Source organism: Crinia signifera, chromosome 4, assembly GCF_055691185.1.
Source record: "Crinia signifera chromosome 4, ASM5569118v1, whole genome shotgun sequence".
Classification (NCBI taxonomy): domain Eukaryota; kingdom Metazoa; phylum Chordata; class Amphibia; order Anura; family Myobatrachidae; genus Crinia; species Crinia signifera.
The window spans coordinates 59,383,008-59,455,096 of NC_139220.1; positions in this window are offsets into that span (position 1 = coordinate 59,383,008).

Genomic DNA, 72,089 nt, shown 5'->3' on the forward strand with positions numbered 1-72,089 from the left:
GTTATTGTCTTGGAATGTTTATCCTTGGTTTATGTCTCAAGTTCATCTAACTGTGCTGGCATTTGTAGTCTTTTATAAGCAAAAGCAGTGCAGTTCCCAGCCAATCACATTTGAGAGGGCATTTTGTTTGTTTTGACCAAAATAGGAGTTATGCAATTAGTCATTCGGACAAATGGGTGTGCTTTTTAATTAACATATGTATGTGAGAGCCTCTGCATAGCAAAGGGTGTGATTTTTGTTTAAACTCCCATTCAGCATATTCATGATAAGCCAGGAGAGTTGAATTTTGTAGATACTTATTGTTTATACTGAATTGTATAGAGCCTTTTAAGTTTTACATTTATTTAATGATACAAATCAAAATATTAATCATGGCTAAAATCACTCAATTCACTCAGTTTTAGAATACTGAGCAGTAGCTATTACTTAAACAATTTCAAAACACAATTGAAAATAAAATCTAAAATTATGAGGAGACGGCTTAAATGTAATTTAAGTAGTCTGGATGATGTTTCCCAATGCCTACAATGCCCAAAAAAGGAAGCACTTTCTCACCAGGAATATAACACAAGAGAGAACTTTGTTTTGTGTGATGTTAGTTTGGAACTAATATAGAGATATTTCTGAATTCTTACCAATGGAAATAAAAGTAATGAAAAAAAAAATATGAAAATATTCTTTGGAAATTGATTATGAGCAGGACATTTATAGTAAAAAAAACACACTTGCTAAATTAAAACATGTTTAATTTTGACATTAAAGTTCTATTAAACTATAGAAGCGAAAAGAAAGTAAATCCTATAGTAAATCTTACTGGATGTTACCCAATGCTTACAATGCCCAAAACAGGAAGCACTTTCTCAACAGAAATGTAACACAAGAGAGAGCTTCGTTTTAGGTGATGTCAGCTTGGAATTTATATAGAGGTACATCTGAATTCGTACCAATGGTTATAATAAATGTAATGAAAAAAAAAAAAAAGTCATTTTGAAATGGATTATGAGCAAGAAATTTAGATTAAAAAATCACTTGCTAATCTCATGTTCAATTCTGACATTAAAGTTCTATTAAACTTTATTAAATAAAAGAAAGTATTGTAAGTTAAATAGTAAATCTGACTGTTTTTTACGCAATGCTTACAATGCCTAAAACAGGAAGCACTTTCTCAACAGAAATGTAACACAAGAGAGAGCTTCGTTTTAGGTGATGTCAGCTTGGAATTAATATAGAGGTACTACTGAATTCTTACCAATGGAAATAAAACTAATGAAAAAAAAAATGAAAATATTCTTTGGAAATTGATTATGAGCAGGGCATTTATAGTAAAAAAATACACTTGCTAAAATAAAACATGTTTAATTTTGACATTAAAGTTCTATTAAACTATAGAAGCGAAAAGAAAGTAAATCCTATAGTAAATCTTACTAGATGTTACCCAATGCTTACAATGCCCAAAACAGGAAGCACTTTCTCAACAGAAATGTAACACAAGAGAGAGCTTCGTTTTAGGTGATGTCAGCTTGGAATTAATATAGAGGTACATCTGAATTCTTACCAATGGTAATAATAAATGTAATGAAAGAAAAACATGAAAATGTCATTTTGAAATGGATTATGAGCAAGAAATTTATATTAAAAAATCACTTGCTAAATGAATCCCATGTTCAATTCTGACATTAAAGTTCTATTAAATTTTATTAAATAAAAGAAAGTATTGTAAGTTAAATAGTAAATCTGACTGTTTTTTACGCAATGCTTACAATGCCTAAAACAGGAAGCACTTTCTCAACAGAAATGTAACACAAGAGAGAGCTTCGTTTTAGGTGATGTCAGCTTGGAATTAATATAGAGGTACTTCTGAATTCTTACCAATGGAAATAAAAGTAATGAAAAAAAAAATATGAAAATATTCTTTGGAAATTGATTATGAGCAGGGCATTTATAGTAAAAAAAATACACTTGCTAAAATAAAACATGTTTAATTTTGACATTAAAGTTCTATTAAACTATAGAAGCAAAAAGAAAGTAAATCCTATAGTAAATCTTACTGGATGTTACCCAATGCTTACAATGCCCAAAACAGGAAGCACTTTCTCAACAGAAATGTAACACAAGAGAGAGCTTTGTTTTAGGTGATGTCAGCTTGGAATTAATATAGAAGTAAGTTTAAGCAATGATGATGATAATAATAAAACAATGAAAATCATTGAGTTTCAGATGTTTAATATAGCTATAATATAATTAAAACAGAAACTTATGTCTGATCTAGTCTAAATCATCAAAGAGCCTCTGTATGATATTGAATGCTTGTATTTTCAAGAAGATCCATATGTAGAAAAACTGAAGTTGTATGCTTACCTACCCATTCAGAAATGTTATTGTCTTGGAATGTTTGTCCTTGGTTTATGTCTCAAGTTCATCTAACTGTGCTGGCATTTGTAGTCTTTTATAAGCAAAAGCAGTGCAGTTCCCAGCCAATCACATTTGAGAGTGCATTTTGTTTGTTTTGACCAAAATAGGAGTTATGCAATTAGTCATTCGGACAAATGGGTGTGCTTTTTAATTAACATATGTATGTGAGAAAGCCTCTGCATAGCAAAGGGTGTGATTTTTGTTTAAACTCCCTTTCAGCATATTCATGACAAGCCAGGAGAGTTGAATTTTGTAGATACTTATTGTTTATACTGAATTTTATAGAGCCTATTAAGTTGTACATTTATTTAATGATACAAATCAAAATATTAATCATGGCTAAAATCACTCAATTCACTCAGTTTTAGAATACTGAGCAGTAGCTATTACTTAAACAATTTCAAAACACAATTGAAAATAAAATCTAAAATTATGAGGAGACAGCTTAAATGTAACTTAAGCAGTCTGGATGATGTTTCCCAATGCCTACAATGCCCAAAAAAGGAAGCACTTTCTCACCAGGAATATAACACAAGAGAGAACTTTGTTTTGTGGTATGTTAGTTTGGAACTAATATAGAGGTACTTCTGAATTCTTACCAATGGAAATAAAAGTAATGAAAAAAAAATATGAAAATATTCTTTGGAAATTGATTAGGAGCAGGGCATTTATGGTAAAAAAAAATACACTTGCTAAAATAAAACATGTTTAATTTTGACATTAAAGTTCTATTAAACTATAGAAGCGAAAAGAAAGTAAATCCTATAGTAAATCTTACTGGATGTTACCCAATGCTTACAATGCCCAAAACAGGAAGCACTTTCTCAACAGAAATGTAACACAAGAGAGAGCTTCGTTTTAGGTGATGTCAGCTTGGAATTAATATAGAAGTAAGTTTAAGCAATGATGATGATAATAATAAAACAATGAAAATCATTGAGTTTCAGATGATTCATATAGCTATAATATAATTAAAACAGAAACTTATGTCTGATCTAGTCTAAATCATCAAAGAGCCTCTGTATGATATTGAATGCTTGTATTTTCAAGAAGATCCATATGTAGAAAAACTGAAGTTGTATGCTTACCTACCCATTCAGAAATGTTATTGTCTTGGAATGTTTATCCTTGGTTTATGTCTCAAGTTCATCTAACTGTGCTGGCATTTGTAGTCTTTTATAAGCAAAAGCAGTGCAGTTCCCAGCCAATCACATTTGAGAGGGCATTTTGTTTGTTTTGACCAAAATAGGAGTTATGCAATTAGTCATTCGGACAAATGGGTGTGCTTTTTAATTAACATATGTATGTGAGAGCCTCTGCATAGCAAAGGGTGTGATTTTTGTTTAAACTCCCATTCAGCATATTCATGATAAGCCAGGAGAGTTGAATTTTGTAGATACTTATTGTTTATACTGAATTGTATAGAGCCTTTTAAGTTTTACATTTATTTAATGATACAAATCAAAATATTAATCATGGCTAAAATCACTCAATTCACTCAGTTTTAGAATACTGAGCAGTAGCTATTACTTAAACAATTTCAAAACACAATTGAAAATAAAATCTAAAATTATGAGGAGACGGCTTAAATGTAATTTAAGTAGTCTGGATGATGTTTCCCAATGCCTACAATGCCCAAAAAAGGAAGCACTTTCTCACCAGGAATATAACACAAGAGAGAACTTTGTTTTGTGTGATGTTAGTTTGGAACTAATATAGAGATATTTCTGAATTCTTACCAATGGAAATAAAAGTAATGAAAAAAAAAATATGAAAATATTCTTTGGAAATTGATTATGAGCAGGACATTTATAGTAAAAAAAACACACTTGCTAAATTAAAACATGTTTAATTTTGACATTAAAGTTCTATTAAACTATAGAAGCGAAAAGAAAGTAAATCCTATAGTAAATCTTACTGGATGTTACCCAATGCTTACAATGCCCAAAACAGGAAGCACTTTCTCAACAGAAATGTAACACAAGAGAGAGCTTCGTTTTAGGTGATGTCAGCTTGGAATTTATATAGAGGTACATCTGAATTCGTACCAATGGTTATAATAAATGTAATGAAAAAAAAAAAAAAGTCATTTTGAAATGGATTATGAGCAAGAAATTTAGATTAAAAAATCACTTGCTAATCTCATGTTCAATTCTGACATTAAAGTTCTATTAAACTTTATTAAATAAAAGAAAGTATTGTAAGTTAAATAGTAAATCTGACTGTTTTTTACGCAATGCTTACAATGCCTAAAACAGGAAGCACTTTCTCAACAGAAATGTAACACAAGAGAGAGCTTCGTTTTAGGTGATGTCAGCTTGGAATTAATATAGAGGTACTACTGAATTCTTACCAATGGAAATAAAACTAATGAAAAAAAAAATGAAAATATTCTTTGGAAATTGATTATGAGCAGGGCATTTATAGTAAAAAAATACACTTGCTAAAATAAAACATGTTTAATTTTGACATTAAAGTTCTATTAAACTATAGAAGCGAAAAGAAAGTAAATCCTATAGTAAATCTTACTAGATGTTACCCAATGCTTACAATGCCCAAAACAGGAAGCACTTTCTCAACAGAAATGTAACACAAGAGAGAGCTTCGTTTTAGGTGATGTCAGCTTGGAATTAATATAGAGGTACATCTGAATTCTTACCAATGGTAATAATAAATGTAATGAAAGAAAAACATGAAAATGTCATTTTGAAATGGATTATGAGCAAGAAATTTATATTAAAAAATCACTTGCTAAATGAATCCCATGTTCAATTCTGACATTAAAGTTCTATTAAATTTTATTAAATAAAAGAAAGTATTGTAAGTTAAATAGTAAATCTGACTGTTTTTTACGCAATGCTTACAATGCCTAAAACAGGAAGCACTTTCTCAACAGAAATGTAACACAAGAGAGAGCTTCGTTTTAGGTGATGTCAGCTTGGAATTAATATAGAGGTACTTCTGAATTCTTACCAATGGAAATAAAAGTAATGAAAAAAAAAATATGAAAATATTCTTTGGAAATTGATTATGAGCAGGGCATTTATAGTAAAAAAAATACACTTGCTAAAATAAAACATGTTTAATTTTGACATTAAAGTTCTATTAAACTATAGAAGCAAAAAGAAAGTAAATCCTATAGTAAATCTTACTGGATGTTACCCAATGCTTACAATGCCCAAAACAGGAAGCACTTTCTCAACAGAAATGTAACACAAGAGAGAGCTTTGTTTTAGGTGATGTCAGCTTGGAATTAATATAGAAGTAAGTTTAAGCAATGATGATGATAATAATAAAACAATGAAAATCATTGAGTTTCAGATGTTTAATATAGCTATAATATAATTAAAACAGAAACTTATGTCTGATCTAGTCTAAATCATCAAAGAGCCTCTGTATGATATTGAATGCTTGTATTTTCAAGAAGATCCATATGTAGAAAAACTGAAGTTGTATGCTTACCTACCCATTCAGAAATGTTATTGTCTTGGAATGTTTGTCCTTGGTTTATGTCTCAAGTTCATCTAACTGTGCTGGCATTTGTAGTCTTTTATAAGCAAAAGCAGTGCAGTTCCCAGCCAATCACATTTGAGAGTGCATTTTGTTTGTTTTGACCAAAATAGGAGTTATGCAATTAGTCATTCGGACAAATGGGTGTGCTTTTTAATTAACATATGTATGTGAGAAAGCCTCTGCATAGCAAAGGGTGTGATTTTTGTTTAAACTCCCTTTCAGCATATTCATGACAAGCCAGGAGAGTTGAATTTTGTAGATACTTATTGTTTATACTGAATTTTATAGAGCCTATTAAGTTGTACATTTATTTAATGATACAAATCAAAATATTAATCATGGCTAAAATCACTCAATTCACTCAGTTTTAGAATACTGAGCAGTAGCTATTACTTAAACAATTTCAAAACACAATTGAAAATAAAATCTAAAATTATGAGGAGACAGCTTAAATGTAACTTAAGCAGTCTGGATGATGTTTCCCAATGCCTACAATGCCCAAAAAAGGAAGCACTTTCTCACCAGGAATATAACACAAGAGAGAACTTTGTTTTGTGTGATGTTAGTTTGGAACTAATATAGAGGTACTTCTGAATTCTTACCAATGGAAATAAAAGTAATGAAAAAAAAATATGAAAATATTCTTTGGAAATTGATTAGGAGCAGGGCATTTATAGTAAAAAAAAATACACTTGCTAAAATAAAACATGTTTAATTTTGACATTAAAGTTCTATTAAACTATAGAAGCGAAAAGAAAGTAAATCCTATAGTAAATCTTACTGGATGTTACCCAATGCTTACAATGCCCAAAACAGGAAGCACTTTCTCAACAGAAATGTAACACAAGAGAGAGCTTCGTTTTAGGTGATGTCAGCTTGGAATTAATATAGAAGTAAGTTTAAGCAATGATGATGATAATAATAAAACAATGAAAATCATTGAGTTTCAGATGATTCATATAGCTATAATATAATTAAAACAGAAACTTATGTCTGATCTAGTCTAAATCATCAAAGAGCCTCTGTATGATATTGAATGCTTGTATTTTCAAGAAGATCCATATGTAGAAAAACTGAAGTTGTATGCTTACCTACCCATTCATAAATGTTATTGTCTTGGAATGTTTATCCTTGGTTTATGTCTCAAGTTCATCTAACTGTGCTGGCATTTGTAGTCTTTTATAAGCAAAAGCAGTGCAGTTCCCAGCCAATCACATTTGAGAGGGCATTTTGTTTGTTTTGACCAAAATAGGAGTTATGCAATTAGTCATTCGGACAAATGGGTGTGCTTTTTAATTAACATATGTATGTGAGAGCCTCTGCATAGCAAAGGGTGTGATTTTTGTTTAAACTCCCATTCAGCATATTCATGATAAGCCAGGAGAGTTGAATTTTGTAGATACTTATTGTTTATACTGAATTGTATAGAGCCTATTAAGTTTTACATTTATTTAATGATACAAATCAAAATATTAATCATGGCTAAAATCACTCAATTCACTCAGTTTTAGAATACTGAGCAGTAGCTATTACTTAAACAATTTCAAAACACAATTGAAAATAAAATCTAAAATTATGAGGAGACGGCTTAAATGTAATTTAAGTAGTCTGGATGATGTTTCCCAATGCCTACAATGCCCAAAAAAGGAAGCACTTTCTCACCAGGAATATAACACAAGAGAGAACTTTGTTTTGTGTGATGTTAGTTTGGAACTAATATAGAGATATTTCTGAATTCTTACCAATGGAAATAAAAGTAATGGAAAAAAAAATATGAAAATATTCTTTGGAAATTGATTATGAGCAGGGCTTTTATAGTAAAAAAAACACACTTGCTAAATTAAAACATGTTTAATTTTGACATTAAAGTTCTATTAAACTATAGAAGCGAAAAGAAAGTAAATCCTATAGTAAATCTTACTGGATGTTACCCAATGCTTACAATGCCCAAAACAGGAAGCACTTTCTCAACAGAAATGTAACACAAGAGAGAGCTTCGTTTTAGGGCCCTTATTCTGATTGATGCGGACTTTACCGCGTTCTTACGGATTGCGTCTTTACGGCGTCTGCGCATGCGTGTAGAACGCTACGCGCATGTGCCACGCCTTGACTCGGTACCAGTTCGGACAAAGCCCGTCCAAAACTGGTCACCGCAATCGGTCGGGAAATAGGGGCGTATTATGGGCGTCATGCGGAATGACACATGGGCGTAGTTTCAAAGTGGGCAAAACGGGGCGGAAACATGGGCGGACACGGGGGAGTACACTTATGTTGGGGGGCGTACATTCGGAAACCACTCCGAATGCACGCGAGCAAAAAGGGCTGAAATGTGCGGTGTCCACAAGTGTACTATTGCTTTGCGGACACCACTCGTTCATGCGGTAGGCGAACGTACGCCTAATGACTACAACCATTAACACCTGAACCCAATACAATCTACTCCTTTACTCATTACTCACTAATAGGACGCTTGTCAGTGCTTTAATTGAAACCATTGCTGCTTCAAGGAAACCTTAGTAATCCCCCACATATGCTGTACTTCTCAGACACTTAAAAACTGCTAACAATTGACATGATAGAATATTAATACTAGCAATACACATGTGTATTCGACATGTACTCATGAAACCACACATTTTGGGTAAAGTAAACACATTTATTTATATTCATGTCACACTCAATGCCACTGTCATGCAATGACCATAAAATTAAACATCAAAACTATAAACAACATGCCAGGAATGCAGCAAAATAAATAATAATAAAACACAAATATAATAGCACACAGATGGACTCCAGCACCTCCTATGTGCCACTGCACATGTAGCCAGTGGGAAATGAGGAGGCTGCTGGCCCTTCGACAGCAGGGCAAGCTGCACCTGACCATTCTCCAGCAGGGCACCCTACACCTGGCCCTTCTGCAGCAGGACAACCTGCAGCTGGCTGATATGCACCATCAGCAGACTCATTTGGAACACAACCGGGGACTTCACCAGATAGTACCATGGCCATCACTTCAAGTACAGCTGACAGTAATGCCAGGCACAAGAGGGCAACAGGGGAACCACAAAGGACATATGAAGCAAGGGCTCATCTGGTTCCCCTCAGCACGTGATTGGACACAAGAAGCTGACACACACAGCACAATGGAAGATTTGGGAACACATAACGGTAGAGATTAATGCGGCCACAAGTTCATTTCCGACCACGTTTGGCCTTGGTAGGCTCCTTGGCCTGTGCAGCAGCTCTTCGGGGACGCCCAGATGCTGGGGCAGGTGGAGCAGATGATGTGGAGGGGTTGGCTGGTCTACCCCTCCTGCCAGCAGGGAGTGTTTCCGCTGGTAATGCACCAGAAACGGATGACATTAGGACCCTGTTGCTGGTAACCAGCTCCACCATAAGCTCATTATGGTGGAGGAGGAGATCATTTTGGCGGGTGGCTTGCTCGGCCAGCACCTGAGCACTTGCAGCCATGGCCTGATGTGACTCAGCCATGGCCTGCATGCTCCCAGCGATGGACTGCTGGGTGCTGACCAAGCTCGCCAGGATCTCCTCGGTCCTACGCATCCGTTCTGATGCCAAATCTCCCTGCTGGTTGATGTCCACAAGCACCTGGGCCAAGGCGGCCAAATCGGCTTGGCCCGATGCCTGCTGCTGCACAGGCCTACCTCTGGGGCCAGGTGGCACGGACTCCTCCACCTCCTGAGCAGAGTCCTCACCAAGCGGTGGGGTGTCTGTGGGAAAAGATAAACACAATAAGGAGACATTCTACGATAATTACTTGCACAAGTTTATGGCATGACCAATATTTACCTTCCAGAAAAGACGCAAACACTTCAGCTGGGGCCTCGCTATCCATCGTGCTCACCCCCCTGATCTCCTCAACTGAGATACAGCTCTCCGCCATCTCCTCCAGGGGGGTGAGCTCTAGCCCTGATGGCATGGGGCCGGCCCCAGATGTCTGGCTGTGGTCCCACCGCTTGGTCATCTTCCTCTTCAGGTTGGTTTTGAAGTCCTGCCACCTGCAATGTAAGTTGACATATTAATACATGTCACTCACAATGTTAGCTGTTGCAGCCATTGCTATGTGCTACATCTTACAACATGTGATTAATGTCCCATATATAATATTACATGCAACTATGATATCAACCGTTACAATACACATTCACAATCACCCTACTCTGACTCTCAAGGAAATAACATGGCAATAATGTATGTGTATCGTAACAACCTCATGTGCCATTTGCAAAATGCATATAAGCATCAATTAAATCATTACTTGGCTATTACTGGGCACATGTATGACAAAACAACTTGCCTCTTCTTCACATGGTCCGTCTCACGAACTTGTGGCGCAACTGCATTAATCTCTGCCGTTATCTGTTCCCAAATCTTCCATCGGCGTGTGTGTGTCAGCTTCTCGGATGGGCACTCTATCCAATCACGTGCTCGGGGAACCAGGATGGCCAGCTCCTGTGCTTCATATGCCTTGTTTTTTTTTGGTGGTTCGGCTGTTGCACTGGCTCGCCCCTTGCTACGTCCCTGGCCACGCCCCCTGGCACCAGTCGCTGCACTTGAAGTGCTGGCCATGGTACTACCTTGTGAAGTCCCCGGTTGTGTTCCAAACAAATCTGCTGATGCTGCAGATGAGCCAGCTGCAGGTTGGGCTGCTGCAGAAGGGCCAGGTGTTGGTTGCTCTGCTGTCGAATGGTCATGTGCAGCTTGGCCTGCTGTAGAAGGGCCAGCAGCCTCCTCATTACCCACTGCCTGCATGTGCAGTGGCACATAGGTGGTGCTGGAGTCCAGCTTGGCAAAAAGTTGCTGGAGCTCTGGGTCTAACTCTGGTTGGGAGCCAGACATGTTAGCAACAACATTGTCACCCTGTAATACACCTTTTTATACTGTTTGAGTATCCTGTTTGGCGGACATCAGCGGCAGCTGCGTTCCGTGCGTGAGCGTACGTCGCTGTTCTTTCGCGCCGCATACGGTGGCGGAAATTCCATTGTGGAAAACCTGGCGAAAGTTCTAAATGAAATACTGGTCACCAATGATAACATTGCATAGAATCTTCGGATACACCTGGGACTATTGCACAATACACATGCTATTTGCTAGCATGACATGACATTTGATTCATGACTACTGTCGTATGATGGCGTTTCATTGCAAGCTAAAAGTAGCCCATTCCCTTAGAGAATCCACGCCACAAGTCAGGCAATACTCATCTCTACTGTTATAGACAACACATGTGAGAGCCCTATAAATAGTGAGTTGCTGGTAGAATCAGTTGTCTCCAGATCACCACTTGTCAGGGTCTAAGGTAAGCTCTTCCATGCTCCTTGTAGATATGATATCCATTCACTATGTAAGTGTATGAAGGTATGCACCATTGCCTCACTGCCTACAGATTGTTGGGCCAGCAAAGTGTGTGTATCATTATTGCAACATGTCACATGTTCACTATTTCACTCACAGGTCTTAAACCTGTGTGGGTTCATCTATTGCAGGACAACATGTCCCAGCAATAGATGAAATGTCTCATAGTACATGATGTTGGCAAAAAATGCTGACACCTTTATCTGTGTGTTTTGGGCGGTGTGTATTGAGTTCATATTATTGTGTCATCATTAGAGAGTCAAATGGATCTGCGGGATTACACGGGGCGGCCATCTATTGTACGTATTGAAGGCTACAAATCAATTTGTAGTGGGATATGGCCATTATGTGCATAGGTGCATCAGTATTTATGTTCATTTCTTTATAGGTTGCAGAAGCTATTCTGCGCTACATGGAGAGGAGGGTAAGGGCACTTGCGGCTCTCCCCACTCGTCGCCCAAGGAGGCCAGGACGTGCTAGAATCTATCGCACACGGGTGACTCTGTTTGCTATGCCCGATGATGAGGTACTTACTAGGTACCGGTTACCCCCAAATGTAATTCTGGATCTGCTCAACCTAATTCAGAGCGATTTGGAACCTCTACACGGGATCACGACAGCAATTCCGCCTCACACACAGCTGCTGGCGGTGTTGCATTTCTGCGCCTCAGGATCGTTCCAACAAGTAGTGGCAGTACTTGCTGGAATATCTCAGCCGGCCTTCTGCCGAATCCTGAGGCGTGTGACGTCGGCCATGTTCAGGCGCAAGGGGCACTTCATGGCCATGACATTTGCCCCCGAGACCCTGCGCAGAAGCCAGCACGCCTTCCAACAAATTGCTGGCTTCCCTAATGTGATAGGGGCTGTGGATGGCACCCATGTACCATTTGTGCCTCCATCTCGAAGTGAGAAGATATATAGGAACCGCAAATTGTTCCACTCACTGAACGTGATGGTGGTATGTGGCCCATCCATGGAAATTCTCGCCTTCAACTCGAAGTTTCCCGGAAGTGCCCATGACTCGCATGTCATCCGACAAACCGGGATATGGCAAAGACTACAAGAGCTGGAAGGCCGTGATGCGTGGGTTCTGGGTGACTCCGGTTACCCATGTACGCCCTGGCTACTTACGCCGTACAGCTACCCAGCACCGGGCCCACAGGAGGCATTCAATGTGGCGCATGTTGCCACCAGGCAAGTGGTGGAGCGCTCAATTGGCCTTTTAAAAGGTCGATTTAGAGTGCTCCACCGCACTGGTGGTGACTTGCAATATGCGCCTGAAATGGTGTCGAGGATCGTGGGCCTGTGTGTATTTTTGCATAACATTGCTGTGCGGCGTGAGATACCCTTTGAGGAGTGGGAGGTACCATCTGAGCCGCAAGATCCGCCCATGCGCCCATCCCGCGCCCCTGAATGCCGGAGGGGATACCAGCTGCGGGACTCTGTGGCGCAAAGATACTTCAGGTACATGTTATTGAGTTGACATAACACACCCATTTTAGTCACAATCACCCCTTCAAATAAGTCCCGTGTGTTAGTTGTCAGTGTTACAAAACCAACATTAGCCAGCCTGCCCTCCTAATGGCAAAGAAATAGGAGATATTTAGCATATGTGAAGAGTTTTGGGGGAAGTTCTATATAGGTGCTAATTATTAGACCTTGGACAAGGGATCTTATGTGTTTGTTCTATCTTCATTTTTGTAGTTGATACTATCCCTGATGACTGGTGAGTACATTGATTTCTTCTGTAATGTGTTTGGGATTTTATCATGTGTTGATGTCTGATTTGTTTGCATATATATATATATATATATATATATATATATCTATATATATGATATTAGAATTTATTCACATGTTTCTACATTTCAAGGAGCAGCCAGGCAGGCAGACAGGCAGGCAGACAGGCAGGCAGGCAGGCAGGGCTGTTGGATAATGGTGGTCTCAGGATACCTGCAAGTGTGTGTATGTGTCTTTTACACATAAATGTACGCATACACATAGATGCATAGAGTAAATAATGCTAACTACAGCTATGCGTTGCTAAGCTATAGCACGCGTTGCTTGGCGGAGCGAGGTGTCATTGGATTTGCTTATTGCATACACACTGTGTTTTATATATATCAGATTTGTTCATTGCCATACATCAACACTACGGGTTTGAAGGCATGCGAATTTGTCACCATTTGTGTTGGCGCAGAGACGCTGTTAATGTAAAAATGAACAATAAAGTTATTAACACAAATAACTGTGATCAACCAATGCCACCACCTGATTGGTTGATAGATGCCATTGTCAACATGGCGGAGACACGGAGGGCAGAACCCTTTACGCATGAGGAGCTGCGAGTTCTTGTCTCCGTCATGGAGACAAGGCTGGGCCGTGCGGGGCCCTTCATAACCAACCGCCATAAGCGGAGGGCTTACGCTGCGGCAGGGCGCCGGATTTACGCCCGCACTCGGGTGCGTAGGTCCCTCGGGCAGCTGGAGAGGCGGTGGTCCGACCTCCGCAGGCGCCAGCCCCAGCTGCTGACACAACTAAGGGGCGAAATTGCGGAATGTGAGTATTTTAGCTATGAAATTTCGCACTTACAACATAGCATATATAAACAATAAAATGTGTCTCATGATAACTGGGTGTCCATGGGTTTAAAAGTCCATAGACTGTTATGTGTGCTTCTTCCTGGTTAACATGCAGTCATGTGGCTTTTATATGTAATGCCATAGCATTGAGGATTCTGATGCATACAATGTGCCAGATGTAATATGTGTTACACAGTGATAAATGGCTGGGTTGTAATGTGTGAACAAATTACTACCAATCACATACTAATTTAAATGTCACTATTTTGAATCCATTAACAGTAAGGAGCTACTTTCCTGCATAGTTTGCCATCATTATCACCCTTCCATATATGTCTTGTTATGGATTACTACATGTGCCCCAATGACCCCACATTGACCATGATGTTTTTTTCTAACACACAGCACGAGCCCAAGCACAACAGGCCCGTGAAGAGGCGGAGGCAGCCCTGGCACAGGAGGAGGGCCAAGACCAGGAGGAGGAGGTGCCGCCAATGGTGGAGGAGGAGGAAGTGGAGGAGGAGGAGATGGTGGTGGAGGAGGAGGAGGGGCGTGAGGAGGTGGTGGAGGAGGATGTTGTAGCCGAGTTGGTGGAGGAGGAGGAGGTGTTGGTTGCGGAGGAGGAGGTGTTGGTTGCGGAGGAGGAGGTGTGGGTTGAGGAGGAGGAGGAGGAGGAGGAGGAGGAGGAGGAGGAGGAGGAGGAGGCGGTGGCGGAGGCGGAGGAGGAGGGGTCTGAGGAGGCCACGGTTGCCCCGGAGGAGTCCGATGACGATGGGGAGGAGGCGTGCCAGGCCCCGGAATCTCAGGAGATTGGTATGTTAACATAATGCATCATTCATGAAGTTATTGTACAGGTATTTGTTATGTGTCAGTGTTGATAACAAAATTTTGGGCCCATACTATTCATATAGACCCCAAAGTGGGTAGCTACAGATACAGGTACGGGTTAGATGGGGTGTCCAAGGCATCCCTTTCATCCAGGACACCTCTGAATTACACCGGTTTGTGGGATGGGTTGGAGCTCCATTTTGAATGCCACATAACCGTTGTAGTTAAACAGGATCCTGGAGTAAAGGGATGAGTGGTTCATTTGTGGATTAAATTCACCTGCTGCAAGCGTTGATTATGACCCATCAAATAGTGGAATCTATATTGTTGGTCAATGTTATTTATCAACTGTAGGATGTATGCTAGAAATGGAGTATGGGCCGGCCTACCTTGGAATGGAGTCACAAGTTGGCAGTGTCCCAGGAGCCTCCTCTACCTAAACCCCCCCTGTAGTTCTGATTTATTTTTGTCCCTCACAGAATTGTAGTTTGGTTTAGACAGAATTATGATTTTGAGGATGTGTATTGTGCATTCCTGACATTTGCCTAACTCCCATGCCACCAACCATCACTGAACTTAGAGTGAGCAGATTGTGACAAGTTGTTATTGACGGAGGCCATGACCTGCTTGTCATTGGTTAGTCATGGGTGGGTTGTGACTGCGAAGAAACAATATGACTGTTATGTCTTCTGCAGAGTTAAGGGTGGAGGGCCAAAAATACACTATGTAGCAAATAAGTTTGCATGTATGTATATATGTATGTGTCATATATATTTATCTATGTGTGTCTCTATCTGTCTACATAGATAGATATATATCTGTATATATATATATATATATACACACATGTCACCTAGCATTTGTGCAATTTATGTCGTAGTATGTGAAATGTATGCATGAATAACATGACTAATTTTGGCCCCTTTGACATGCCCACAGATGACACCACACCGGCAGATGAGGGGGTGCGTGGGGCCCTCATGAGAGTTGAGCACCATCTCCGGCTCCTGCAAGCTGACCTGCAGGACTTGAAAGACCAGCTGCTTTAAATTTTAATTTATTTTTTTTTCACTTTTTAAAAATGTATATGTTAATAAAATGTTTATGCAAGTTCACAGTTGTCGGTTTTATTTGCACTTTACATAGTATATGTGTAGATTGTTTATAATGTTTGACACAGGGTGTAATAGAAACCATTGCACTTACATTGCTGTAAGGGTTAATGTGGGCTATGCATGTGTTAGGCATGCTTGTAAGGATATATTGGAATCTAATTGATTCCAATTCCAAATAAGCTGTTTTTTATGAGGCTAGGTAATTGAATAAGTGGGTCATGTGATGTTTTGCAGAAGATAGTTCATAGTGGGTTTTTTGGCGGAAATACTCCGCTTACGTGCGGTAGCACCGCTTGGCTCCCGTTCGGATGCGGTATTCCCGAGCATACTCTGTAATACTCTGTGATACCGTGCCGAATCGGAGTGTTTCTCCCGCACACGCATGCTTTGTATGTCGTCCGTAAACACGCCCTGTTCTTAACGAGTGAGTCCGTCCGAATGCGGAGGACACGTGGGCGTTTCTACGGACGATGGCCGCATGCGGCAAAACACCGTGGCGTGCGGACCGCTCCGTAAGAATGCGGGAATATCCGCACCGATCTGAATAAGGGCCATGGTGATGTCAGCTTGGAATTTATATAGAGGTACATCTGAATTCGTACCAATGGTTATAATAAATGTAATGAAAAAAAAAAAAAAAAAGTCATTTTGAAATGGATTATGAGCAAGAAATTTATATTAAAAAATCACTTGCTAATCTCATGTTCAATTCTGACATTAAAGTTCTATTAAACTTTATTAAATAAAAGAAAGTATTGTAAGTTAAATAGTAAATCTGACTGTTTTTTACGCAATGCTTACAATGACTAAAACAGGAAGCACTTTCTCACCAGGAATATAACACAAGAGAGAACTTTGTTTTGTGTGATGTTAGTTTGGAACTAATATAGAGGTACTTCTGAATTCTTACCAATGGAAATAAAAGTAATGAAAATAAAATATGAAAATATTCTTTGGAAATTGATTAGGAGCAGGGCATTTATAGTAAAAAAAAATACACTTGCTAAAATAAAACATGTTTAATTTTTACATTAAAGTTCTATTAAACTATAGAAGCGAAAAGAAAGTAAATCCTATAGTAAATCTTACTGGATGTAACCCAATGCTTACAATGCCCAAAACAGGAAGCACTTTCTTAACAGAAATGTAACACAAGAGAGAGCTTCGTTTTAGGTGATGTCAGCTTGGAATTAATATAGAGGTACTTCTGAATTCTTACCAATGGAAATAAAAGTAATGAAAAAAAAAATATGAAAATATTCTTTGGAAATTGATTATGAGCAGGGCATTTATAGTAAAAAAAATACACTTGCTAAAATAAAACATGTTTAATTTTGACATTAAAGTTCTATTAAACTATAGAAGCGAAAAGAAAGTAAATCCTATAGTAAATCTTACTGGATGTTACCCAATGCTTACAATGCCCAAAACAGGAAGCACTTTCTCAACAGAAATGTAACACAAGAGAGAGCTTTGTTTTAGGTGATGTCAGCTTGGAATTAATATAGAAGTAAGTTTAAGCAATGATGATGATAATAATAACACAATGAAAATCATTGAGTTTCAGATGTTTAATATAGCTATAATATAATTAAAACAGAAACTTATGTCTGATCTAGTCTAAATCATCAAAGAGCCTCTGTATGATATTGAATGCTTGTATTTTCAAGAAGATCCATATGTAGAAAAACTGAAGTTGTATGCTTACCTACCCATTCAGAAATGTTATTGTCTTGGAATGTTTGTCCTTGGTTTATGTCTCAAGTTCATCTAACTGTGCTGGCATTTGTAGTCTTTTATAAGCAAAAGCAGTGCAGTTCCCAGCCAATCACATTTGAGAGTGCATTTTGTTTGTTTTGACCAAAATAGGAGTTATGCAATTAGTCATTCAGACAAATGGGTGTGCTTTTTAATTAACATATGTATGTGAGAAAGCCTCTGCATAGCAAAGGGTGTGATTTTTGTTTAAACTCCCTTTCAGCATATTCATGACAAGCCAGGAGAGTTGAATTTTGTAGATACTTATTGTTTATACTGAATTTTATAGAGCCTATTAAGTTGTACATTTATTTAATGATACAAATCAAAATATTAATCATGGCTAAAATCACTCAATTCACTCAGTTTTAGAATACTGAGCAGTAGCTATTGCTTAAACAATTTCAAAACACAATTGAAAATAAAATCTAAAATTATGAGGAGACGGCTTAAATGTAACTTAAGTAGTCTGGATGATGTTTCCCAATGCCTACAATGCCCAAAAAAGGAAGCACTTTCTCACCAGGAATATAACACAAGAGAGAACTTTGTTTTGTGTGATGTTAGTTTGGAACTAATATAGAGATATTTCTGAATTCTTACCAATGGAAATAAAAGTAATGAAAAAAAAAAAATGAAAATATTCTTTGGAAATTGATTATGAGCAGGGCATTTATAGTAAAAAAAAAACACTTGCTAAATTAAAACATGTTTAATTTTGACATTAAAGTTCTATTAAACTATAGAAGCGAAAAGAAAGTAAATCCTATAGTAAATCTTACTGGATGTTACCCAATGCTTACAATGCCCAAAACAGGAAGCACTTTCTCAACAGAAATGTAACACAAGAGAGAGCTTCATTTTAGGTGATGTCAGCTTGGAATTAATATAGAAGTAAGTTTAAGCAATGATGATGATAATAATAAAACAATGAAAATCATTGAGTTTCAGATGATTCATATAGCTATAATATAATTAAAACAGAAACTTATGTCTGATCTAGTCTAAATCATCAAAGAGCCCCTGTATGATATTGAATGCTTGTATTTTCAAGAAGATCCATATGTAGAAAAACTGAAGTTGTATGCTTACCTACCCATTCAGAAATGTTATTGTCTTGGAATGTTTATCCTTGGTTTATGTCTCAAGTTCATCTAACTGTGCTGGCATTTGTAGTCTTTTATAAGCAAAAGCAGTGCAGTTCCCAGCCAATCACATTTGAGAGGGCATTTTGTTTGTTTTGACCAAAATAGGAGTTATGCAATTAGTCATTCGGACAAATGGGTGTGCTTTTTAATTAACATATGTATGTGAGAGCCTCTGCATAGCAAAGGGTGTGATTTTTGTTTAAACTCCCATTCAGCATATTCATGATAAGCCAGGAGAGTTGAATTTTGTAGATACTTATTGTTTATACTGAATTGTATAGAGCCTATTAAGTTTTACATTTATTTAATGATACAAATCAAAATATTAATCATGGCTAAAATCACTCAATTCACTCAGTTTTAGAATACTGAGCAGTAGCTATTACTTAAACAATTTCAAAACACAATTGAAAATAAAATCTAAAATTATGAGGAGACAGCTTAAATGTAACTTAAGCAGTCTGGATGATGTTTCCCAATGCCTACAATGCCCAAAAAAGGAAGCACTTTCTCACCAGGAATATAACACAAGAGAGAACTTTGTTTTGTGTGATGTTAGTTTGGAACTAATATAGAGGTACTTCTGAATTCTTACCAATGGAAATATAAGTAATGAAAAAAAAATATGAAAATATTCTTTGGAAATTGATTAGGAGCAGGGCATTTATAGTAAAAAAAAATACACTTGCTAAAATAAAACATGTTTAATTTTGACATTAAAGTTCTATTAAACTATAGAAGCGAAAAGAAAGTAAATCCTATAGTAAATCTTACTGGATGTTACCCAATGCTTACAATGCCCAAAACAGGAAGCACTTTCTCAACAGAAATGTAACACAAGAGAGAGCTTCGTTTTAGGTGATGTCAGCTTGGAATTAATATAGAAGTAAGTTTAAGCAATGATGATGATAATAATAAAACAATGAAAATCATTGAGTTTCAGATGATTCATATAGCTATAATATAATTAAAACAGAAACTTATGTCTGATCTAGTCTAAATCATCAAAGAGCCTCTGTATGATATTGAATGCTTGTATTTTCAAGAAGATCCATATGTAGAAAAACTGAAGTTGTATGCTTACCTACCCATTCAGAAATGTTATTGTCTTGGAATGTTTATCCTTGGTTTATGTCTCAAGTTCATCTAACTGTGCTGGCATTTGTAGTCTTTTATAAGCAAAAGCAGTGCAGTTCCCAGCCAATCACATTTGAGAGGGCATTTTGTTTGTTTTGACCAAAATAGGAGTTATGCAATTAGTCATTCGGACAAATGGGTGTGCTTTTTAATTAACATATGTATGTGAGAGCCTCTGCATAGCAAAGGGTGTGATTTTTGTTTAAACTCCCATTCAGCATATTCATGATAAGCCAGGAGAGTTGAATTTTGTAGATACTTATTGTTTATACTGAATTGTATAGAGCCTATTAAGTTTTACATTTATTTAATGATACAAATCAAAATATTAATCATGGCTAAAATCACTCAATTCACTCAGTTTTAGAATACTGAGCAGTAGCTATTACTTAAACAATTTCAAAACACAATTGAAAATAAAATCTAAAATTATGAGGAGACGGCTTAAATGTAATTTAAGTAGTCTGGATGATGTTTCCCAATGCCTACAATGCCCAAAAAAGGAAGCACTTTCTCACCAGGAATATAACACAAGAGAGAACTTTGTTTTGTGTGATGTTAGTTTGGAACTAATATAGAGATATTTCTGAATTCTTACCAATGGAAATAAAAGTAATGGAAAAAAAAATATGAAAATATTCTTTGGAAATTGATTATGAGCAGGGCTTTTATAGTAAAAAAAACACACTTGCTAAATTAAAACATGTTTAATTTTGACATTAAAGTTCTATTAAACTATAGAAGCGAAAAGAAAGTAAATCCTATAGTAAATCTTACTGGATGTTACCCAATGCTTACAATGCCCAAAACAGGAAGCACTTTCTCAACAGAAATGTAACACAAGAGAGAGCTTCGTTTTAGGTGATGTCAGCTTGGAATTTATATAGAGGTACATCTGAATTCGTACCAATGGTTATAATAAATGTAATGAAAAAAAAAAAAAAAAAGTCATTTTGAAATGGATTATGAGCAAGAAATTTATATTAAAAAATCACTTGCTAATCTCATGTTCAATTCTGACATTAAAGTTCTATTAAACTTTATTAAATAAAAGAAAGTATTGTAAGTTAAATAGTAAATCTGACTGTTTTTTTACGCAATGCTTACAATGACTAAAACAGGAAGCACTTTCTCACCAGGAATATAACACAAGAGAGAACTTTGTTTTGTGTGATGTTAGTTTGGAACTAATATAGAGGTACTTCTGAATTCTTACCAATGGAAATAAAAGTAATGAAAATAAAATATGAAAATATTCTTTGGAAATTGATTAGGAGCAGGGCATTTATAGTAAAAAAAAATACACTTGCTAAAATAAAACATGTTTAATTTTTACATTAAAGTTCTATTAAACTATAGAAGCGAAAAGAAAGTAAATCCTATAGTAAATCTTACTGGATGTAACCCAATGCTTACAATGCCCAAAACAGGAAGCACTTTCTTAACAGAAATGTAACACAAGAGAGAGCTTCGTTTTAGGTGATGTCAGCTTGGAATTAATATAGAGGTACTTCTGAATTCTTACCAATGGAAATAAAAGTAATGAAAAAAAAAATATGAAAATATTCTTTGGAAATTGATTATGAGCAGGGCATTTATAGTAAAAAAAATACACTTGCTAAAATAAAACATGTTTAATTTTGACATTAAAGTTCTATTAAACTATAGAAGCGAAAAGAAAGTAAATCCTATAGTAAATCTTACTGGATGTTACCCAATGCTTACAATGCCCAAAACAGGAAGCACTTTCTCAACAGAAATGTAACACAAGAGAGAGCTTTGTTTTAGGTGATGTCAGCTTGGAATTAATATAGAAGTAAGTTTAAGCAATGATGATGATAATAATAACACAATGAAAATCATTGAGTTTCAGATGTTTAATATAGCTATAATATAATTAAAACAGAAACTTATGTCTGATCTAGTCTAAATCATCAAAGAGCCTCTGTATGATATTGAATGCTTGTATTTTCAAGAAGATCCATATGTAGAAAAACTGAAGTTGTATGCTTACCTACCCATTCAGAAATGTTATTGTCTTGGAATGTTTGTCCTTGGTTTATGTCTCAAGTTCATCTAACTGTGCTGGCATTTGTAGTCTTTTATAAGCAAAAGCAGTGCAGTTCCCAGCCAATCACATTTGAGAGTGCATTTTGTTTGTTTTGACCAAAATAGGAGTTATGCAATTAGTCATTCAGACAAATGGGTGTGCTTTTTAATTAACATATGTATGTGAGAAAGCCTCTGCATAGCAAAGGGTGTGATTTTTGTTTAAACTCCCTTTCAGCATATTCATGACAAGCCAGGAGAGTTGAATTTTGTAGATACTTATTGTTTATACTGAATTTTATAGAGCCTATTAAGTTGTACATTTATTTAATGATACAAATCAAAATATTAATCATGGCTAAAATCACTCAATTCACTCAGTTTTAGAATACTGAGCAGTAGCTATTGCTTAAACAATTTCAAAACACAATTGAAAATAAAATCTAAAATTATGAGGAGACGGCTTAAATGTAACTTAAGTAGTCTGGATGATGTTTCCCAATGCCTACAATGCCCAAAAAAGGAAGCACTTTCTCACCAGGAATATAACACAAGAGAGAACTTTGTTTTGTGTGATGTTAGTTTGGAACTAATATAGAGATATTTCTGAATTCTTACCAATGGAAATAAAAGTAATGAAAAAAAAAAAAATGAAAATATTCTTTGGAAATTGATTATGAGCAGGGCATTTATAGTAAAAAAAAACACTTGCTAAATTAAAACATGTTTAATTTTGACATTAAAGTTCTATTAAACTATAGAAGCGAAAAGAAAGTAAATCCTATAGTAAATCTTACTGGATGTTACCCAATGCTTACAATGCCCAAAACAGGAAGCACTTTCTCAACAGAAATGTAACACAAGAGAGAGCTTCATTTTAGGTGATGTCAGCTTGGAATTAATATAGAAGTAAGTTTAAGCAATGATGATGATAATAATAAAACAATGAAAATCATTGAGTTTCAGATGATTCATATAGCTATAATATAATTAAAACAGAAACTTATGTCTGATCTAGTCTAAATCATCAAAGAGCCCCTGTATGATATTGAATGCTTGTATTTTCAAGAAGATCCATATGTAGAAAAACTGAAGTTGTATGCTTACCTACCCATTCAGAAATGTTATTGTCTTGGAATGTTTATCCTTGGTTTATGTCTCAAGTTCATCTAACTGTGCTGGCATTTGTAGTCTTTTATAAGCAAAAGCAGTGCAGTTCCCAGCCAATCACATTTGAGAGGGCATTTTGTTTGTTTTGACCAAAATAGGAGTTATGCAATTAGTCATTCGGACAAATGGGTGTGCTTTTTAATTAACATATGTATGTGAGAGCCTCTGCATAGCAAAGGGTGTGATTTTTGTTTAAACTCCCATTCAGCATATTCATGATAAGCCAGGAGAGTTGAATTTTGTAGATACTTATTGTTTATACTGAATTGTATAGAGCCTATTAAGTTTTACATTTATTTAATGATACAAATCAAAATATTAATCATGGCTAAAATCACTCAATTCACTCAGTTTTAGAATACTGAGCAGTAGCTATTACTTAAACAATTTCAAAACACAATTGAAAATAAAATCTAAAATTATGAGGAGACAGCTTAAATGTAACTTAAGCAGTCTGGATGATGTTTCCCAATGCCTACAATGCCCAAAAAAGGAAGCACTTTCTCACCAGGAATATAACACAAGAGAGAACTTTGTTTTGTGTGATGTTAGTTTGGAACTAATATAGAGGTACTTCTGAATTCTTACCAATGGAAATATAAGTAATGAAAAAAAAATATGAAAATATTCTTTGGAAATTAATTAGGAGCAGGGCATTTATAGTAAAAAAAATACACTTGCTAAAATAAAACATGTTTAATTTTGACATTAAAGTTCTATTAAACTATAGAAGCGAAAAGAAAGTAAATCCTATAGTAAATCTTACTGGATGTTACCCAATGCTTACAATGCCCAAAACAGGAAGCACTTTCTCAACAAAAATGTAACACAAGAGAGAGCTTCGTTTTAGGTGATGTCAGCTTGGAATTAATATAGAGGTACATCTGAATTCGTACCAATGGTTATAATAAATGTAATGAAAAAAAAAACACAAAAATGTCATTTTGAAATGGATTATGATCAAGAAATTTATATTAAAAAATCACTTGCTAATCTCATGTTCAATTCTGACATTAAAGTTCTATTAAACTTTATTAAATAAAAGAAAGTATTGTAAGTTAAATAGTAAATCTGACTGTTTTTTACCCAATGCTTACAATGCCTAAAACAGGAAGCACTTTCTCAACAGAAATGTAACACAAGAGAGAGCTTCGTTTTAGGTGATGTCAGCTTGGAATTAATATAGAGGTACTTCTGAATTCTTACCAATGGAAATAAAAGTAATGAAAAAAAATATGAAAATATTCTTTAGAAATTGATTATGAGCAGGGCATTTATAGTAAAAAAAAATACACTTGCTAAATTAAAACATGTTTAATTTTGACATTAAAGTTCTATTAAACTATAGAAGCGAAAAGAAAGTAAATCCTATAGTAAATCTTACTGGATGTAACCCAATGCTCACAATGCCCAAAACAGGAAGCACTTTCTCAACAGAAATGTAACACAAGAGAGAGAGCTTCGTTTTAGGTGATGTCAGCTTGGAATTAATATAGAGGTACTTCTGAATTCTTACCAATGGAAATAAAAGTAATGAAAAAAAAAATATGAAAATATTCTTTGAAAATTGATTATGAGCAGGGCATTTATAGTAAAAAAAATACACTTGCTAAAATAAAACATGTTTAATTTTGACATTAAAGTTCTATTAAACTATAGAAGCAAAAAGAAAGTAAATCCTATAGTAAATCTTACTGGATGTTACCCAATGCTTACAATGCCCAAAACAGGAAGCACTTTCTCAACAGAAATGTAACACAAGAGAGAGCTTTGTTTTAGGTGATGTCAGCTTGGAATTAATATAGAAGTAAGTTTAAGCAATGATGATGATAATAATAAAACAATGAAAATCATTGAGTTTCAGATGTTTAATATAGCTATAATATAATTAAAACAGAAACTTATGTCTGATCTAGTCTAAATCATCAAAGAGCCTCTGTATGATATTGAATGCTTGTATTTTCAAGAAGATCCATATGTAGAAAAACTGAAGTTGTATGCTTACCTACCCATTCAGAAATGTTATTGTCTTGGAATGTTTGTCCTTGGTTTATGTCTCAAGTTCATCTAACTGTGCTGGCATTTGTAGTCTTTTATAAGCAAAAGCAGTGCAGTTCCCAGCCAATCACATTTGAGAGTGCATTTTGTTTGTTTTGACCAAAATAGGAGTTATGCAATTAGTCATTCGGACAAATGGGTGTGCTTTTTAATTAACATATGTATGTGAGAAAGCCTCTGCATAGCAAAGGGTGTGATTTTTGTTTAAACTCCCTTTCAGCATATTCATGACAAGCCAGGAGAGTTGAATTTTGTAGATACTTATTGTTTATACTGAATTTTATAGAGCCTATTAAGTTGTACATTTATTTAATGATACAAATCAAAATATTAATCATGGCTAAAATCACTCAATTCACTCAGTTTTAGAATACTGAGCAGTAGCTATTACTTAAACAATTTCAAAACACAATTGAAAATAAAATCTAAAATTATGAGGAGACAGCTTAAATGTAACTTAAGCAGTCTGGATGATGTTTCCCAATGCCTACAATGCCCAAAAAAGGAAGCACTTTCTCACCAGGAATATAACACAAGAGAGAACTTTGTTTTGTGTGATGTTAGTTTGGAACTAATATAGAGGTACTTCTGAATTCTTACCAATGGAAATAAAAGTAATGAAAAAAAAATATGAAAATATTCTTTGGAAATTGATTAGGAGCAGGGCATTTATAGTAAAAAAAAATACACTTGCTAAAATAAAACATGTTTAATTTTGACATTAAAGTTCTATTAAACTATAGAAGCGAAAAGAAAGTAAATCCTATAGTAAATCTTACTGGATGTTACCCAATGCTTACAATGCCCAAAACAGGAAGCACTTTCTCAACAGAAATGTAACACAAGAGAGAGCTTCGTTTTAGGTGATGTCAGCTTGGAATTAATATAGAAGTAAGTTTAAGCAATGATGATGATAATAATAAAACAATGAAAATCATTGAGTTTCAGATGATTCATATAGCTATAATATAATTAAAACAGAAACTTATGTCTGATCTAGTCTAAATCATCAAAGAGCCTCTGTATGATATTGAATGCTTGTATTTTCAAGAAGATCCATATGTAGAAAAACTGAAGTTGTATGCTTACCTACCCATTCAGAAATGTTATTGTCTTGGAATGTTTATCCTTGGTTTATGTCTCAAGTTCATCTAACTGTGCTGGCATTTGTAGTCTTTTATAAGCAAAAGCAGTGCAGTTCCCAGCCAATCACATTTGAGAGGGCATTTTGTTTGTTTTGACCAAAATAGGAGTTATGCAATTAGTCATTCGGACAAATGGGTGTGCTTTTTAATTAACATATGTATGTGAGAGCCTCTGCATAGCAAAGGGTGTGATTTTTGTTTAAACTCCCATTCAGCATATTCATGATAAGCCAGGAGAGTTGAATTTTGTAGATACTTATTGTTTATACTGAATTGTATAGAGCCTTTTAAGTTTTACATTTATTTAATGATACAAATCAAAATATTAATCATGGCTAAAATCACTCAATTCACTCAGTTTTAGAATACTGAGCAGTAGCTATTACTTAAACAATTTCAAAACACAATTGAAAATAAAATCTAAAATTATGAGGAGACGGCTTAAATGTAACTTAAGCAGTCTGGATGATGTTTCCCAATGCCTACAATGCCCAAAAAAGGAAGCACTTTCTCACCAGGAATATAACACAAGAGAGAACTTTGTTTTGTGTGATGTTAGTTTGGAACTAATATAGAGATACTTCTGAATTCTTACCAATGGAAATAAAAGTAATGAAAAAAAAAATATGAAAATATTCTTTGGAAATTAATTAGGAGCAGGGCATTTATAGTAAAAAAAAATACACTTGCTAAATTAAAACATGTTTAATTTTGACATTAAAGTTCTATTAAACTATAGAAGCGAAAAGAAAGTAAATCCTATAGTAAATCTTACTGGATGTTACCCAATGCTTACAATGCCCAAAACAGGAAGCACTTTCTCAACAGAAATGTAACACAAGAGAGAGCTTCGTTTTAGGTGATGTCAGCTTGGAATTTATATAGAGGTACATCTGAATTCGTACCAATGGTTATAATAAATGTAATGAAAAAAAAAACACAAAAATGTCATTTTGAAATGGATTATGAGCAAGAAATTTAGATTAAAAAATCACTTGCTAATCTCATGTTCAATTCTGACATTAAAGTTCTATTAAACTTTATTAAATAAAAGAAAGTATTGTAAGTTAAATAGTAAATCTGACTGTTTTTTACGCAATGCTTACAATGCCTAAAACAGGAAGCACTTTCTCAACAGAAATGTAACACAAGAGAGAGCTTCGTTTTAGGTGATGTCAGCTTGGAATTAATATAGAGGTACTTCTGAATTCTTACCAATGGAAATAAAACTAATGAAAAAAAAAATGAAAATATTCTTTGGAAATTGATTATGAGCAGGGCATTTATAGTAAAAAAATACACTTGCTAAAATAAAACATGTTTAATTTTGACATTAAAGTTCTATTAAACTATAGAAGCGAAAAGAAAGTAAATCCTATAGTAAATCTTACTAGATGTTACCCAATGCTTACAATGCCCAAAACAGGAAGCACTTTCTCAACAGAAATGTAACACAAGAGAGAGCTTCGTTTTAGGTGATGTCAGCTTGGAATTAATATAGAGGTACATCTGAATTCTTACCAATGGTAATAATAAATGTAATGAAAGAAAAACATGAAAATGTCATTTTGAAATGGATTATGAGCAAGAAATTTATATTAAAAAATCACTTGCTAAATGAATCCCATGTTCAATTCTGACATTAAAGTTCTATTAAATTTTATTAAATAAAAGAAAGTATTGTAAGTTAAATAGTAAATCTGACTGTTTTTTACCCAATGCTTACAATGCCTAAAACAGGAAGCACTTTCTCAACAGAAATGTAACACAAGAGAGAGCTTCGTTTTAGGTGATGTCAGCTTGGAATTAATATAGAGGTACTTCTGAATTCTTACCAATGGAAATAAAAGTAATGAAAAAAAATATGAAAATATTCTTTAGAAATTGATTATGAGCAGGGCATTTATAGTAAAAAAAAATACACTTGCTAAATTAAAACATGTTTAATTTTGACATTAAAGTTCTATTAAACTATAGAAGCGAAAAGAAAGTAAATCCTATAGTAAATCTTACTGGATGTAACCCAATGCTTACAATGCCCAAAACAGGAAGCACTTTCTCAACAGAAATGTAACACAAGAGAGAGCTTCGTTTTAGGTGATGTCAGCTTGGAATTAATATAGAGGTACTTCTGAATTCTTACCAATGGAAATAAAAGTAATGAAAAAAAATATGAAAATATTCTTTGGAAATTGATTATGAGCAGGGCATTTATAGTAAAAAAAATACACTTGCTAAAATAAAACATGTTTAATTTTGACATTAAAGTTCTATTAAACTATAGAAGCAAAAATAAAGTAAATCCTATAGTAAATCTTACTGGATGTTACCCAATGCTTACAATGCCCAAAACAGGAAGCACTTTCTCAACAGAAATGTAACACAAGAGAGAGCTTTGTTTTAGGTGATGTCAGCTTGGAATTAATATAGAAGTAAGTTTAAGCAATGATGATGATAATAATAAAACAATGAAAATCATTGAGTTTCAGATGTTTAATATAGCTATAATATAATTAAAACAGAAACTTATGTCTGATCTAGTCTAAATCATCAAAGAGCCTCTGTATGATATTGAATGCTTGTATTTTCAAGAAGATCCATATGTAGAAAAACTGAAGTTGTATGCTTACCTACCCATTCAGAAATGTTATTGTCTTGGAATGTTTGTCCTTGGTTTATGTCTCAAGTTCATCTAACTGTGCTGGCATTTGTAGTCTTTTATAAGCAAAAGCAGTGCAGTTCCCAGCCAATCACATTTGAGAGTGCATTTTGTTTGTTTTGACCAAAATAGGAGTTATGCAATTAGTCATTCGGACAAATGGGTGTGCTTTTTAATTAACATATGTATGTGAGAAAGCCTCTGCATAGCAAAGGGTGTGATTTTTGTTTAAACTCCCTTTCAGCATATTCATGACAAGCCAGGAGAGTTGAATTTTGTAGATACTTATTGTTTATACTGAATTTTATAGAGCCTATTAAGTTGTACATTTATTTAATGATACAAATCAAAATATTAATCATGGCTAAAATCACTCAATTCACTCAGTTTTAGAATACTGAGCAGTAGCTATTACTTAAACAATTTCAAAACACAATTGAAAATAAAATCTAAAATTATGAGGAGACAGCTTAAATGTAACTTAAGCAGTCTGGATGATGTTTCCCAATGCCTACAATGCCCAAAAAAGGAAGCACTTTCTCACCAGGAATATAACACAAGAGAGAACTTTGTTTTGTGGTATGTTAGTTTGGAACTAATATAGAGGTACTTCTGAATTCTTACCAATGGAAATAAAAGTAATGAAAAAAAAATATGAAAATATTCTTTGGAAATTGATTAGGAGCAGGGCATTTATGGTAAAAAAAAATACACTTGCTAAAATAAAACATGTTTAATTTTGACATTAAAGTTCTATTAAACTATAGAAGCGAAAAGAAAGTAAATCCTATAGTAAATCTTACTGGATGTTACCCAATGCTTACAATGCCCAAAACAGGAAGCACTTTCTCAACAGAAATGTAACACAAGAGAGAGCTTCGTTTTAGGTGATGTCAGCTTGGAATTAATATAGAAGTAAGTTTAAGCAATGATGATGATAATAATAAAACAATGAAAATCATTGAGTTTCAGATGATTCATATAGCTATAATATAATTAAAACAGAAACTTATGTCTGATCTAGTCTAAATCATCAAAGAGCCTCTGTATGATATTGAATGCTTGTATTTTCAAGAAGATCCATATGTAGAAAAACTGAAGTTGTATGCTTACCTACCCATTCAGAAATGTTATTGTCTTGGAATGTTTATCCTTGGTTTATGTCTCAAGTTCATCTAACTGTGCTGGCATTTGTAGTCTTTTATAAGCAAAAGCAGTGCAGTTCCCAGCCAATCACATTTGAGAGGGCATTTTGTTTGTTTTGACCAAAATAGGAGTTATGCAATTAGTCATTCGGACAAATGGGTGTGCTTTTTAATTAACATATGTATGTGAGAGCCTCTGCATAGCAAAGGGTGTGATTTTTGTTTAAACTCCCATTCAGCATATTCATGATAAGCCAGGAGAGTTGAATTTTGTAGATACTTATTGTTTATACTGAATTGTATAGAGCCTTTTAAGTTTTACATTTATTTAATGATACAAATCAAAATATTAATCATGGCTAAAATCACTCAATTCACTCAGTTTTAGAATACTGAGCAGTAGCTATTACTTAAACAATTTCAAAACACAATTGAAAATAAAATCTAAAATTATGAGGAGACGGCTTAAATGTAATTTAAGTAGTCTGGATGATGTTTCCCAATGCCTACAATGCCCAAAAAAGGAAGCACTTTCTCACCAGGAATATAACACAAGAGAGAACTTTGTTTTGTGTGATGTTAGTTTGGAACTAATATAGAGATATTTCTGAATTCTTACCAATGGAAATAAAAGTAATGAAAAAAAAAATATGAAAATATTCTTTGGAAATTGATTATGAGCAGGACATTTATAGTAAAAAAAACACACTTGCTAAATTAAAACATGTTTAATTTTGACATTAAAGTTCTATTAAACTATAGAAGCGAAAAGAAAGTAAATCCTATAGTAAATCTTACTGGATGTTACCCAATGCTTACAATGCCCAAAACAGGAAGCACTTTCTCAACAGAAATGTAACACAAGAGAGAGCTTCGTTTTAGGTGATGTCAGCTTGGAATTTATATAGAGGTACATCTGAATTCGTACCAATGGTTATAATAAATGTAATGAAAAAAAAAAAAAAAGTCATTTTGAAATGGATTATGAGCAAGAAATTTAGATTAAAAAATCACTTGCTAATCTCATGTTCAATTCTGACATTAAAGTTCTATTAAACTTTATTAAATAAAAGAAAGTATTGTAAGTTAAATAGTAAATCTGACTGTTTTTTACGCAATGCTTACAATGCCTAAAACAGGAAGCACTTTCTCAACAGAAATGTAACACAAGAGAGAGCTTCGTTTTAGGTGATGTCAGCTTGGAATTAATATAGAGGTACTACTGAATTCTTACCAATGGAAATAAAACTAATGAAAAAAAAAATGAAAATATTCTTTGGAAATTGATTATGAGCAGGGCATTTATAGTAAAAAAATACACTTGCTAAAATAAAACATGTTTAATTTTGACATTAAAGTTCTATTAAACTATAGAAGCGAAAAGAAAGTAAATCCTATAGTAAATCTTACTAGATGTTACCCAATGCTTACAATGCCCAAAACAGGAAGCACTTTCTCAACAGAAATGTAACACAAGAGAGAGCTTCGTTTTAGGTGATGTCAGCTTGGAATTAATATAGAGGTACATCTGAATTCTTACCAATGGTAATAATAAATGTAATGAAAGAAAAACATGAAAATGTCATTTTGAAATGGATTATGAGCAAGAAATTTATATTAAAAAATCACTTGCTAAATGAATCCCATGTTCAATTCTGACATTAAAGTTCTATTAAATTTTATTAAATAAAAGAAAGTATTGTAAGTTAAATAGTAAATCTGACTGTTTTTTACGCAATGCTTACAATGCCTAAAACAGGAAGCACTTTCTCAACAGAAATGTAACACAAGAGAGAGCTTCGTTTTAGGTGATGTCAGCTTGGAATTAATATAGAGGTACTTCTGAATTCTTACCAATGGAAATAAAAGTAATGAAAAAAAAAATATGAAAATATTCTTTGGAAATTGATTATGAGCAGGGCATTTATAGTAAAAAAAATACACTTGCTAAAATAAAACATGTTTAATTTTGACATTAAAGTTCTATTAAACTATAGAAGCAAAAAGAAAGTAAATCCTATAGTAAATCTTACTGGATGTTACCCAATGCTTACAATGCCCAAAACAGGAAGCACTTTCTCAACAGAAATGTAACACAAGAGAGAGCTTTGTTTTAGGTGATGTCAGCTTGGAATTAATATAGAGGTACTTCTGAATTCTTACCAATGGAAATAAAAGTAATGAAAAAAAAAATATGAAAATATTCTTTGGAAATTGATTATGAGCAGGGCATTTATAGTAAAAAAAATACACTTGCTAAAATAAAACATGTTTAATTTTGACATTAAAGTTCTATTAAACTATAGAAGCGAAAAGAAAGTAAATCCTATAGTAAATCTTACTGGATGTTACCCAATGCTTACAATGCCCAAAACAGGAAGCACTTTCTCAACAGAAATGTAACACAAGAGAGAGCTTCGTTTTAGGTGATGTCAGCTTGGAATTAATATAGAAGTAAGTTTAAGCAATGATGATGATAATAATAAAACAATGAAAATCATTGAGTTTCAGATGATTCATATAGCTATAATATAATTAAAACAGAAACTTATGTCTGATCTAGTCTAAATCATCAAAGAGCCTCTGTATGATATTGAATGCTTGTATTTTCAAGAAGATCCATATGTAGAAAAACTGAAGTTGTATGCTTACCTACCCATTCAGAAATGTTATTGTCTTGGAATGTTTATCCTTGGTTTATGTCTCAAGTTCATCTAACTGTGCTGGCATTTGTAGTCTTTTATAAGCAAAAGCAGTGCAGTTCCCAGCCAATCACATTTGAGAGGGCATTTTGTTTGTTTTGACCAAAATAGGAGTTATGCAATTAGTCATTCGGACAAATGGGTGTGCTTTTTAATTAACATATGTATGTGAGAGCCTCTGCATAGCAAAGGGTGTGATTTTTGTTTAAACTCCCATTCAGCATATTCATGATAAGCCAGGAGAGTTGAATTTTGTAGATACTTATTGTTTATACTGAATTGTATAGAGCCTATTAAGTTTTACATTTATTTAATGATACAAATCAAAATATTAATCATGGCTAAAATCACTCAATTCACTCAGTTTTAGAATACTGAGCAGTAGCTATTACTTAAACAATTTCAAAACACAATTGAAAATAAAATCTAAAATTATGAGGAGACGGCTTAAATGTAATTTAAGTAGTCTGGATGATGTTTCCCAATGCCTACAATGCCCAAAAAAGGAAGCACTTTCTCACCAGGAATATAACACAAGAGAGAACTTTGTTTTGTGTGATGTTAGTTTGGAACTAATATAGAGATATTTCTGAATTCTTACCAATGGAAATAAAAGTAATGGAAAAAAAAATATGAAAATATTCTTTGGAAATTGATTATGAGCAGGGCTTTTATAGTAAAAAAAACACACTTGCTAAATTAAAACATGTTTAATTTTGACATTAAAGTTCTATTAAACTATAGAAGCGAAAAGAAAGTAAATCCTATAGTAAATCTTACTGGATGTTACCCAATGCTTACAATGCCCAAAACAGGAAGCACTTTCTCAACAGAAATGTAACACAAGAGAGAGCTTCGTTTTAGGTGATGTCAGCTTGGAATTTATATAGAGGTACATCTGAATTCGTACCAATGGTTATAATAAATGTAATGAAAAAAAAAAAAAAAAAGTCATTTTGAAATGGATTATGAGCAAGAAATTTATATTAAAAAATCACTTGCTAATCTCATGTTCAATTCTGACATTAAAGTTCTATTAAACTTTATTAAATAAAAGAAAGTATTGTAAGTTAAATAGTAAATCTGACTGTTTTTTACGCAATGCTTACAATGACTAAAACAGGAAGCACTTTCTCAACAGAAATGTAACACAAGAGAGAGCTTCGTTTTAGGTGATGTCAGCTTGGAATTAATATAGAGGTACTTCTGAATTCTTACCAATGGAAATAAAAGTAATGAAAAAAAAATATATGAAATTATTCTTTGGAAATTGATTATGAGCAGGGCATTTATAGTAAAAAAAATACACTTGCTAAAATAAAACATGTTTAATTTTGACATTAAAGTTCTATTAAACTATAGAAGCGAAAAGAAAGTAAATCCTATAGTAAATCTTACTGGATGTTACCCAATGCTTACAATGCCCAAAACAGGAAGCACTTTCTCAACAGAAATGTAACACAAGAGAGAGCTTCGTTTTAGGTGATGTCAGCTTGGAATTAATATAGAAGTAAGTTTAAGCAATGATGATGATAATAATAAAACAATGAAAATCATTGAGTTTCAGATGATTCATATAGCTATAATATAATTAAAACAGAAACTTATGTCTGATCTAGTCTAAATCATCAAAGAGCCTCTGTATGATATTGAATGCTTGTATTTTCAAGAAGATCCATATGTAGAAAAACTGAAGTTGTATGCTTACCTACCCATTCAGAAATGTTATTGTCTTGGAATGTTTATCCTTGGTTTATGTCTCAAGTTCATCTAACTGTGCTGGCATTTGTAGTCTTTTATAAGCAAAAGCAGTGCAGTTCCCAGCCAATCACATTTGAGAGGGCATTTTGTTTGTTTTGACCAAAATAGGAGTTATGCAATTAGTCATTCGGACAAATGGGTGTGCTTTTTAATTAACATATGTATGTGAGAGCCTCTGCATAGCAAAGGGTGTGATTTTTGTTTAAACTCCCATTCAGCATATTCATGATAAGCCAGGAGAGTTGAATTTTGTAGATACTTATTGTTTATACTGAATTGTATAGAGCCTTTTAAGTTTTACATTTATTTAATGATACAAATCAAAATATTAATCATGGCTAAAATCACTCAATTCACTCAGTTTTAGAATACTGAGCAGTAGCTATTACTTAAACAATTTCAAAACACAATTGAAAATAAAATCTAAAATTATGAGGAGACGGCTTAAATGTAACTTAAGTAGTCTGGATGATGTTTCCCAATGCCTACAATGCCCAAAAAAGGAAGCACTTTCTCACCAGGAATATAACACAAGAGAGAACTTTGTTTTGTGTGATGTTAGTTTGGAACTAATATAGAGATATTTCTGAATTCTTACCAATGGAAATAAAAGTAATGAAAAAAAAAATATGAAAATATTCTTTGGAAATTGATTATGAGCAGGACATTTATAGTAAAAAAAACACACTTGCTAAATTAAAACATGTTTAATTTTGACATTAAAGTTCTATTAAACTATAGAAGCGAAAAGAAAGTAAATCCTATAGTAAATCTTACTGGATGTTACCCAATGCTTACAATGCCCAAAACAGGAAGCACTTTCTCAACAGAAATGTAACACAAGAGAGAGCTTCGTTTTAGGTGATGTCAGCTTGGAATTTATATAGAGGTACATCTGAATTCGTACCAATGGTTATAATAAATGTAATGAAAAAAATAAAAAGTCATTTTGAAATGGATTATGAGCAAGAAATTTAGATTAAAAAATCACTTGCTAATCTCATGTTCAATTCTGACATTAAAGTTCTATTAAACTTTATTAAATAAAAGAAAGTATTGTAAGTTAAATAGTAAATCTGACTGTTTTTTACGCAATGCTTACAATGCCTAAAACAGGAAGCACTTTCTCAACAGAAATGTAACACAAGAGAGAGCTTCGTTTTAGGTGATGTCAGCTTGGAATTAATATAGAGGTACTTCTGAATTCTTACCAATGGAAAAAAAACTAATGAAAAAAAAAATGAAAATATTCTTTGGAAATTGATTATGAGCAGGGCATTTATAGTAAAAAAATACACTTGCTAAAATAAAACATGTTTAATTTTGACATTAAAGTTCTATTAAACTATAGAAGCGAAAAGAAAGTAAATCCTATAGTAAATCTTACTAGATGTTACCCAATGCTTACAATGCCCAAAACAGGAAGCACTTTCTCAACAGAAATGTAACACAAGAGAGAGCTTCGTTTTAGGTGATGTCAGCTTGGAATTAATATAGAGGTACATCTGAATTCTTACCAATGGTAATAATAAATGTAATGAAAGAAAAACATGAAAATGTCATTTTGAAATGGATTATGAGCAAGAAATTTATATTAAAAAATCACTTGCTAAATGAATCCCATGTTCAATTCTGACATTAAAGTTCTATTAAATTTTATTAAATAAAAGAAAGTATTGTAAGTTAAATAGTAAATCTGACTGTTTTTTACCCAATGCTTACAATGCCTAAAACAGGAAGCACTTTCTCAACAGAAATGTAACACAAGAGAGAGCTTCGTTTTAGGTGATGTCAGCTTGGAATTAATATAGAGGTACTTCTGAATTCTTACCAATGGAAATAAAAGTAATGAAAAAAAATATGAAAATATTCTTTAGAAATTGATTATGAGCAGGGCATTTATAGTAAAAAAAAATACACTTGCTAAATTAAAACATGTTTAATTTTGACATTAAAGTTCTATTAAACTATAGAAGCGAAAAGAAAGTAAATCCTATAGTAAATCTTACTGGATGTAACCCAATGCTTACAATGCCCAAAACAGGAAGCACTTTCTCAACAGAAATGTAACACAAGAGAGAGCTTCGTTTTAGGTGATGTCAGCTTGGAATTAATATAGAGGTACTTCTGAATTCTTACCAATGGAAATAAAAGTAATGAAAAAAAAAATATGAAAATATTCTTTGGAAATTGATTATGAGCAGGGCATTTATAGTAAAAAAAATACACTTGCTAAAATAAAACATGTTTAATTTTGACATTAAAGTTCTATTAAACTATAGAAGCAAAAAGAAAGTAAATCCTATAGTAAATCTTACTGGATGTTACCCAATGCTTACAATGCCCAAAACAGGAAGCACTTTCTCAACAGAAATGTAACACAAGAGAGAGCTTTGTTTTAGGTGATGTCAGCTTGGAATTAATATAGAAGTAAGTTTAAGCAATGATGATGATAATAATAAAACAATGAAAATCATTGAGTTTCAGATGTTTAATATAGCTATAATATAATTAAAACAGAAACTTATGTCTGATCTAGTCTAAATCATCAAAGAGCCTCTGTATGATATTGAATGCTTGTATTTTCAAGAAGATCCATATGTAGAAAAACTGAAGTTGTATGCTTACCTACCCATTCAGAAATGTTATTGTCTTGGAATGTTTGTCCTTGGTTTATGTCTCAAGTTCATCTAACTGTGCTGGCATTTGTAGTCTTTTATAAGCAAAAGCAGTGCAGTTCCCAGCCAATCACATTTGAGAGTGCATTTTGTTTGTTTTGACCAAAATAGGAGTTATGCAATTAGTCATTCGGACAAATGGGTGTGCTTTTTAATTAACATATGTATGTGAGAAAGCCTCTGCATAGCAAAGGGTGTGATTTTTGTTTAAACTCCCTTTCAGCATATTCATGACAAGCCAGGAGAGTTGAATTTTGTAGATACTTATTGTTTATACTGAATTTTATAGAGCCTATTAAGTTGTACATTTATTTAATGATACAAATCAAAATATTAATCATGGCTAAAATCACTCAATTCACTCAGTTTTAGAATACTGAGCAGTAGCTATTACTTAAACAATTTCAAAACACAATTGAAAATAAAATCTAAAATTATGAGGAGACAGCTTAAATGTAACTTAAGCAGTCTGGATGATGTTTCCCAATGCCTACAATGCCCAAAAAAGGAAGCACTTTCTCACCAGGAATATAACACAAGAGAGAACTTTGTTTTGTGTGATGTTAGTTTGGAACTAATATAGAGGTACTTCTGAATTCTTACCAATGGAAATAAAAGTAATGAAAAAAAAATATGAAAATATTCTTTGGAAATTGATTAGGAGCAGGGCATTTATAGTAAAAAAAAATACACTTGCTAAAATAAAACATGTTTAATTTTGACATTAAAGTTCTATTAAACTATAGAAGCGAAAAGAAAGTAAATCCTATAGTAAATCTTACTGGATGTTACCCAATGCTTACAATGCCCAAAACAGGAAGCACTTTCTCAACAGAAATGTAACACAAGAGAGAGCTTCGTTTTAGGTGATGTCAGCTTGGAATTAATATAGAAGTAAGTTTAAGCAATGATGATGATAATAATAAAACAATGAAAATCATTGAGTTTCAGATGATTCATATAGCTATAATATAATTAAAACAGAAACTTATGTCTGATCTAGTCTAAATCATCAAAGAGCCTCTGTATGATATTGAATGCTTGTATTTTCAAGAAGATCCATATGTAGAAAAACTGAAGTTGTATGCTTACCTACCCATTCAGAAATGTTATTGTCTTGGAATGTTTATCCTTGGTTTATGTCTCAAGTTCATCTAACTGTGCTGGCATTTGTAGTCTTTTATAAGCAAAAGCAGTGCAGTTCCCAGCCAATCACATTTGAGAGGGCATTTTGTTTGTTTTGACCAAAATAGGAGTTATGCAATTAGTCATTCGGACAAATGGGTGTGCTTTTTAATTAACATATGTATGTGAGAGCCTCTGCATAGCAAAGGGTGTGATTTTTGTTTAAACTCCCATTCAGCATATTCATGATAAGCCAGGAGAGTTGAATTTTGTAGATACTTATTGTTTATACTGAATTGTATAGAGCCTATTAAGTTTTACATTTATTTAATGATACAAATCAAAATATTAATCATGGCTAAAATCACTCAATTCACTCAGTTTTAGAATACTGAGCAGTAGCTATTACTTAAACAATTTCAAAACACAATTGAAAATAAAATCTAAAATTATGAGGAGACGGCTTAAATGTAACTTAAGTAGTCTGGATGATGTTTCCCAATGCCTACAATGCCCAAAAAAGGAAGCACTTTCTCACCAGGAATATAACACAAGAGAGAACTTTGTTTTGTGTGATGTTAGTTTGGAACTAATATAGAGATATTTCTGAATTCTTACCAATGGAAATAAAAGTAATGAAAAAAAAAATATGAAAATATTCTTTGGAAATTGATTATGAGCAGGGCATTTATAGTAAAAAAAACACACTTGCTAAATTAAAACATGTTTAATTTTGACATTAAAGTTCTATTAAACTATAGAAGCGAAAAGAAAGTAAATCCTATAGTAAATCTTACTGGATGTTACCCAATGCTTACAATGCCCAAAACAGGAAGCACTTTCTCAACAGAAATGTAACACAAGAGAGAGCTTCGTTTTAGGTGATGTCAGCTTGGAATTTATATAGAGGTACATCTGAATTCGTACCAATGGTTATAATAAATGTAATGACAAAAAAAAAAAGTCATTTTGAAATGGATTATGAGCAAGAAATTTATATTAAAAAATCACTTGCTAATCTCATGTTCAATTCTGACATTAAAGTTCTATTAAACTTTATTAAATAAAAGAAAGTATTGTAAGTTAAATAGTAAATCTGACTGTTTTTTACGCAATGCTTACAATGACTAAAACAGGAAGCACTTTCTCAACAGAAATGTAACACAAGAGAGAGCTTCGTTTTAGGTGATGTCAGCTTGGAATTAATATAGAGGTACTTCTGAATTCTTACCAATGGAAATAAAAGTAATGAAAAAAAAAATATATGAAATTATTCTTTGGAAATTGATTATGAGCAGGGCATTTATAGTAAAAAAAATACACTTGCTAAAATAAAACATGTTTAATTTTGACATTAAAGTTCTATTAAACTATAGAAGTGAAAAGAAAGTAAATCCTATAGTAAATCTTAATGGATGTTACCCAATGCTTACAATGCCCAAAACAGGAAGCACTTTCTCAACAGAAATGTAACACAAGAGAGAGCTTCGTTTTAGGTGATGTCAGCTTGGAATTAATATAGAGGTACATCTGAATTCGTACCAATGGTTATAATAAATGTAATGAAAAAAAAAACACAAAAATGTCATTTTGAAATGGATTACGAGCAAGAAATTTATATTAAAAAATCACTTGCTAATCTCATGTTCAATTCTGACATTAAAGTTCTATTAAACTTTATTAAATAAAAGAAAGTATTGTAAGTTAAATAGTAAATCTGACTGTTTTTTACCCAATGCTTACAATGCCTAAAACAGGAAGCACTTTCTTAACAGAAATGTAACACAAGAGAGAGCTTCGTTTTAGGTGATGTCAGCTTGGAATTAATATAGAAGTAAGTTTAAGCAATCATGATAATAATAATAACACAATGAAAATCATTGAGTTTCAAATGTTTCATATAGCTATAATAGAATTAAAACAGAAACTTATGTCTGATCTAGTCTAAATCATCAAAGAGCCTCTGTATGATATTGAATGCTTGTATTTTCAAGAAGATCCATATGTAGAAAAACTGAAGTTGTATGCTTACCTACCCATTCAGAAATGTTATTGTCTTGGAATGTTTGTCCTTGGTTTATGTCTCAAGTTCATCTAACTGTGCTGGCATTTGTAGTCTTTTATAAGCAAAAGCAGTGCAGTTCCCAGCCAATCACATTTGAAAGGCATTTTGTTTGTTTTGACCAAAATAGGAGTTATGCAATTAGTCATTCGGACAAATGGGTGTGCTTTTTAATTAACATATGTATGTGAGAAAGCCTCTGCATAGCAAAGGGTGTGATTTTTGTTTAAACTCCCTTTCAGCATATTCATGACAAGCCAGGAGAGTTGAATTTTGTAGATACTTATTGTTTATACTGAATTTTATAGAGCCTATTAAGTTGTACATTTATTTAATGATACAAATCAAAATATTAATCATGGCTAAAATCACTCAATTCACTCAGTTTTAGAATACTGAGCAGTAGCTATTACTTAAACAATTTCAAAACACAATTGAAAATAAAATCTTAAATTATGAGGAGACAGCTTAAATGTAACTTAAGCAGTCTGGATGATGTTTCCCAATGCCTACAATGCCCAAAAAAGGAAGCACTTTCTCACCAGGAATATAACACAAGAGAGAACTTTGTTTTGTGTGATGTATGTTTGGAACTAATATAGAGGTACTTCTGAATTCTTACCAATGGAAATAAAAGTAATGAAAAAAAATATGAAAATATTCTTTGGAAATTGATTAGGAGCAGGGCATTTATAGTAAAAAAAAATACACTTGCTAAAATAAAACATATTTAATTTTGACATTAAAGTTCTATTAAACTATAGAAGCGAAAAGAAAGTAAATCCTATAGTAAATCTTACTGGATGTTACCCAATGCTTACAATGCCCAAAACAGGAAGCACTTTCTCAACAGAAATGTAACACAAGAGAGAGCTTCGTTTTAGGTGATGTCAGCTTGGAATTAATATAGAAGTAAGTTTAAGCAATGATGATGATAATAATAAAACAATGAAAATCATTGAGTTTCAGATGATTCATATAGCTATAATATAATTAAAACAGAAACTTATGTCTGATCTAGTCTAAATCATCAAAGAGCCTCTGTATGATATTGAATGCTTGTATTTTCAAGAAGATCCATATGTAGAAAAACTGAAGTTGTATGCTTACCTACCCATTCAGAAATGTTATTGTCTTGGAATGTTTATCCTTGGTTTATGTCTCAAGTTCATCTAACTGTGCTGGCATTTGTAGTCTTTTATAAGCAAAAGCAGTGCAGTTCCCAGCCAATCACATTTGAGAGGGCATTTTGTTTGTTTTGACCAAAATAGGAGTTATGCAATTAGTCATTCGGACAAATGGGTGTGCTTTTTAATTAACATATGTATGTGAGAGCCTCTGCATAGCAAAGGGTGTGATTTTTGTTTAAACTCCCATTCAGCATATTCATGATAAGCCAGGAGAGTTGAATTTTGTAGATACTTATTGTTTATACTGAATTGTATAGAGCCTATTAAGTTTTACATTTATTTAATGATACAAATCAAAATATTAATCATGGCTAAAATCACTCAATTCACTCAGTTTTAGAATACTGAGCAGTAGCTATTACTTAAACAATTTCAAAACACAATTGAAAATAAAATCTAAAATTATGAGGAGACGGCTTAAATGTAACTTAAGTAGTCTGGATGATGTTTCCCAATGCCTACAATGCCCAAAAAAGGAAGCACTTTCTCACCAGGAATATAACACAAGAGAGAACTTTGTTTTGTGTGATGTTAGTTTGGAACTAATATAGAGATATTTCTGAATTCTTACCAATGGAAATAAAAGTAATGAAAAAAAAAATATGAAAATATTCTTTGGAAATTGATTATGAGCAGGGCATTTATAGTAAAAAAAACACACTTGCTAAATTAAAACATGTTTAATTTTGACATTAAAGTTCTATTAAACTATAGAAGCGAAAAGAAAGTAAATCCTATAGTAAATCTTACTGGATGTTACCCAATGCTTACAATGCCCAAAACAGGAAGCACTTTCTCAACAGAAATGTAACACAAGAGAGAGCTTCGTTTTAGGTGATGTCAGCTTGGAATTTATATAGAGGTACATCTGAATTCGTACCAATGGTTATAATAAATGTAATGACAAAAAAAAAAAGTCATTTTGAAATGGATTATGAGCAAGAAATTTATATTAAAAAATCACTTGCTAATCTCATGTTCAATTCTGACATTAAAGTTCTATTAAACTTTATTAAATAAAAGAAAGTATTGTAAGTTAAATAGTAAATCTGACTGTTTTTTACGCAATGCTTACAATGACTAAAACAGGAAGCACTTTCTCAACAGAAATGTAACACAAGAGAGAGCTTCGTTTTAGGTGATGTCAGCTTGGAATTAATATAGAGGTACTTCTGAATTCTTACCAATGGAAATAAAAGTAATGAAAAAAAAATATATGAAATTATTCTTTGGAAATTGATTATGAGCAGGGCATTTATAGTAAAAAAAATACACTTGCTAAAATAAAACATGTTTAATTTTGACATTAAAGTTCTATTAAACTATAGAAGTGAAAAGAAAGTAAATCCTATAGTAAATCTTAATGGATGTTACCCAATGCTTACAATGCCCAAAACAGGAAGCACTTTCTCAACAGAAATGTAACACAAGAGAGAGCTTTGTTTTAGGTGATGTCAGCTTGGAATTAATATAGAGGTACATCTGAATTCGTACCAATGGTTATAATAAATGTAATGAAAAAAAAAACACAAAAATGTCATTTTGAAATGGATTACGAGCAAGAAATTTATATTAAAAAATCACTTGCTAATCTCATGTTCAATTCTGACATTAAAGTTCTATTAAACTTTATTAAATAAAAGAAAGTATTGTAAGTTAAATAGTAAATCTGACTGTTTTTTACCCAATGCTTACAATGCCTAAAACAGGAAGCACTTTCTTAACAGAAATGTAACACAAGAGAGAGCTTCGTTTTAGGTGATGTCAGCTTGGAATTAATATAGAAGTAAGTTTAAGCAATCATGATAATAATAATAACACAATGAAAATCATTGAGTTTCAAATGTTTCATATAGCTATAATAGAATTAAAACAGAAACTTATGTCTGATCTAGTCTAAATCATCAAAGAGCCTCTGTATGATATTGAATGCTTGTATTTTCAAGAAGATCCATATGTAGAAAAACTGAAGTTGTATGCTTACCTACCCATTCAGAAATGTTATTGTCTTGGAATGTTTGTCCTTGGTTTATGTCTCAAGTTCATCTAACTGTGCTGGCATTTGTAGTCTTTTATAAGCAAAAGCAGTGCAGTTCCCAGCCAATCACATTTGAAAGGCATTTTGTTTGTTTTGACCAAAATAGGAGTTATGCAATTAGTCATTCGGACAAATGGGTGTGCTTTTTAATTAACATATGTATGTGAGAAAGCCTCTGCATAGCAAAGGGTGTGATTTTTGTTTAAACTCCCTTTCAGCATATTCATGACAAGCCAGGAGAGTTGAATTTTGTAGATACTTATTGTTTATACTGAATTTTATAGAGCCTATTAAGTTGTACATTTATTTAATGATACAAATCAAAATATTAATCATGGCTAAAATCACTCAATTCACTCAGTTTTAGAATACTGAGCAGTAGCTATTACTTAAACAATTTCAAAACACAATTGAAAATAAAATCTAAAATTATGAGGAGACAGCTTAAATGTAACTTAAGCAGTCTGGATGATGTTTCCCAATGCCTACAATGCCCAAAAAAGGAAGCACTTTCTCACCAGGAATATAACACAAGAGAGAACTTTGTTTTGTGTGATGTATGTTTGGAACTAATATAGAGGTACTTCTGAATTCTTACCAATGGAAATAAAAGTAATGAAAAAAAATATGAAAATATTCTTTGGAAATTGATTAGGAGCAGGGCATTTATAGTAAAAAAAAATACACTTGCTAAAATAAAACATGTTTAATTTTGACATTAAAGTTCTATTAAACTATAGAAGCGAAAAGAAAGTAAATCCTATAGTAAATCTTACTGGATGTTACCCAATGCTTACAATGCCCAAAACAGGAAGCACTTTCTCAACAGAAATGTAACACAAGAGAGAGCTTCGTTTTAGGTGATGTCAGCTTGGAATTAATATAGAAGTAAGTTTAAGCAATGATGATGATAATAATAAAACAATGAAAATCATTGAGTTTCAGATGATTCATATAGCTATAATATAATTAAAACAGAAACTTATGTCTGATCTAGTCTAAATCATCAAAGAGCCTCTGTATGATATTGAATGCTTGTATTTTCAAGAAGATCCATATGTAGAAAAACTAAAGTTGTATGCTTACCTACCCATTCAGAAATGTTATTGTCTTGGAATGTTTATCCTTGGTTTATGTCTCAAGTTCATCTAACTGTGCTGGCATTTGTAGTCTTTTATAAGCAAAAGCAGTGCAGTTCCCAGCCAATCACATTTGAGAGTGCATTTTGTTTGTTTTGACCAAAATAGGAGTTATGCAATTAGTCATTCGGACAAATGGGTGTGCTTTTTAATTAACATATGTATGTGAGAGCCTCTGCATAGCAAAGGGTGTGATTTTTGTTTAAACTCCCATTCAGCATATTCATGATAAGCCAGGAGAGTTGAATTTTGTAGATACTTATTGTTTATACTGAATTGTATAGAGCCTATTAAGTTGTACATTTATTTAATGATACAAATCAAAATATTAATCATGGCTAAAATCACTCAATTCACTCAGTTTTAGAATACTGAGCAGTAGCTATTACTTAAACAATTTCAAAACACAATTGAAAATAAAATCTAAAATTATGAGGAGACGGCTTAAATGTAACTTAAGTAGTCTGGATGATGTTTCCCAATGCCTACAATGCCCAAAAAAGGAAGCACTTTCTCACCAGGAATATAACACAAGAGAGAACTTTGTTTTGTGTGATGTTAGTTTGGAACTAATATAGAGATATTTCTGAATTCTTACCAATGGAAATAAAAGTAATGAAAAAAAAAAATGAAAATATTCTTTGGAAATTGATTATGAGCAGGGCATTTATAGTAAAAAAAAAAACACTTGCTAAATTAAAACATGTTTAATTTTGACATTAAAGTTCTATTAAACTATAGAAGCGAAAAGAAAGTAAATCCTATAGTAAATCTTACTGGATGTTACCCAATGCTTACAATGCCCAAAACAGGAAGCACTTTCTCAACAGAAATGTAACACAAGAGAGAGCGCTTTGTTTTAGGTGATGTCAGCTTGGAATTAATATAGAAGTAAGTTTAAGCAATGATGATAATAATAATAACACAATGAAAATCATTGAGTTTCAGATGTTTAATATAGCTATAATATAATTAAAACAGAAACTTATGTCTGATCTAGTCTAAATCATCAAAGATCCTCTGTATGATATTGAATGCTTGTATTTTCAAGAAGATCCATATGTAGAAAAACTGAAGTTGTATGCTTACCTACCCATTCAGAAATGTTATTGTCTTGGAATGTTTGTCCTTGGTTTATGTCTCAAGTTCATCTAACTGTGCTGGCATTTGTAGTCTTTTATAAGCAAAAGCAGTGCAGTTCCCAGCCAATCACATTTGAGAGGGCATTTTGTTTGTTTTGACCAAAATAGGAGTTATGCAATTAGTCATTCGGACAAATGGGTGTGCTTTTTAATTAACATATGTATGTGAGAGCCTCTGCATAGCAAAGGGTGTGATTTTTGTTTAAACTCCCATTCAGCATATTCATGATAAGCCAGGAGAGTTGAATTTTGTAGATACTTATTGTTTATACTGAATTGTATAGAGCCTATTAAGTTTTACATTTATTTAATGATACAAATCAAAATATTAATCATGGCTAAAATCACTCAATTCACTCAGTTTTAGAATACTGAGCAGTAGCTATTACTTAAACAATTTCAAAACACAATTGAAAATAAAATCTAAAATTATGAGGAGACGGCTTAAATGTAACTTAAGCAGTCTGGATGATGTTTCCCAATGCCTACAATGCCCAAAAAAGGAAGCACTTTCTCACCAGGAATATAACACAAGAGAGAACTTTGTTTTGTGTGATGTTAGTTTGGAACTAATATAGAGGTACTTCTGAATTCTTACCAATGGAAATATAAGTAATGAAAAAAAAATATGAAAATATTCTTTGGAAATTAATTAGGAGCAGGGCATTTATAGTAAAAAAAAATACACTTGCTAAAATAAAACATGTTTAATTTTGACATTAAAGTTCTATTAAACTATAGAAGCGAAAAGAAAGTAAATCCTATAGTAAATCTTACTGGATGTTACCCAATGCTTACAATGCCCAAAACAGGAAGCACTTTCTCAACAAAAATGTAACACAAGAGAGAGCTTCGTTTTAGGTGATGTCAGCTTGGAATTAATATAGAGGTACATCTGAATTCGTACCAATGGTTATAATAAATGTAATGAAAAAAAAAACACAAAAATGTCATTTTGAAATGGATTATGATCAAGAAATGTATATTAAAAAATCACTTGCTAATCTCATGTTCAATTCTGACATTAAAGTTCTATTAAACTTTATTAAATAAAAGAAAGTATTGTAAGTTAAATAGTAAATCTGACTGTTTTTTACCCAATGCTTACAATGCCTAAAACAGGAAGCACTTTCTCAACAGAAATGTAACACAAGAGAGAGCTTCGTTTTAGGTGATGTCAGCTTGGAATTAATATAGAGGTACTTCTGAATTCTTACCAATGGAAATAAAAGTAATGAAAAAAAATATGAAAATATTCTTTAGAAATTGATTATGAGCAGGGCATTTATAGTAAAAAAAAATACACTTGCTAAATTAAAACATGTTTAATTTTGACATTAAAGTTCTATTAAACTATAGAAGCGAAAAGAAAGTAAATCCTATAGTAAATCTTACTGGATGTAACCCAATGCTTACAATGCCCAAAACAGGAAGCACTTTCTCAACAGAAATGTAACACAAGAGAGAGCTTCGTTTTAGGTGATGTCAGCTTGGAATTAATATAGAGGTACTTCTGAATTCTTACCAATGGAAATAAAACTAATGAAAAAAAAAATGAAAATATTCTTTGGAAATTGATTATGAGCAGGGCATTTATAGTAAAAAAATACACTTGCTAAAATAAAACATGTTTAATTTTGACATTAAAGTTCTATTAAACTATAGAAGCGAAAAGAAAGTAAATCCTATAGTAAATCTTACTAGATGTTACCCAATGCTTACAATGCCCAAAACAGGAAGCACTTTCTCAACAGAAATGTAACACAAGAGAGAGCTTCGTTTTAGGTGATGTCAGCTTGGAATTAATATAGAGGTACATCTGAATTCTTACCAATGGTAATAATAAATGTAATGAAAGAAAAACATGAAAATGTCATTTTGAAATGGATTATGAGCAAGAAATTTATATTAAAAAATCACTTGCTAAATGAATCCCATGTTCAATTCTGACATTAAAGTTCTATTAAATTTTATTAAATAAAAGAAAGTATTGTAAGTTAAATAATAAATCTGACTGTTTTTTACCCAATGCTTACAATGCCTAAAACTGGAAGCACTTTCTCAACAGAAATGTAACACAAGAGAGAGCTTAGTTTTAGGTGATGTCAGCTTGGAATTAATATAGAGGTACTTCTGAATTCTTACCAATGGAAATAAAAGTAATGAAAAAAAATATGAAAATATTCTTTAGAAATTGATTATGAGCAGGGCATTTATAGTAAAAAAAAATACACTTGCTAAATTAAAACATGTTTAATTTTGACATTAAAGTTCTATTAAACTATAGAAGCGAAAAGAAAGTAAATCCTATAGTAAATCTTACTGGATGTAACCCAATGCTTACAATGCCCAAAACAGGAAGCACTTTCTCAACAGAAATGTAACACAAGAGAGAGCTTCGTTTTAGTTGATGTCAGCTTGGAATTAATATAGAGGTACTTCTGAATTCTTACCAATGGAAATAAAAGTAATGAAAAAAAAAATATGAAAATATTCTTTGGAAATTGATTATGAGCAGGGCATTTATAGTAAAAAAAATACACTTGCTAAAATAAAACATGTTTAATTTTGACATTAAAGTTCTATTAAACTATAGAAGCGAAAAGAAAGTAAATCCTATAGTAAATCTTACTGGATGTTACCCAATGCTTACAATGCCCAAAACAGGAAGCACTTTCTCAACAGAAATGTAACACAAGAGAGAGCTTTGTTTTAGGTGATGTCAGCTTGGAATTAATATAGAAGTAAGTTTAAGCAATGATGATGATAATAATAAAACAATGAAAATCATTGAGTTTCAGATGTTTAATATAGCTATAATATAATTAAAACAGAAACTTATGTCTGATCTAGTCTAAATCATCAAAGAGCCTCTGTATGATATTGAATGCTTGTATTTTCAAGAAGATCCATATGTAGAAAAACTGAAGTTGTATGCTTACCTACCCATTCAGAAATGTTATTGTCTTGGAATGTTTGTCCTTGGTTTATGTCTCAAGTTCATCTAACTGTGCTGGCATTTGTAGTCTTTTATAAGCAAAAGCAGTGCAGTTCCCAGCCAATCACATTTGAGAGTGCATTTTGTTTGTTTTGACCAAAATAGGAGTTATGCAATTAGTCATTCGGACAAATGGGTGTGCTTTTTAATTAACATATGTATGTGAGAAAGCCTCTGCATAGCAAAGGGTGTGATTTTTGTTTAAACTCCCTTTCAGCATATTCATGACAAGCCAGGAGAGTTGAATTTTGTAGATACTTATTGTTTATACTGAATTTTATAGAGCCTATTAAGTTGTACATTTATTTAATGATACAAATCAAAATATTAATCATGGCTAAAATCACTCAATTCACTCAGTTTTAGAATACTGAGCAGTAGCTATTACTTAAACAATTTCAAAACACAATTGAAAATAAAATCTAAAATTATGAGGAGACGGCTTAAATGTAACTTAAGTAGTCTGGATGATGTTTCCCAATGCCTACAATGCCCAAAAAAGGAAGCACTTTCTCACCAGGAATATAACACAAGAGAGAACTTTGTTTTGTGTGATGTTAGTTTGGAACTAATATAGAGATATTTCTGAATTCTTACCAATGGAAATAAAAGTAATGAAAAAAAAAATATGAAAATATTCTTTGGAAATTGATTATGAGCAGGGCATTTATAGTAAAAAAAACACACTTGCTAAATTAAAACATGTTTAATTTTGACATTAAAGTTCTATTAAACTATAGAAGCGAAAAGAAAGTAAATCCTATAGTAAATCTTACTGGATGTTACCCAATGCTTATAATGCCCAAAACAGGAAGCACTTTCTCAACAGAAATGTAACACAAGAGAGAGCTTCGTTTTAGGTGATGTCAGCTTGGAATTTATATAGAGGTACATCTGAATTCGTACCAATGGTTATAATAAATGTAATGAAAAAAAAAAAAAAAAAGTCATTTTGAAATGGATTATGAGCAAGAAATTTATATTAAAAAATCACTTGCTAATCTCATGTTCAATTCTGACATTAAAGTTCTATTAAACTTTATTAAATAAAAGAAAGTATTGTAAGTTAAATAGTAAATCTGACTGTTTTTTACGCAATGCTTACAATGACTAAAACAGGAAGCACTTTCTCAACAGAAATGTAACACAAGAGAGAGCTTCGTTTTAGGTGATGTCAGCTTGGAATTAATATAGAGGTACTTCTGAATTCTTACCAATGGAAATAAAAGTAATGAAAAAAAAATATATGAAATTATTCTTTGGAAATTGATTATGAGCAGGGCATTTATAGTAAAAAAAATACACTTGCTAAAATAAAACATGTTTAATTTTGACATTAAAGTTCTATTAAACTATAGAAGCGAAAAGAAAGTAAATACTATAGTAAATCTTACTGGATGTTACCCAATGCTTACAATGCCCAAAACAGGAAGCACTTTCTCAACAGAAATGTAACACAAGAGAGAGCTTCGTTTTAGGTGATGTCAGCTTGGAATTAATATAGAGGTACATCTGAATTCGTACCAATGGTTATAATAAATGTAATGAAAAAAAAACCACAAAAATGTCATTTTGAAATGGATTACGAGCAAGAAATTTATATTAAAAAATCACTTGCTAATCTCATGTTCAATTCTGACATTAAAGTTCTATTAAACTTTATTAAATAAAAGAAAGTATTGTAAGTTAAATAGTAAATCTGACTGTTTTTTACCCAATGCTTACAATGCCTAAAACAGGAAGCACTTTCTTAACAGAAATGTAACACAAGAGAGAGATTCGTTTTAGGTGATGTCAGCTTGGAATTAATATAGAAGTAAGTTTAAGCAATCATGATAATAATAATAACACAATGAAAATCATTGAGTTTCAAATGTTTCATATAGCTATAATAGAATTAAAACAGAAACTTATGTCTGATCTAGTCTAAATCATCAAAGAGCCTCTGTATGATATTGAATGCTTGTATTTTCAAGAAGATCCATATGTAGAAAAACTGAAGTTGTATGCTTACCTACCCATTCAGAAATGTTATTGTCTTGGAATGTTTGTCCTTGGTTTATGTCTCAAGTTCATCTAACTGTGCTGGCATTTGTAGTCTTTTATAAGCAAAAGCAGTGCAGTTCCCAGCCAATCACATTTGAAAGGCATTTTGTTTGTTTTGACCAAAATAGGAGTTATGCAATTAGTCATTCGGACAAATGGGTGTGCTTTTTAATTAACATATGTATGTGAGAAAGCCTCTGCATAGCAAAGGGTGTGATTTTTGTTTAAACTCCCTTTCAGCATATTCATGACAAGCCAGGAGAGTTGAATTTTGTAGATACTTATTGTTTATACTGAATTTTATAGAGCCTATTAAGTTGTACATTTATTTAATGATACAAATCAAAATATTAATCATGGCTAAAATCACTCAATTCACTCAGTTTTAGAATACTGAGCAGTAGCTATTACTTAAACAATTTCAAAACACAATTGAAAATAAAATCTAAAATTATGAGGAGACAGCTTAAATGTAACTTAAGCAGTCTGGATGATGTTTCCCAATGCCTACAATGCCCAAAAAAGGAAGCACTTTCTCACCAGGAATATAACACAAGAGAGAACTTTGTTTTGTGTGATGTTAGTTTGGAACTAATATAGAGGTACTTCTGAATTCTTACCAATGGAAATAAAAGTAATGAAAAAAAAATATGAAAATATTCTTTGGAAATTGATTAGGAGCAGGGCATTTATAGTAAAAAAAAATACACTTGCTAAAATAAAACATGTTTAATTTTGACATTAAAGTTCTATTAAACTATAGAAGCGAAAAGAAAGTAAATCCTATAGTAAATCTTACTGGATGTTACCCAATGCTTACAATGCCCAAAACAGGAAGCACTTTCTCAACAGAAATGTAACACAAGAGAGAGCTTCGTTTTAGGTGATGTCAGCTTGGAATTAATATAGAAGTAAGTTTAAGCAATGATGATAATAATAAAACAATGAAAATCATTGAGTTTCAGATGATTCATATAGCTATAATATAATTAAAACAGAAACTTATGTCTGATCTAGTCTAAATAATCAAAGAGCCTCTGTATGATATTGAATGCTTGTATTTTCAAGAAGATCCATATGTAGAAAAACTGAAGTTGTATGCTTACCTACCCATTCAGAAATGTTATTGTCTTGGAATGTTTATCCTTGGTTTATGTCTCAAGTTCATCTAACTGTGCTGGCATTTGTAGTCTTTTATAAGCAAAAGCAGTGCAGTTCCCAGCCAATCACATTTGAGAGGGCATTTTGTTTGTTTTGACCAAAATAGGAGTTATGCAATTAGTCATTCGGACAAATGGGTGTGCTTTTTAATTAACATATGTATGTGAGAAAGCCTCTGCATAGCAAAGGGTGTGATTTTTGTTTAAACTCCCTTTCAGCATATTCATGACAAGCCAGGAGAGTTGAATTTTGTAGATACTTATTGTTTATACTGAATTTTATAGAGCCTATTAAGTTGTACATTTATTTAATGATACAAATCAAAATATTAATCATGGCTAAAATCACTCAATTCACTCAGTTTTAGAATACTGAGCAGTAGCTATTACTTAAACAATTTCAAAACACAATTGAAAATAAAATCTAAAATTATGAGGAGACAGCTTAAATGTAACTTAAGCAGTCTGGATGATGTTTCCCAATGCCTACAATGCCCAAAAAAGGAAGCACTTTCTCACCAGGAATATAACACAAGAGAGAACTTTGTTTTGTGTGATGTTAGTTTGGAACTAATATAGAGGTACTTCTGAATTCTTACCAATGGAAATAAAAGTAATGAAAAAAAAATATGAAAATATTCTTTGGAAATTGATTAGGAGCAGGGCATTTATAGTAAAAAAAAATACACTTGCTAAAATAAAACATGTTTAATTTTGACATTAAAGTTCTATTAAACTATAGAAGCGAAAAGAAAGTAAATCCTATAGTAAATCTTACTGGATGTTACCCAATGCTTGCAATGCCCAAAACAGGAAGCACTTTCTCAACAGAAATGTAACACAAGAGAGAGCTTCGTTTTAGGTGATGTCAGCTTGGAATTAATATAGAAGTAAGTTTAAGCAATGATGATAATAATAAAACAATGAAAATCATTGAGTTTCAGATGATTCATATAGCTATAATATAATTAAAACAGAAACTTATGTCTGATCTAGTCTAAATCATCAAAGAGCCTCTGTATGATATTGAATGCTTGTATTTTCAAGAAGATCCATATGTAGAAAAACTGAAGTTGTATGCTTACCTACCCATTCAGAAATGTTATTGTCTTGGAATGTTTATCCTTGGTTTATGTCTCAAGTTCATCTAACTGTGCTGGCATTTGTAGTCTTTTATAAGCAAAAGCAGTGCAGTTCCCAGCCAATCACATTTGAGAGGGCATTTTGTTTGTTTTGACCAAAATAGGAGTTATGCAATTAGTCATTCGGACAAATGGGTGTGCTTTTTAATTAACATATGTATGTGAGAGCCTCTGCATAGCAAAGGGTGTGATTTTTGTTTAAACTCCCATTCAGCATATTCATGATAAGCCAGGAGAGTTGAATTTTGTAGATACTTATTGTTTATACTGAATTGTATAGAGCCTATTAAGTTTTACATTTATTTAATGATACAAATCAAAATATTAATCATGGCTAAAATCACTCAATTCACTCAGTTTTAGAATACTGAGCAGTAGCTATTACTTAAACAATTTCAAAACACAATTGAAAATAAAATCTAAAATTATGAGGAGACGGCTTAAATGTAACTTAAGTAGTCTGGATGATGTTTCCCAATGCCTACAATGCCCAAAAAAGGAAGCACTTTCTCACCAGGAATATAACACAAGAGAGAACTTTGTTTTGTGTGATGTTAGTTTGGAACTAATATAGAGATATTTCTGAATTCTTACCAATGGAAATAAAAGTAATGAAAAAAAAAATATGAAAATATTCTTTGGAAATTGATTATGAGCAGGACATTTATAGTAAAAAAAACACACTTGCTAAATTAAAACATGTTTAATTTTGACATTAAAGTTCTATTAAACTATAGAAGCGAAAAGAAAGTAAATCCTATAGTAAATCTTACTGGATGTTACCCAATGCTTACAATGCCCAAAACAGGAAGCACTTTCTCAACAGAAATGTAACACAAGAGAGAGCTTCGTTTTAGGTGATGTCAGCTTGGAATTTATATAGAGGTACATCTGAATTCGTACCAATGGTTATAATAAATGTAATGAAAAAAAAAAAAAAAAAGTCATTTTGAAATGGATTATGAGCAAGAAATTTATATTAAAAAATCACTTGCTAATCTCATGTTCAATTCTGACATTAAAGTTCTATTAAACTTTATTAAATAAAAGAAAGTATTGTAAGTTAAATAGTAAATCTGACTGTTTTTTACGCAATGCTTACAATGCCTAAAACAGGAAGCACTTTCTCAACAGAAATGTAACACAAGAGAGAGCTTCGTTTTAGGTGATGTCAGCTTGGAATTAATATAGAGGTACTTCTGAATTCTTACCAATGGAAATAAAACTAATGAAAAAAAAATGAAAATATTCTTTGGAAATTGATTATGAGCAGGGCATTTATAGTAAAAAAATACACTTGCTAAAATAAAACATGTTTAATTTTGACATTAAAGTTCTATTAAACTATAGAAGCGAAAAGAAAGTAAATCCTATAGTAAATCTTACTAGATGTTACCCAATGCTTACAATGCCCAAAACAGGAAGCACTTTCTCAACAGAAATGTAGCACAAGAGAGAGCTTCGTTTTAGGTGATGTCAGCTTGGAATTAATATAGAGGTACATCTGAATTCTTACCAATGGTAATAATAAATGTAATGAAAGAAAAACATGAAAATGTCATTTTGAAATGGATTATGAGCAAGAAATTTATATTAAAAAATCACTTGCTAAATGAATCCCATGTTCAATTCTGACATTAAAGTTCTAATAAATTTTATTAAATAAAAGAAAGTATTGTAAGTTAAATAATAAATCTGACTGTTTTTTACCCAATGCTTACAATGCCTAAAACTGGAAGCACTTTCTCAACAGAAATGTAACACAAGAGAGAGCTTCGTTTTAGGTGATGTCAGCTTGGAATTAATATAGAGGTACTTCTGAATTCTTACCAATGGAAATAAAAGTAATGAAAAAAAAATATATGAAATTATTCTTTGGAAATTGATTATGAGCAGGGCATTTATAGTAAAAAAAATACACTTGCTAAAATAAAACATGTTTAATTTTGACATTAAAGTTCTATTAAACTATAGAAGCGAAAAGAAAGTAAATCCTATAGTAAATCTTACTGGATGTTACCCAATGCTTACAATGCCCAAAACAGGAAGCACTTTCTCAACAGAAATGTAACACAAGAGAGAGCTTCGTTTTAGGTGATGTCAGCTTGGAATTAATATAGAGGTACATCTGAATTCGTACCAATAAATGTAATGAAAAAAAAAACACAAAAATGTCATTTTGAAATGGATTACGAGCAAGAAATTTATATTAAAAAATCACTTGCTAATCTCATGTTCAATTCTGACATTAAAGTTCTATTAAACTTTATTAAATAAAAGAAAGTATTGTAAGTTAAATAGTAAATCTGACTGTTTTTTACCCAATGCTTACAATGCCTAAAACAGGAAGCACTTTCTTAACAGAAATGTAACACAAGAGAGAGCTTCGTTTTAGGTGATGTCAGCTTGGAATTAATATAGAAGTAAGTTTAAGCAATCATGATAATAATAATAACACAATGAAAATCATTGAGTTTCAAATGTTTCATATAGCTATAATAGAATTAAAACAGAAACTTATGTCTGATCTAGTCTAAATCATCAAAGAGCCTCTGTATGATATTGAATGCTTGTATTTTCAAGAAGATCCATATGTAGAAAAACTGAAGTTGTATGCTTACCTACCCATTCAGAAATGTTATTGTCTTGGAATGTTTGTCCTTGGTTTATGTCTCAAGTTCATCTAACTGTGCTGGCATTTGTAGTCTTTTATAAGCAAAAGCAGTGCAGTTCCCAGCCAATCACATTTGAAAGGCATTTTGTTTGTTTTGACCAAAATAGGAGTTATGCAATTAGTCATTCGGACAAATGGGTGTGCTTTTTAATTAACATATGTATGTGAGAAAGCCTCTGCATAGCAAAGGGTGTGATTTTTGTTTAAACTCCCTTTCAGCATATTCATGACAAGCCAGGAGAGTTGAATTTTGTAGATACTTATTGTTTATACTGAATTTTATAGAGCCTATTAAGTTGTACATTTATTTAATGATACAAATCAAAATATTAATCATGGCTAAAATCACTCAATTCACTCAGTTTTAGAATACTGAGCAGTAGCTATTACTTAAACAATTTCAAAACACAATTGAAAATAAAATCTAAAATTATGAGGAGACAGCTTAAATGTAACTTAAGCAGTCTGGATGATGTTTCCCAATGCCTACAATGCCCAAAAAAGGAAGCACTTTCTCACCAGGAATATAACACAAGAGAGAACTTTGTTTTGTGTGATGTTAGTTTGGAACTAATATAGAGGTACTTCTGAATTCTTACCAATGGAAATAAAAGTAATGAAAAAAAAATATGAAAATATTCTTTGGAAATTGATTAGGAGCAGGGCATTTATAGTAAAAAAAAATACACTTGCTAAAATAAAACATATTTAATTTTGACATTAAAGTTCTATTAAACTATAGAAGCGAAAAGAAAGTAAATCCTATAGTAAATCTTACTGGATGTTACCCAATGCTTACAATGCCCAAAACAGGAAGTACTTTCTCAAAAGAAATGTAACACAAGAGAGAGCTTTGTTTTAGGTGATGTCAGCTTGGAATTAATATAGAGGTACATCTGAATTCTTACCAATGGTAATAATAAATGTAATGAAAAAAAAACATGAAAATGTCATTTTGAAATGGATTATGAGCAAGAAATGTATATCAAAAAATCACTTGCTAAATGAATCCCATGTTCAATTCGGACATTAAAGTTCTATTAAATTTTATTAAATAAAAGAAAGTGTTGTAAGTTAAATAATAAATCTGACTGTTTTTTACCCAATGCTTACAATGCCTAAAACTGGAAGCACTTTCTCAACAGAAATGTAACACAAGAGAGAGCTTAGTTTTAGGTGATGTCAGCTTGGAATTAATATAGAGGTACTTCTGAATTCTTACCAATGGAAATAAAAGTAATGAAAAAAAAATATATGAAATTATTCTTTGGAAATTGATTATGAGCAGGGCATTTATAGTAAAAAAAATACACTTGCTAAAATAAAACATGTTTAATTTTGACATTAAAGTTCTATTAAACTATAGAAGCGAAAAGAAAGTAAATCCTATAGTAAATCTTACTGGATGTTACCCAATGCTTACAATGCCCAAAACAGGAAGCACTTTCTCAACAGAAATGTAACACAAGAGAGAGCTTCGTTTTAGGTGATGTCAGCTTGGAATTAATATAGAAGTAAGTTTAAGCAATGATGATAATAATAAAACAATGAAAATCATTGAGTTTCAGATGATTCATATAGCTATAATATAATTAAAACAGAAACTTATGTCTGATCTAGTCTAAATAATCAAAGAGCCTCTGTATGATATTGAATGCTTGTATTTTCAAGAAGATCCATATGTAGAAAAACTGAAGTTGTATGCTTACCTACCCATTCAGAAATGTTATTGTCTTGGAATGTTTATCCTTGGTTTATGTCTCAAGTTCATCTAACTGTGCTGGCATTTGTAGTCTTTTATAAGCAAAAGCAGTGCAGTTCCCAGCCAATCACATTTGAGAGGGCATTTTGTTTGTTTTGACCAAAATAGGAGTTATGCAATTAGTCATTCGGACAAATGGGTGTGCTTTTTAATTAACATATGTATGTGAGAAAGCCTCTGCATAGCAAAGGGTGTGATTTTTGTTTAAACTCCCTTTCAGCATATTCATGACAAGCCAGGAGAGTTGAATTTTGTAGATACTTATTGTTTATACTGAATTTTATAGAGCCTATTAAGTTGTACATTTATTTAATGATACAAATCAAAATATTAATCATGGCTAAAATCACTCAATTCACTCAGTTTTAGAATACTGAGCAGTAGCTATTACTTAAACAATTTCAAAACACAATTGAAAATAAAATCTAAAATTATGAGGAGACAGCTTAAATGTAACTTAAGCAGTCTGGATGATGTTTCCCAATGCCTACAATGCCCAAAAAAGGAAGCACTTTCTCACCAGGAATATAACACAAGAGAGAACTTTGTTTTGTGTGATGTTAGTTTGGAACTAATATAGAGGTACTTCTGAATTCTTACCAATGGAAATAAAAGTAATGAAAAAAAAATATGAAAATATTCTTTGGAAATTGATTAGGAGCAGGGCATTTATAGTAAAAAAAAATACACTTGCTAAAATAAAACATGTTTAATTTTGACATTAAAGTTCTATTAAACTATAGAAGCGAAAAGAAAGTAAATCCTATAGTAAATCTTACTGGATGTTACCCAATGCTTGCAATGCCCAAAACAGGAAGCACTTTCTCAACAGAAATGTAACACAAGAGAGAGCTTCGTTTTAGGTGATGTCAGCTTGGAATTAATATAGAAGTAAGTTTAAGCAATGATGATAATAATAAAACAATGAAAATCATTGAGTTTCAGATGATTCATATAGCTATAATATAATTAAAACAGAAACTTATGTCTGATCTAGTCTAAATCATCAAAGAGCCTCTGTATGATATTGAATGCTTGTATTTTCAAGAAGATCCATATGTAGAAAAACTGAAGTTGTATGCTTACCTACCCATTCAGAAATGTTATTGTCTTGGAATGTTTATCCTTGGTTTATGTCTCAAGTTCATCTAACTGTGCTGGCATTTGTAGTCTTTTATAAGCAAAAGCAGTGCAGTTCCCAGCCAATCACATTTGAGAGGGCATTTTGTTTGTTTTGACCAAAATAGGAGTTATGCAATTAGTCATTCGGACAAATGGGTGTGCTTTTTAATTAACATATGTATGTGAGAGCCTCTGCATAGCAAAGGGTGTGATTTTTGTTTAAACTCCCATTCAGCATATTCATGATAAGCCAGGAGAGTTGAATTTTGTAGATACTTATTGTTTATACTGAATTGTATAGAGCCTATTAAGTTTTACATTTATTTAATGATACAAATCAAAATATTAATCATGGCTAAAATCACTCAATTCACTCAGTTTTAGAATACTGAGCAGTAGCTATTACTTAAACAATTTCAAAACACAATTGAAAATAAAATCTAAAATTATGAGGAGACGGCTTAAATGTAACTTAAGTAGTCTGGATGATGTTTCCCAATGCCTACAATGCCCAAAAAAGGAAGCACTTTCTCACCAGGAATATAACACAAGAGAGAACTTTGTTTTGTGTGATGTTAGTTTGGAACTAATATAGAGATATTTCTGAATTCTTACCAATGGAAATAAAAGTAATGAAAAAAAAAATATGAAAATATTCTTTGGAAATTGATTATGAGCAGGACATTTATAGTAAAAAAAACACACTTGCTAAATTAAAACATGTTTAATTTTGACATTAAAGTTCTATTAAACTATAGAAGCGAAAAGAAAGTAAATCCTATAGTAAATCTTACTGGATGTTACCCAATGCTTACAATGCCCAAAACAGGAAGCACTTTCTCAACAGAAATGTAACACAAGAGAGAGCTTCGTTTTAGGTGATGTCAGCTTGGAATTTATATAGAGGTACATCTGAATTCGTACCAATGGTTATAATAAATGTAATGAAAAAAAAAAAAAAAAAGTCATTTTGAAATGGATTATGAGCAAGAAATTTATATTAAAAAATCACTTGCTAATCTCATGTTCAATTCTGACATTAAAGTTCTATTAAACTTTATTAAATAAAAGAAAGTATTGTAAGTTAAATAGTAAATCTGACTGTTTTTTACGCAATGCTTACAATGCCTAAAACAGGAAGCACTTTCTCAACAGAAATGTAACACAAGAGAGAGCTTCGTTTTAGGTGATGTCAGCTTGGAATTAATATAGAGGTACTTCTGAATTCTTACCAATGGAAATAAAACTAATGAAAAAAAAATGAAAATATTCTTTGGAAATTGATTATGAGCAGGGCATTTATAGTAAAAAAATACACTTGCTAAAATAAAACATGTTTAATTTTGACATTAAAGTTCTATTAAACTATAGAAGCGAAAAGAAAGTAAATCCTATAGTAAATCTTACTAGATGTTACCCAATGCTTACAATGCCCAAAACAGGAAGCACTTTCTCAACAGAAATGTAGCACAAGAGAGAGCTTCGTTTTAGGTGATGTCAGCTTGGAATTAATATAGAGGTACATCTGAATTCTTACCAATGGTAATAATAAATGTAATGAAAGAAAAACATGAAAATGTCATTTTGAAATGGATTATGAGCAAGAAATTTATATTAAAAAATCACTTGCTAAATGAATCCCATGTTCAATTCTGACATTAAAGTTCTAATAAATTTTATTAAATAAAAGAAAGTATTGTAAGTTAAATAATAAATCTGACTGTTTTTTACCCAATGCTTACAATGCCTAAAACTGGAAGCACTTTCTCAACAGAAATGTAACACAAGAGAGAGCTTCGTTTTAGGTGATGTCAGCTTGGAATTAATATAGAGGTACTTCTGAATTCTTACCAATGGAAATAAAAGTAATGAAAAAAAAATATATGAAATTATTCTTTGGAAATTGATTATGAGCAGGGCATTTATAGTAAAAAAAATACACTTGCTAAAATAAAACATGTTTAATTTTGACATTAAAGTTCTATTAAACTATAGAAGCGAAAAGAAAGTAAATCCTATAGTAAATCTTACTGGATGTTACCCAATGCTTACAATGCCCAAAACAGGAAGCACTTTCTCAACAGAAATGTAACACAAGAGAGAGCTTCGTTTTAGGTGATGTCAGCTTGGAATTAATATAGAGGTACATCTGAATTCGTACCAATAAATGTAATGAAAAAAAAAACACAAAAATGTCATTTTGAAATGGATTACGAGCAAGAAATTTATATTAAAAAATCACTTGCTAATCTCATGTTCAATTCTGACATTAAAGTTCTATTAAACTTTATTAAATAAAAGAAAGTATTGTAAGTTAAATAGTAAATCTGACTGTTTTTTACCCAATGCTTACAATGCCTAAAACAGGAAGCACTTTCTTAACAGAAATGTAACACAAGAGAGAGCTTCGTTTTAGGTGATGTCAGCTTGGAATTAATATAGAAGTAAGTTTAAGCAATCATGATAATAATAATAACACAATGAAAATCATTGAGTTTCAAATGTTTCATATAGCTATAATAGAATTAAAACAGAAACTTATGTCTGATCTAGTCTAAATCATCAAAGAGCCTCTGTATGATATTGAATGCTTGTATTTTCAAGAAGATCCATATGTAGAAAAACTGAAGTTGTATGCTTACCTACCCATTCAGAAATGTTATTGTCTTGGAATGTTTGTCCTTGGTTTATGTCTCAAGTTCATCTAACTGTGCTGGCATTTGTAGTCTTTTATAAGCAAAAGCAGTGCAGTTCCCAGCCAATCACATTTGAAAGGCATTTTGTTTGTTTTGACCAAAATAGGAGTTATGCAATTAGTCATTCGGACAAATGGGTGTGCTTTTTAATTAACATATGTATGTGAGAAAGCCTCTGCATAGCAAAGGGTGTGATTTTTGTTTAAACTCCCTTTCAGCATATTCATGACAAGCCAGGAGAGTTGAATTTTGTAGATACTTATTGTTTATACTGAATTTTATAGAGCCTATTAAGTTGTACATTTATTTAATGATACAAATCAAAATATTAATCATGGCTAAAATCACTCAATTCACTCAGTTTTAGAATACTGAGCAGTAGCTATTACTTAAACAATTTCAAAACACAATTGAAAATAAAATCTAAAATTATGAGGAGACAGCTTAAATGTAACTTAAGCAGTCTGGATGATGTTTCCCAATGCCTACAATGCCCAAAAAAGGAAGCACTTTCTCACCAGGAATATAACACAAGAGAGAACTTTGTTTTGTGTGATGTTAGTTTGGAACTAATATAGAGGTACTTCTGAATTCTTACCAATGGAAATAAAAGTAATGAAAAAAAAATATGAAAATATTCTTTGGAAATTGATTAGGAGCAGGGCATTTATAGTAAAAAAAAATACACTTGCTAAAATAAAACATATTTAATTTTGACATTAAAGTTCTATTAAACTATAGAAGCGAAAAGAAAGTAAATCCTATAGTAAATCTTACTGGATGTTACCCAATGCTTACAATGCCCAAAACAGGAAGTACTTTCTCAAAAGAAATGTAACACAAGAGAGAGCTTTGTTTTAGGTGATGTCAGCTTGGAATTAATATAGAGGTACATCTGAATTCTTACCAATGGTAATAATAAATGTAATGAAAAAAAAACATGAAAATGTCATTTTGAAATGGATTATGAGCAAGAAATGTATATCAAAAAATCACTTGCTAAATGAATCCCATGTTCAATTCGGACATTAAAGTTCTATTAAATTTTATTAAATAAAAGAAAGTGTTATAAGTTAAATAATAAATCTGACTGTTTTTTACCCAATGCTTACAATGCCTAAAACTGGAAGCACTTTCTCAACAGAAATGTAACACAAGAGAGAGCTTAGTTTTAGGTGATGTCAGCTTGGAATTAATATAGAGGTACTTCTGAATTCTTACCAATGGAAATAAAAGTAATGAAAAAAAAATATATGAAATTATTCTTTGGAAATTGATTATGAGCAGGGCATTTATAGTAAAAAAAATACACTTGCTAAAATAAAACATGTTTAATTTTGACATTAAAGTTCTATTAAACTATAGAAGCGAAAAGAAAGTAAATCCTATAGTAAATCTTACTGGATGTTACCCAATGCTTACAATGCCCAAAACAGGAAGCACTTTCTCAACAGAAATGTAACACAAGAGAGAGCTTCGTTTTAGGTGATGTCAGCTTGGAATTAATATAGAAGTAAGTTTAAGCAATGATGATAATAATAAAACAATGAAAATCATTGAGTTTCAGATGATTCATATAGCTATAATATAATTAAAACAGAAACTTATGTCTGATCTAGTCTAAATAATCAAAGAGCCTCTGTATGATATTGAATGCTTGTATTTTCAAGAAGATCCATATGTAGAAAAACTGAAGTTGTATGCTTACCTACCCATTCAGAAATGTTATTGTCTTGGAATGTTTATCCTTGGTTTATGTCTCAAGTTCATCTAACTGTGCTGGCATTTGTAGTCTTTTATAAGCAAAAGCAGTGCAGTTCCCAGCCAATCACATTTGAGAGGGCATTTTGTTTGTTTTGACCAAAATAGGAGTTATGCAATTAGTCATTCGGACAAATGGGTGTGCTTTTTAATTAACATATGTATGTGAGAAAGCCTCTGCATAGCAAAGGGTGTGATTTTTGTTTAAACTCCCTTTCAGCATATTCATGACAAGCCAGGAGAGTTGAATTTTGTAGATACTTATTGTTTATACTGAATTTTATAGAGCCTATTAAGTTGTACATTTATTTAATGATACAAATCAAAATATTAATCATGGCTAAAATCACTCAATTCACTCAGTTTTAGAATACTGAGCAGTAGCTATTACTTAAACAATTTCAAAACACAATTGAAAATAAAATCTAAAATTATGAGGAGACAGCTTAAATGTAACTTAAGCAGTCTGGATGATGTTTCCCAATGCCTACAATGCCCAAAAAAGGAAGCACTTTCTCACCAGGAATATAACACAAGAGAGAACTTTGTTTTGTGTGATGTTAGTTTGGAACTAATATAGAGGTACTTCTGAATTCTTACCAATGGAAATAAAAGTAATGAAAAAAAAATATGAAAATATTCTTTGGAAATTGATTAGGAGCAGGGCATTTATAGTAAAAAAAAATACACTTGCTAAAATAAAACATGTTTAATTTTGACATTAAAGTTCTATTAAACTATAGAAGCGAAAAGAAAGTAAATCCTATAGTAAATCTTACTGGATGTTACCCAATGCTTGCAATGCCCAAAACAGGAAGCACTTTCTCAACAGAAATGTAACACAAGAGAGAGCTTCGTTTTAGGTGATGTCAGCTTGGAATTAATATAGAAGTAAGTTTAAGCAATGATGATAATAATAAAACAATGAAAATCATTGAGTTTCAGATGATTCATATAGCTATAATATAATTAAAACAGAAACTTATGTCTGATCTAGTCTAAATCATCAAAGAGCCTCTGTATGATATTGAATGCTTGTATTTTCAAGAAGATCCATATGTAGAAAAACTGAAGTTGTATGCTTACCTACCCATTCAGAAATGTTATTGTCTTGGAATGTTTATCCTTGGTTTATGTCTCAAGTTCATCTAACTGTGCTGGCATTTGTAGTCTTTTATAAGCAAAAGCAGTGCAGTTCCCAGCCAATCACATTTGAGAGGGCATTTTGTTTGTTTTGACCAAAATAGGAGTTATGCAATTAGTCATTCGGACAAATGGGTGTGCTTTTTAATTAACATATGTATGTGAGAGCCTCTGCATAGCAAAGGGTGTGATTTTTGTTTAAACTCCCATTCAGCATATTCATGATAAGCCAGGAGAGTTGAATTTTGTAGATACTTATTGTTTATACTGAATTGTATAGAGCCTATTAAGTTTTACATTTATTTAATGATACAAATCAAAATATTAATCATGGCTAAAATCACTCAATTCACTCAGTTTTAGAATACTGAGCAGTAGCTATTACTTAAACAATTTCAAAACACAATTGAAAATAAAATCTAAAATTATGAGGAGACGGCTTAAATGTAACTTAAGTAGTCTGGATGATGTTTCCCAATGCCTACAATGCCCAAAAAAGGAAGCACTTTCTCACCAGGAATATAACACAAGAGAGAACTTTGTTTTGTGTGATGTTAGTTTGGAACTAATATAGAGATATTTCTGAATTCTTACCAATGGAAATAAAAGTAATGAAAAAAAAAATATGAAAATATTCTTTGGAAATTGATTATGAGCAGGACATTTATAGTAAAAAAAACACACTTGCTAAATTAAAACATGTTTAATTTTGACATTAAAGTTCTATTAAACTATAGAAGCGAAAAGAAAGTAAATCCTATAGTAAATCTTACTGGATGTTACCCAATGCTTACAATGCCCAAAACAGGAAGCACTTTCTCAACAGAAATGTAACACAAGAGAGAGCTTCGTTTTAGGTGATGTCAGCTTGGAATTTATATAGAGGTACATCTGAATTCGTACCAATGGTTATAATAAATGTAATGAAAAAAAAAAAAAAAAAAGTCATTTTGAAATGGATTATGAGCAAGAAATTTATATTAAAAAATCACTTGCTAATCTCATGTTCAATTCTGACATTAAAGTTCTATTAAACTTTATTAAATAAAAGAAAGTATTGTAAGTTAAATAGTAAATCTGACTGTTTTTTACGCAATGCTTACAATGCCTAAAACAGGAAGCACTTTCTCAACAGAAATGTAACACAAGAGAGAGCTTCGTTTTAGGTGATGTCAGCTTGGAATTAATATAGAGGTACTTCTGAATTCTTACCAATGGTAATAATAAATGTAATGAAAGAAAAACATGAAAATGTCATTTTGAAATGGATTATGAGCAAGAAATTTATATTAAAAAATCACTTGCTAAATGAATCCCATGTTCAATTCTGACATTAAAGTTCTATTAAATTTTATTAAATAAAAGAAAGTATTGTAAGTTAAATAATAAATCTGACTGTTTTTTACCCAATGCTTACAATGCCTAAAACTGGAAGCACTTTCTCAACAGAAATGTAACACAAGAGAGAGCTTAGTTTTAGGTGATGTCAGCTTGGAATTAATATAGAGGTACTTCTGAATTCTTACCAATGGAAATAAAAGTAATGAAAAAAAATATGAAAATATTCTTTAGAAATTGATTATGAGCAGGGCATTTATAGTAAAAAAAAATACACTTGCTAAATTAAAACATGTTTAATTTTGACATTAAAGTTCTATTAAACTATAGAAGCGAAAAGAAAGTAAATCCTATAGTAAATCTTACTGGATGTAACCCAATGCTTACAATGCCCAAAACAGGAAGCACTTTCTCAACAGAAATGTAACACAAGAGAGAGCTTCGTTTTAGTTGATGTCAGCTTGGAATTAATATAGAGGTACTTCTGAATTCTTACCAATGGAAATAAAAGTAATGAAAAAAAAAATATGAAAATATTTTTTGGAAATTGATTATGAGCAGGGCATTTATAGTAAAAAAAATACACTTGCTAAAATAAAACATGTTTAATTTTGACATTAAAGTTCTATTAAACTATAGAAGCGAAAAGAAAGTAAATCCTATAGTAAATCTTACTGGATGTTACCCAATGCTTACAATGCCCAAAACAGGAAGCACTTTCTCAACAGAAATGTAACACAAGAGAGAGCTTTGTTTTAGGTGATGTCAGCTTGGAATTAATATAGAAGTAAGTTTAAGCAATGATGAGGATAATAATAAAACAATGAAAATCATTGAGTTTCAGATGTTTAATATAGCTATAATATAATTAAAACAGAAACTTATGTCTGATCTAGTCTAAATCATCAAAGAGCCTCTGTATGATATTGAATGCTTGTATTTTCAAGAAGATCCATATGTAGAAAAACTGAAGTTGTATGCTTACCTACCCATTCAGAAATGTTATTGTCTTGGAATGTTTGTCCTTGGTTTATGTCTCAAGTTCATCTAACTGTGCTGGCATTTGTAGTCTTTTATAAGCAAAAGCAGTGCAGTTCCCAGCCAATCACATTTGAGAGTGCATTTTGTTTGTTTTGACCAAAATAGGAGTTATGCAATTAGTCATTCGGACAAATGGGTGTGCTTTTTAATTAACATATGTATGTGAGAAAGCCTCTGCATAGCAAAGGGTGTGATTTTTGTTTAAACTCCCTTTCAGCATATTCATGACAAGCCAGGAGAGTTGAATTTTGTAGATACTTATTGTTTATACTGAATTTTATAGAGCCTATTAAGTTGTACATTTATTTAATGATACAAATCAAAATATTAATCATGGCTAAAATTACTCAATTCACTCAGTTTTAGAATACTGAGCAGTAGCTATTACTTAAACAATTTCAAAACACAATTGAAAATAAAATCTAAAATTATGAGGAGACAGCTTAAATGTAACTTAAGCAGTCTGGATGATGTTTCCCAATGCCTACAATGCCCAAAAAAGGAAGCACTTTCTCACCAGGAATATAACACAAGAGAGAACTTTGTTTTGTGTGATGTTAGTTTGGAACTAATATAGAGGTACTTCTGAATTCTTACCAATGGAAATAAAAGTAATGAAAAAAAAATATGAAAATATTCTTTGGAAATTGATTAGGAGCGGGGCATTTATAGTAAAAAAAAATACACTTGCTAAAATAAAACATATTTAATTTTGACATTAAAGTTCTATTAAACTATAGAAGCGAAAAGAAAGTAAATCCTATAGTAAATCTTACTGGATGTTACCCAATGCTTACAATGCCCAAAACAGGAAGCACTTTCTCAAAAGAAATGTAACACAAGAGAGAGCTTTGTTTTAGGTGATGTCAGCTTGGAATTAATATAGAGGTACATCTGAATTCTTACCAATGGTAATAATAAATGTAATGAAAAAAAAACATGAAAATGTCATTTTGAAATGGATTATGAGCAAGAAATGTATATCAAAAAATCACTTGCTAAATGAATCCCATGTTCAATTCGGACATTAAAGTTCTATTAAATTTTATTAAATAAAAGAAAGTGTTGTAAGTTAAATAATAAATCTGACTGTTTTTTACCCAATGCTTACAATGCCTAAAACTGGAAGCACTTTCTCAACAGAAATGTAACACAAGAGAGAGCTTAGTTTTAGGTGATGTCAGCTTGGAATTAATATAGAGGTACTTCTGAATTCTTACCAATGGAAATAAAAGTAATGAAAAAAAAATATATGAAATTATTCTTTGGAAATTGATTATGAGCAGGGCATTTATAGTAAAAAAAATACACTTGCTAAAATAAAACATGTTTAATTTTGACATTAAAGTTCTATTAAACTATAGAAGCGAAAAGAAAGTAAATCCTATAGTAAATCTTACTGGATGTTACCCAATGCTTACAATGCCCAAAACAGGAAGCACTTTCTCAACAGAAATGTAACACAAGAGAGAGCTTCGTTTTAGGTGATGTCAGCTTGGAATTAATATAGAAGTAAGTTTAAGCAATGATGATAATAATAATAACACCACAATGAAAATCATTGAGTTTCAGATGTTTAATATAGCTATAATATAATTAAAACAGAAACGTATGTCTGATCTAGTCTAAATCATCAAAGAGCCTCTGTATGATATTGAATGCTTGTATTTTCAAGAAGATCCATATGTAGAAAAACTGAAGTTGTATGCTTACCTACCCATTCAGAAATGTTATTGTCTTGGAATGTGTGTCCTTGGTTTATGTCTCAAGTTCATCTAACTGTGCTGGCATTTGTAGTCTTTTATAAGCAAAAGCAGTGCAGTACCCAGCCAATCACATTTGAGAGGGCATTTTGTTTGTTTTGACCAAAATAGGAGTTATGCAATTAGACATTCAGACAAATGGGTGTGCTTTTTAATTAACATATGTATGTGAGAAAGCCTCTGCATAGCAAAGGGTGTGATTTTGTTTAAACTCACTTTCAGCATATTCATGACAAGCCAGGAGAGTTGAATTTTGTAGATACTTATTGTTTATACTGAATTTTATAGAGCCTATTAAGTTGTACATTTATTTAATGATACAAATCAAAATATTAATCATGGCTAAAATCACTCAATTCACTCAGTTTTAGAATACTGAGCAGTAGCTATTACTTAAACAATTTCAAAACACTTTTGAAAATAAAATCTAAAATTATGAGGAGACAACTTAAATGTAACTTAAGCAGTCTGGATGATGTTTCCCAATGCCTACAATGCCCAAAAAAGGGAGCACTTTCTCACCAGGAATATAACACAAGAGAGAACTTTGTTTTGTGTGATGTTAGTTTGGAACTAATATAGAGATATTTCTGAATTCTTACCAATGGAAATAAAAGTAATGAAAAAAAAAATATGAAAATATTCTTTGGAAATTGATTATGAGCAGGGCATTTATAGTAAAAATAATACACTTGCTAAAATAAAACATGTTTAATTTTGACATTAAAGTTCTATTAAACTATAGAAGCGAAAAGAAAGTAAATCCTATAGTAAATCTTACTGGATGTTACCCAATGCTTACAATGCCCAAAACAGGAAGCACTTTCTCAACAGAAATGTAACACAAGAGAGAGCTTCGTTTTAGGTGATGTCAGCTTGGAATTAATATAAAAGTAAGTTTAAGCAATGATGATAATAATAAAACAATGAAAATCATTGAGTTTCAGATGTTTCATATAGCTATAATATAATTAAAACAGAAACTTATGTCTGATCTAGTCTAAATAATCAAAGAGCCTCTGTATGATATTGAATGCTTGTATTTTCAAGAAGATCCATATGTAGAAAAACTGAAGTTGTATGCTTACCTACCCATTCAGAAATGTTTTTGTCTTGGAATGTTTGTCCTTGGTTTGTCTCAAGTTCATCTAACTGTGCTGGCATTTGTAGTCTTTTATAAGCAAAAGCAGTGCAGTTCCCAGCCAATCACATTTGAGAGGGCATTTTGTTTGTTTTGACCAAAATAGGAGTTATGCAATTAGTCATTCGGACAAATGGGTGTGCTTTTTAATTAACATATGTATGTGAGAGCCTCTGCATAGCAAAGGGTGTGATTTTTGTTTAAACTCCCATTCAGCATATTCATGATAAGCCAGGAGAGTTGAATTTTGTAGATACTTATTGTTTATACTGAATTGTATAGAGCCTATTAAGTTTTACATTTATTTAATGATACAAATCAAAATATTAATCATGGCTAAAATCACTCAATTCACTCAGTTTTAGAATACTGAGCAGTAGCTATTACTTAAACAATTTCAAAACACAATTGAAAATAAAATCTAAAATTATGAGGAGACGGCTTAAATGTAACTTAAGTAGTCTGGATGATGTTTCCCAATGCCTACAATGCCCAAAAAAGGAAGCACTTTCTCACCAGGAATATAACACAAGAGAGAACTTTGTTTTGTGTGATGTTAGTTTGGAACTAATATAGAGATATTTCTGAATTCTTACCAATGGAAATAAAAGTAATGAAAAAAAAAATATGAAAATATTCTTTGGAAATTGATTATGAGCAGGACATTTATAGTAAAAAAAACACACTTGCTAAATTAAAACATGTTTAATTTTGACATTAAAGTTCTATTAAACTATAGAAGCGAAAAGAAAGTAAATCCTATAGTAAATCTTACTGGATGTTACCCAATGCTTACAATGCCCAAAACAGGAAGCACTTTCTCAACAGAAATGTAACACAAGAGAGAGCTTCGTTTTAGGTGATGTCAGCTTGGAATTTATATAGAGGTACATCTGAATTCGTACCAATGGTTATAATAAATGTAATGAAAAAAAAAAAAAAAAAAGTCATTTTGAAATGGATTATGAGCAAGAAATTTATATTAAAAAATCACTTGCTAATCTCATGTTCAATTCTGACATTAAAGTTCTATTAAACTTTATTAAATAAAAGAAAGTATTGTAAGTTAAATAGTAAATCTGACTGTTTTTTACGCAATGCTTACAATGCCTAAAACAGGAAGCACTTTCTCAACAGAAATGTAACACAAGAGAGAGCTTCGTTTTAGGTGATGTCAGCTTGGAATTAATATAGAGGTACTTCTGAATTCTTACCAATGGAAATAAAACTAATGAAAAAAAAATGAAAATATTCTTTGGAAATTGATTATGAGCAGGGCATTTATAGTAAAAAAATACACTTGCTAAAATAAAACATGTTTAATTTTGACATTAAAGTTCTATTAAACTATAGAAGCGAAAAGAAAGTAAATCCTATAGTAAATCTTACTAGATGTTACCCAATGCTTACAATGCCCAAAACAGGAAGCACTTTCTCAACAGAAATGTAGCACAAGAGAGAGCTTCGTTTTAGGTGATGTCAGCTTGGAATTAATATAGAGGTACATCTGAATTCTTACCAATGGTAATAATAAATGTAATGAAAGAAAAACATGAAAATGTCATTTTGAAATGGATTATGAGCAAGAAATTTATATTAAAAAATCACTTGCTAAATGAATCCCATGTTCAATTCTGACATTAAAGTTCTAATAAATTTTATTAAATAAAAGAAAGTATTGTAAGTTAAATAATAAATCTGACTGTTTTTTACCCAATGCTTACAATGCCTAAAACTGGAAGCACTTTCTCAACAGAAATGTAACACAAGAGAGAGCTTCGTTTTAGGTGATGTCAGCTTGGAATTAATATAGAGGTACTTCTGAATTCTTACCAATGGAAATAAAAGTAATGAAAAAAAAATATATGAAATTATTCTTTGGAAATTGATTATGAGCAGGGCATTTATAGTAAAAAAAATACACTTGCTAAAATAAAACATGTTTAATTTTGACATTAAAGTTCTATTAAACTATAGAAGCGAAAAGAAAGTAAATCCTATAGTAAATCTTACTGGATGTTACCCAATGCTTACAATGCCCAAAACAGGAAGCACTTTCTCAACAGAAATGTAACACAAGAGAGAGCTTCGTTTTAGGTGATGTCAGCTTGGAATTAATATAGAGGTACATCTGAATTCGTACCAATAAATGTAATGAAAAAAAAAACACAAAAATGTCATTTTGAAATGGATTACGAGCAAGAAATTTATATTAAAAAATCACTTGCTAATCTCATGTTCAATTCTGACATTAAAGTTCTATTAAACTTTATTAAATAAAAGAAAGTATTGTAAGTTAAATAGTAAATCTGACTGTTTTTTACCCAATGCTTACAATGCCTAAAACAGGAAGCACTTTCTTAACAG